This window comes from Phasianus colchicus, unplaced genomic scaffold (genome assembly GCF_987193195.1).
Source record: "Phasianus colchicus unplaced genomic scaffold, bPhaCol1.hap1.1 HAP1_SCAFFOLD_51, whole genome shotgun sequence".
In the NCBI taxonomy this organism is placed as follows: Eukaryota; Metazoa; Chordata; class Aves; order Galliformes; family Phasianidae; genus Phasianus; species Phasianus colchicus.
In genome coordinates this window covers 468,001-537,667 of record NW_028325229.1, presented here as the reverse complement: position 1 = coordinate 537,667, position 69,667 = coordinate 468,001, and the positions used below count along the sequence as shown (strand labels likewise).

The 69,667-nt window shown below is 49.9% G+C and overlaps 1 protein-coding gene, 2 long non-coding RNA genes and 2 pseudogenes across 10 annotated transcripts in view; 2 read left to right on the top strand and 3 right to left on the bottom strand.

Annotated features, from left to right (window-relative positions):
* Positions 1 to 7,587, bottom strand: part of LOC149911931 (zinc finger CCCH domain-containing protein 11A-like) — an 8,761-nt gene extending 1,174 nt beyond the window's left edge. Inside the window, exons 1-7 of one of the 4 annotated variants that reach the window (XR_016462718.1) lie at positions 6,386 to 7,587; positions 5,610 to 5,918; positions 1,713 to 3,342; positions 1,301 to 1,424; positions 814 to 876; positions 481 to 567; positions 1 to 189 (exon numbers count right to left, since the gene is read on the bottom strand). The exon at positions 1 to 189 is cut by the window's left edge and continues 126 nt beyond it. Coding sequence is in view for 3 of the 4 variants with exons in the window: in XM_090133037.1 (XP_089989163.1) it covers positions 1 to 189; positions 481 to 567; positions 814 to 876; positions 1,301 to 1,424; positions 1,713 to 1,766 (517 nt within the window). In the remaining variant the exon portion in view is untranslated. The remainder of the gene's footprint in view (positions 190 to 480; positions 568 to 813; positions 877 to 1,300; positions 1,425 to 1,712; positions 3,343 to 5,609; positions 5,919 to 6,385) is intronic. The other 3 variants (XM_090133037.1, XM_090133038.1, XM_090133039.1) reach the window with 3 other exon arrangements.
* A 7,608-nt stretch (positions 7,588 to 15,195) lies between these two features.
* On the bottom strand, positions 15,196 to 33,440 carry LOC149911929 (uncharacterized). Of its 5 annotated transcripts, none has more exons than XR_016462675.1 (6): positions 31,429 to 33,440; positions 29,064 to 29,360; positions 24,119 to 26,109; positions 23,346 to 23,469; positions 15,773 to 16,662; positions 15,196 to 15,353 (listed from the first exon to the last, which is right to left on the bottom strand). It is a non-coding gene; the product is annotated as an uncharacterized LOC149911929 (long non-coding RNA). The 5 variants fall into 5 exon arrangements; XR_016462677.1 differs by having other exon boundaries at positions 16,527 to 16,662; positions 31,429 to 33,438; XR_016462678.1 differs by lacking the exon at positions 15,773 to 16,662 and having other exon boundaries at positions 31,429 to 33,438.
* On the top strand, positions 19,985 to 23,288 carry LOC149911930 (olfactory receptor 4M1-like; annotated as a pseudogene).
* A 7,104-nt stretch (positions 33,441 to 40,544) lies between the features above and the next one.
* On the bottom strand, positions 40,545 to 45,489 carry LOC149911928 (uncharacterized). The gene is made up of 3 exons (XR_016462720.1): positions 44,942 to 45,489; positions 43,517 to 43,601; positions 40,545 to 42,136 (listed from the first exon to the last, which is right to left on the bottom strand). It is a non-coding gene; the product is annotated as an uncharacterized LOC149911928 (long non-coding RNA).
* An 8,738-nt stretch (positions 45,490 to 54,227) lies between these two features.
* LOC149911927 (ranBP2-like and GRIP domain-containing protein 3) lies at positions 54,228 to 63,953 on the top strand (annotated as a pseudogene).
* Positions 63,954 to 69,667: the final 5,714 nt, after the last annotated feature.

Here is a 69,667-nt window from a genome sequence, read left to right as displayed (position 1 = left end):
CCAAGCCCTTGCGTTTACATTCAGCCAGGGACTTGGAGACAGAGCGGGGGCACGCTGCAGGGGAAGGTCTTCTCCCTGAGCTGGGACCTGCTGTTGTAGGAAGCCCTCCAGCCTGGAGATGAGCTCTCTCAGAAAGGACTTCCTGCACCACTTTCGTGTAGATCTTTCCATTGGGCTCAGCACCTATCTCTGGCAAGAAAGAAGAAGCAAGAAGATATAACAAGAGTCCAATACTACTTTCGGTCTGCAAAATGGGTCACAATGCTAGCACATCTCATCTGCAGTGTTCACAGTCACGGATCTTAGAATCGTGGATGAACTGTGGGTTTGTATTTCAAATCAGCACAGGAAAGGTAACTATAAGTCCCGGGGATTAAGACCCCAAGCAACACGCAGTGAGAACAGTCCCAGGAAGAACAGACAGAAAGCCTAGTTAGAAAGACAGTGCACCAAACCCAGATGCCTGTTGTGCGTCTGTACCTCTCTTGGGTGCCATGTCATGGTCTGTAGCTTCCCCCTGCCTTTCTGCAAGGCTGCGCTTCAGAGGAAGGCCACTGGCATCAGCTTCTGACAGAAAGGAAACAAGAAAGACATGAAGAGCATCTCTTTGGAGGAAGACTTTAGCACAGTCAGACACAAATTTCTGGTCTTCAAGCATAGTTTCTTCCATTTGCCTTTCTGCTGATTCAACACTGTGCCATTTCTGCAGTCAACACAGATCTGCAGTGTCCTTTCCTCTCCATCACACACAGCCCTGCATGCAGCCCTATTTAGAGGCAGGTACCCACACCACAGCTCACAAGAGCTGCTTACCTGCGGAGGCTTTCCGCTTCCCCCCTTGCCCAGCACCATTCCACAGACGCGCAGGCTCCGTCCCTACAACAAAATACAATTTGCTGATTTAACAGAAACCAGTAGCCTGTAGAAGTATTGTCCTGTCAGACCAAATCCATCCCCAAAACAACAAAAAACCAAAAGTCTCATTCTTGCTCAGATGACAGCAGAAGAACCCCAGCCTCCCTGACAGCTCTACATTTGACAGAGCAGAGGTGCATCACCAAACAAAACACTATCAGGTGCAAAAGTTGAGACACATTTTGTGGCTCTAAAAGGAATTCACTCGACTCTAAGCATTTATATGCAGACTTCTGCCTCACTGCTGCCACCAACTGCCGCTGTCGGTCTCTCCAACACTTCCACAGTGGCTTATTTGACATCCCCTGCAGCACTACACCCACTCAGAAGTAATACTCAAAATTCATTCCTCCATCCTTCATAACAGAGGCCTCAAGAAACTCACTTTTGCGTGGCAGTAAGGACGCTCTGTTCCCATCGCGTCCCTCTGCGCGCTGCAAGATGCGGTTGGATCTCCGGCAGCCTGCTGGCTGCTGCTCCCAAACACGGGGAAGCGCGCTGCGCTGCTTCTGGGGAGAGAAAGGAAGAAACGTCAGTGGGAACGGGCAGCCAAGGTTTGCAGAGAGGTTCCAGATTGTGCCAGAGATAGATTATCAGAGTGCTGAGAGATTAATTATCACTAAGGGAAAATACAGCCTAAGCCATGTCCACGTCATTAGCCCAGACTGTCAGCAGGGAGCGCAAAATCCAAGTGGTTTTTGAGGTGACAAAGGACCAGTAGGGCTCCTCCTGCTCCACCCCTTCCCTTAAACATGGGAAAAAGAAAGAAACATCAAGCAAAGGAAACCCAGCCATACTTTTCCTCTCACAGAGCAGGAATTAGAACCACGGTCATCTCCTTGCTGAGCCATGATGGCTGAAGTGTCAGAGGAAGACTTGCAAGGTCTGAGGGTTCTCTCCACAGGAACCTCCTTCGCTCTTAGAAGGAGCTGGCTTCACTCGTTCTTCAACTGCCTTGATCTCCTAGATCCAAATTTTAGGAAATCAACACCAGGGTCACCCAGTGGGGTGAATGGGGTTAACTGAATGGGGGTTAATTGAAGTAAAGCAACAGAGAAGTGAACATGACTCTTATGCAGCCCAATAAAAACTCAATATGGCCTCGTTGTGGTCAGTAGAGTCCCAGAGGAACTAGTAGGAACTGGGAGGAGTGCACACCAGTATAGACCAGAAAAGTCCAGTATGGCTAAGTAAAAACCAGTAAGGACCAGTATGGCCTCAGAGTGGTCAATGGAGTCCTATAGGAATCAGTAGAAACCAATAGGAAGGCACATCTGTGTGCCCTGGGGCCGGAGCTGGCCTGTGCCTCTGGCTTTGGGCCCCAGGGCTGGTGCCGGCCTCTCGGGCTGCAGATGTGGCTTTAGGCCCTTGGCCTGGTTCCGGCCTCTCGGGCTGTGGCTGCACCTTCAGGCCCCGGGGCCGGCGTAGGCCTTTGTGGCTGTGGTTTAGACCCGAAGCTGGTGCTGGCCTCTTGTGCCTGGCTTTAGGCCCTGGAGCCGGTGTCAGCCTTTCAGGCTGTGGATTGAAGTCCTGGGGACAGTGCCGGCTTCTCCAGCTTCGGCTTTAGGCCACAGCAGTGGTGCCAGCCTCTCTGGCTGTGGTTGTGGCTTTAGGACCTGGGGCCAGTGCAGGCCTCTCCAGCTGTGGCTTTGTCTTTAGGCCCTTGGCCTGGTTCCGGCTTCTCTGGCTGTGCTTCAGGCGCAGGGGCTGGTGCCGACCTTTCAGGATTTGGCTTTAGGCTCCACATCTGGTGCCAGCCTGTTCGGCTGTAGATGTGGCTTTAAGCCCCATCTGGTCTGGTGCTGGCCTCTGTGGCTATAACTGTGGCATTATGGCCCAGGGCTGGTGCTGGGCTCTCTGGCTGGAGCTTCAGACTTCAGGGCCAGCGCAGACCTCTCTGGCTGTGGCTTTATACCCCAGGACTTGTGCCAGCCTCTCTGGCTGGGGCTGTGGCTTTATGCCCCAGAGTTGGTGCTGGCCGCTCTGGCTGTGGCTTCAGGTCCTGTGGCCACTGCCAGTCTCTCTGGCTCTGTTTTTAGGCCTCAGGGCCAGTCCTGGCTTCTCTAGCAGCATCTTTAGGCCCCAGGACGTGTGTCAGCCTCTCTAACTGGACTGTGGCTTTAAGCATTTGGACTGGAAAGCACTCCATGGCCAGGCGCTGCTCAAATACTGGGCCTCCATTTCCTCCTGGGCATCCACATGTGCTCTGAGTCTCCTGCAGCTTTCTGCAGGGTTTGCAGCTTCCTGCTGAGGAGCTCCTTGTGTTCTTCTGCAACTGCCCCCCAACATCACTACTGCCTCCCCTGGTACCGTACTGGGAGATGCTTCAGAGTCCATTAGCCTGCACTTCCTTCCTCCCATCAGCAGCTGCTCCTACACAAACCTTCATTCACACTGGGATGCCGTCCACTTCTAGCACCAGCTGACCTGCAAGACAGAGGATTAGCACAAATGCAGAAGCCCAAGGCTGTGCCACCACCATGTGCTGCAGCCTTGGGAAGTCAGCTGCAACTGCAAACTTTGTTAAAATTAAAACAGGCACCGTAAATTAAGCATGACTTCTGAACTGAAGTAATTGCCACAATCAGAAATAAATACTGAAATCGCTTACTTAACTGTAGGTGGTTACTTTTGAATTCTTTTGTTTTGGGGAAAATATGAACTTGGAATTGAAGGATACAAGAAAAATGAGGAGCACATGGCAACTCAGGCAAACTGAGCAGTGCAGGGAAGATTGTTGCATTTCTTCTTCTCCTGTCCCAGAAATGAATTTTCCTAGCTTAAAATGAAAAGAGAAGAAGAGCCTGACATAGAGTAGACACAATACAGTCTCACATCACAGGTAGAAACTGGAGAGCTCTTGTGGCACAAAGCTCAGGACTGTAGAAATTAAGGTTGCCTCTAAGCTTTAAAAGAAGATGAAAGACAAGGTTAAATGCAAAACATTAGCAATTCCTGCAGAGCACATCACACAGCTGTAGGCACCACCTGAGAGGTAACAGTCAGGTGAGAAAGGAAAACCTTACTATGTGAACACAGGGACAAGCTACTCTCTTCTTCTGGGCCTTTGTTCCCAGTGAGGATTTCCCTCAAGAGCGCTGCTCAAGCTGCTGCTGTCTCCAGCTGTTGGTCACTTCTACCTGCTGGACGCTGTGCCCACAGGTCATTCTGCTTTGGGCAAAGCCTGCTGGATTAACTCCAAACCAAGGTCACAGGCCACGTTAATCCAGCTGGTTTATCTGAAAGGGCTCAGAAGCCATGCATGGGATCCTTTCTGCTGGTGGTTCTTTCCAGGCAAGAACCTCCGCTCTCAGATCAACAGCCAAGAGCTGGAAGGCAGAAAAAGCTTTCCAATCCCCATGGATGTGGCTGTCTGCAAAGACAACAGCTGCCTACTCTTCAGCAGGGTGATGCCCACCCAGCAAAGCACTCAGCCAGCAGATGCCTTTCCTTACACTGACAGAACTGTCCCACATTTGTGCAGTCCTTGGCATTGCATTTCCAATCCAAGTTCACATATACCTCAACCATTCCTGCTGTGTTAGTTTACTTGGATCCCCAGTTGGGGCTGCAGCTCAAGAGGTCAACGCAACAGAAATAACACAACATGCAACTGGAAAACACATCTCAAAGCCGAGAAGAGCCAACTCTCTGACCTTGGGCACAACTGGGCACCAAGAGCCAGGCCTTGCAAACTTGGCTGATCTGAGCATGCGGGAGGGGGCTGGCAATCAGACCAGGAGTCTCCATTTCAATTGCAGTTCCATGTAGAGAAGAACACCAAACAGTAACAGGTGTGAATGAATTCATTCAAAAGCTGCACAATGAGTTTGTTCTTTACTAAAAAAAGCATGCATTCCAAGTCAAAAAGTAACCGCGGGAGTTGATATCAATGGAAGCTGTTCTTATTCCTACACCTCATCCTCTTACCACAACTTTCCTTGCCTCATCCCTTACCCCAGCTCCTGGAAAATGCCCACAGACTTAAAGTCAACTCTCAAATCCATAGGACTCCCTTCACATTACTCCATTAATAAAAGATTGCAGACTTGTTTCATGCACTCAAACTGATCGAGCAGCGGTATCACCATCACTCGTAACACACGGAAGCATCCAAACCCTGAGGATTTTTTTCCCCTCCACCACCAGGTTCTTCTTAGCACACAAGACTTCTCTTGCTCCTATCAAACAAGAGCCAGCAGTACAAAGCAAGCAGCCACCGAGGACTTTAAAAACAAAGCCTGATCCACATAGCACATCTGAACCTCACAAGAGGCCGACTGTAGGCAGACCTGGAGGGGTGACAAAGGACAGCAAGAGGCTCAGTGACAGCATGGTGACAACGCAGGGCTTGCGGGGCCGGATGACAGTCGAGTCCCACCCTCTGTGTGGTGCTCAGTGTACAGGGAATAGTGTCATCCAAGAGATGGTGACACACAAGTGATGGTGACACCAGATGATGATAACAACAGTGACAGCCAGGGATGGGGACACTGCGTCATGGCTGTTCCACATCGAGGTCACCTTGTGTCATGGTGTCACCTGAAGACAGTGACACTCAGTGACACCCAATGGCATCCAGTGAAGGTGACACCCAATGACAGTACCACCAACGATGATACCACCAACCCCATGTCACACCCCATGTGTCCCCCAACTGTCCCCAGCTCCCTCCCTGTAATCCTCCTCGTCACCTCTTCAATGAGGATGTCACCATGCTGCAGTTGTGCCACCAAGGCAGGGGGGACAGCTTCGGACAGTCATGGACAGCCAGGGTGACAGCGTCACCAGGCTCCAGGAGCTGTAGGATGCTGATGGGGCTCTCGAGGTAGACGGGTTGGTATGGCCCCAGGTTCCACGGTTACAGTGACAGTGAGAACTTCGGGGACAGGTGGTTGTCCCGGTGCTGACACTGCTGACGGTTGTCCTGGTGTCACCTGGTGGCCTGTGGGGAGTTGTTTCTGTGGAGCTTTGCACGGAGATTTGGCGAGAACCATCCATTTCTGAAAGGAAGTGGCGAAAAAATACAACAAAATTGACATAGTATTTATTTTAATGGAAACAGATATTTTTGGGGACGATCCCATGGGGACAAAGCAGCATAAGAACGTGTCACTATGTGAGGTTGTCCTCAAAATCCCCATTCGAGAACTCTGGAACACTCCAGGAAACCCTGGGCACCCTCTGCTCACCCCAACAAACCCTCTGGGACATCTCCAGACCCTTCTGGATGAGTCCAGGATCCACTAGACACCCCAAGACACTTCAGGAACATTTCCAGACCCTTCCAGAAGACTACAGGACCATCTGAACGCACCTGAGGATGCCCCCAAAGCGTGTTCCAAGAAGGGCAACACAGCTGGTGAGGGGTCTGGAGCACAGGCCTGATGGGTGGGGGATGAAGGAGCTGGGAGTGTTCATTGTGGAGAAGAGGAGGCTCAGGGCAGACCTTATTGCTCTCTATAACTACCTGAAGGGAGGCTGTAGTGAGCTGGGCTTCGGCCTCTTCTCTCGTGTAACTGGTGACAGAACTAGAGGGAATGCTTCAAGCTGCACCAGGGGAGATTTAGGCTGGACGTTAGGAAATACTACTTCTCTCAAAGAGTGGTCAGGCAGTGGAATGGGCTGCCCAGGGAGGTGGTAGAGTCACCAACCCTGGAGTTGTTCAAGGAACGTTCGGATTTCGTGTTGAGGGATATGGTTTAGTGAGAACTATTGGTGATAGGTGGACAGTTGGACTGGATGATCTTGTAGGTCTTCTCTAACCTTGGTTTTTCTGTGATCTTCTGTGATCTTCCCAGTCCCCAGTCCTGCCCTGTGCTGGTGTTCTGCAACAAACAGCAGTCCAACACACTGTGTCCCTGTAGAATCACAGAATCGCTCACGTTGGAAAAGACCTTCAAGAGCATCGAGTCCAACCACAACCTGAAGTACCCCAACTCTAACAACCCTCCTCTAAATCATGTCCCGGAGCACCACATCCAAACGGTTTTTAAACACGTTTGGGGATGGTGACTCAACCACCTCCCTGGGCAGCCCATTCCAGTGCTTAAGAACCTTCCTGTAGAGAAGTTTGTCCTGATATCCAACCTAAACTTACCCCATGTCTGTGTGTTCTGTGGAACCCCACAGATGTGACAGTGGAGTCTGGTTCTGCACTGGCTTCTCAAAGAAAACCAGCGCACGGTATCAGGAGCGGAGGAGGAAGCAGATGATTCTGCCACTGATGCTGTCATTGCGCGTCCCCCCCAGGACTCCCACAGCTTCCTCTCCCCAGCCCCGCTCAGCTCCTCGCGGGCTGCAGACGCTGCTGAGGCTCTCGCACTCCACGGCCGTCATCTTCTTCTCGTGCTGCCGGACCGCTCTCTGCAGGGCTGCGCTGAGTTCCTGCCGCTGCAGCCAGAACCGCAGCTCCCGTGCTGACGGATGGAGGAGCTCCGTGCCGGCACCCACAGCACGTGGTCCCCGGGCTGCCGGTGGCACGGCAGGATGCTCCCCTCCCTGTCTCCCATCGCCCCTCAGCTACGGCATCCGCCTATAATCTGCCTAAGGACCCTGCAGAGGGCTACAGACAGGCCGATCGATGGCTGATGCCAGCGGCACGAGGTTCAACATCACTCAATGCCGGGTCCCGCACTTTGTTCACAACAAGCCCAGGCACCGCTGCAGGCTTGGGGCAGAGCGGCCGGAAGGCCGCGTGGAGGAAAAGGATCCGGAGCTGCGGGCCGACGCTCGGCTGAACGCGAGCCAGCAGCGCGCCTTGTGCAGGCGGCCGAGAAGCCCGCTTTACCGGCAGCAGCGAAGGCAGCAGGAGCAGGAGGCGATCGCCCCGCGCTCAGCCCCGCCCCGCACAGCGCCGGCCTCGGGCCGGCACCGCGACCGCCTGGAGCGGAACGTCAAGGTGCCCCGGAGCCGCTCGTCTCCAGCGGGTTCCCCACGCCACCGCCGGGCCGCGCCGCCCGCCCGGACGCCCCGCTCCCCCACCTGCCGGCGGCCGCCAGCCCGCGCTCGCCGCTCTCCCGGAAGGCCCGCACGGAGCGGGACGGGGCGGCGCGGGCCCGGCCCCGCTGAGGTCCCCCACATCCCCGCCCTTCTCCTCCCGCAGCCGCAGCCGGGGCCCGGAAGCGGAGCGGGCGCACGACGGCAGGCATCGCGAGGGCAGCGGGGCCGGGGCCACGGGGACGCGCGCGGTGATGTCGCAATGACGGCGCGCCCGCGGACAGAAAGGACCCCGCGCGGAGCGCCCGCCCCGTTCGGCGCACCGACCAATGGCAGAGCGGAGGAGGCGGGGCCGAGCGCGGGCTCTCCGCCAATGGCGGCTGCGGACGCGGGGCCGCCGCCATGGAGATGCTGATGGCGACGGCGGGATGGAGGAGCCGCGGGGCTCCGCGCGGGGAAAGCGGCGGTCCGCCGCCCCGCGTCCCCGCCGCCGCCCTCCCCGTGCCTCAGGGACGCCGGGCGGTCAGGGGAAGGCGGCGCGGGGGCACGTTCGTCCCCCGTCAGAATCCGGCTGCCCTCGGAGGAGGAACCGAGCCGTCCTCCGTCGTTGCGGCGAGGCGCTGCCCGGCTGCGAGAAGCGGCGGCTGACCGCGAGAGGCGGGACCCGCCCGGTGTCCGGGAGCGGCTCCTGGCTGAGCCGAGCAGCCCCGGAAGAGAGGGAGCGATCGCGCGGATCGAGGCGCGTTCGAGCCCGGCACGGAGTCCGGCCAGCGCCTTCGCTCCTCGTTCGGCTCCATTCATCGGCAGCGCTGTGCTGAGCTGCTGCCCCGCAGCTGCAGTCTCCAAGCGCCGTTTTCCATCTGATGCCGTGGAGACGGTGCGCCCTCCCTCATTGCAGCGCGTGAAGCCATCCTCGTGACGACAGCGCATGCGTGATGGCGTCCCCATGGCGACAGCGCCTCAGCGCGTGCGCCGCGCCGTCGCTGTGGCGCCGCGCCGTCCCCGCTGAGTGACGTCATCAGCCCCGCGACTGAGGAGGAGGCGGAAGTGGGGCGGGACACCCCGGGGCTCCGAGCGCCGCCTCAGCTTCTACAGGTGGGTGTTCCGGGGGGGGCCCCGGGGTTAAGGGGGCTGGGGGCCACGTGCCGCTCTGCGTTGGCCCCGCGGGGTCTCTGTGGCGCTCGGGGCTTCCGCTCGGCGGGGGCAGCTGCCCTGTGTTTCCCCGCCTCCCCCACCCCGTGTATTTCACTGCCCTCCTCCCCTCCCCCTGCCACTGGTCGCCCACAACCTCCCCCGTCGCTCTGTGTGACCCCCGGGGTTGCGCCTCCCCTCCCCTTTTTCCCCTTTCAGTTCCTCCATTCTGATCACTGTAGTCCTCTTCCACCCCTCCTGTCTGTGCCTCCCCCGTTCTGACCCCCGGGGTCCACCTGCCTGCCCCCTCCCCCTCCCGATCCCTCATTGCCACCTGAGCTCAGGTGCCTCACCAACTGCCCCAGTACTTTACCATCACCCAGACCCGCAGTCACTGCGGAGCCCCGTTTGCAATGAGGATCTGGAGAACCTCTCCCAGCCATGGGCAAGTTGCACAGCAATGCATCCATCCCACGGTGAGGCGTCCAGAGCCGCTGCAAGCAGCTCCAGCCTTTCTCGCACGGAATAAACCAACATACGGAGCGGTGCGGGGGGACAGCCGCTGCCCTCTTTCTCCTCGTGGCTTTCTCCCCGCAGCCTGGCCAGGGCTCAAGGGGAACGAAAGGAGTCGTGCTGTCAATCCTGCTCTAGCACGGGCCTCTTTAGCAAGACTGTCTGCCCAGCCCCTCTGCGTCGGGCTTCATCGGGTAACGAACACAGCAGCAAAGCCGCCCTCGGCTCCTCGGGGAGGGCCCGCCGTCCTCGTGGAAACGCAGCGTGACAGCACGCGGGTTCCAGCAGCACCGGTGCTGTGACTTCCTCTGCCCGCCCTGGAGCCGCAGCCCGCGAGCTTTCCCGGCCTCGCACACTGAGCAGCCGAACCTGCCGTGCTGCACGCGGTCCCTCCGGGCAGAGGCCCACCAGCTCTGAGCCTCGCCCGGCCGCCGCTTCAGCCGTGGGGAACGGCGGCACGCAGGCTGAGCCGGCCGCCATCGGCGCGGGGCGACGGCGAAGGCCCGGCCTCTCATTGGTCAGCGCCGGCGCCGCCCCGCCACCGGCCTCCCTCTCATTGGTCAGCGCCGGCGCCGCCGGCTCTCTTCTCGCTCCCCTTCCCTTCAGCTCCCTTGCGGCGTCTCTCCCCTGCCCCGTTCCCATCCCCTGCCGTTACCTTGCAGCATCTCCCACCAGTTTCCTTCCCTTCCCCTCCCTTGCGGCGTTTCCCCCCAGTCCCCTTCCCTTCCCGCATCTCCCTCTGGTCTCCTTCCCTTCCCTTGCATCATCACCCCGGTTTCCTTCCCTTCTCTTCCCTTGCGGCATCTCATACCGGTCCCCTTCCCTTTCGTTCCAGCCTTTCCCCCTTGTCCCCTTCCCTTGTAATGTCTCACCCTGGTTTCCTTCTCTTCCCTTCCCATGTGGCAAATTCTCCCAGTCCCAATCCCATTCCCTTCTCTTCCCTTACACGATTTCCCCTGTCCCCCTCCCTTCCTATACGGCATTTCCCCACAGTTGCCTTCCCATGCCTTCCCTTCCCTTATGTCATCTCTCCCATTTCTATCCTTTCCCTTCCCTTCCCATGGGGTGTCTCCTCCTGGTCTCCTTTCTCTTCCATTACCTTGTGGCATCTCCCACCAGTTTCTTTCTCTTCCCTTCCCTTCCCGTTGCCCCTTGTGCAAGTCATGGAATCGTGCACCATTAAGTTTCATTATTACCATCAGAACACGCTGGATGTGAGAGTCACCTTTTTTGCCCTGTTAGTAGGCCATGACAGAATTGGATCTCCTCTGAAAGGACTCTGGGTTCCCACTGCTGCTGTGTGTGTGTCCCTGCATGGTCCCTGCTGGATCACAGAACCCACAGGGTAGGAGGAGAGAAGCTTCAGACGAGACAAGGGGCATCGAGGTCAGCTCCTGGACATCAAATCACGTGCCTCAGAGCGTATTCCTCCAGCATCTCTGGATGCTGCCTTCTGACTGAGAGAACCACCAGGGAGTGTGTCATCAGTGACAAAAAATACAAAATGAATGTCTTCTGGTATTGCTGGAATACAAAAAAAGCCAGAAGGGGCAAGACAAGAAGCGAGATGAGGTAAGGGGAGGCCAGAAGAGGATGGCAAAAGAGGTGAGGTGAGATGAGGGGATGCCAGAAGGAGAATCCAAAAGAGGTGAGACAAAAGGCTAGGGGAGACAAAGGGGGATGAGAAGGGGATGGGAGAAGGGGGTGCCAGAATGGGACACCAGAAGGGGGTCAATAAGAAGTGAGATGAGATGACACCAGATAGGGATTCCAGAAGGGGACACCAGATAGGGCAAGATGAAAGGTGAGATGTGATGAGGGGAGGACAGAAGGGGGCGCCAGAAGGGGCGAAACAAAAGGCAAGACAAGACAGGAGGTGAGGCGAGATGAGGGGACTCGAGAAGAGGAGTTGGCAGCAAGGCTAACCACCATGAGCCCAGGTCCTTTTTTCAGCCGTAGTTAATTAACTCTTGAATAACTTCCCAAATGCCCCTGGGCTTGGCAGAGTCCCCTGGCACAGGCTGAGCCTGGTTTGCAGCCAGCTCGTACTTCGGCCCCAGGGCATGGGAAGGAGCCGTGGATCAGGGGACAGGCACTGAGTGCTGGGAACCCAATGGCACCGAGCCCCAAGCACCAAATCAAGCATCTGGTACTTGCCTTCTGTCTTCCAGGACCACCTGGAGATGGTCCCTATATCAAGGATTTGTCCAAGTAGGTATGCCAGAGTCCTCTTAAGTCCTGTGAGGCACCAAGGTGAGAGACCGATCCCTTGGGGCCCTAGGAACATGACATCTGGGGACACTGAGAAGTGAGAGGCCAATGGGACATGGACAGTGGGGACATCATGGTGACACGGGGACATCGTGGTGACATGAGGACAGGGGGACACATAGAAGCAGGTGGGTGACAGGGACATCAGAATACAGGGCAACAAAGACACGCGTCCCTGGCAGTGTCCACTCAGCGCCCTTGTTGCCAAGCAGGAGATCGGGAGTGAATAAAAATCTGGCAGTGGCAGCTGGGTTTCCTTGTCATTTACTGCTGCAAAACCCAAAGACCATGACTTTTAGATCTTTGAAATCTCAGAATCGTGGGGTCTTAGACTCATAGAATGAACAAATCATGGAACCACAGAATCACAGTATCGTAGAACTATAAAGTCAAGGAGTCACTTGGGTGTGACAAGACCCCTACAGTCTCATCAGGAGACACGTCGTGTATTTTCTGCTCATAACCAACATCAGGAGTCACCACGTTACATCCAGAAATCTGCATCATGAATCTGAAACGGCAGTAGTGCTGCCTCTGTCCATGAGGACAATTTGTCCTTAGGACACGCAGTCAGGCAATCAAAAATTTGTGTTGGGGTTTGGAGTCACTGGGCTGTGTGCCTGAGTTTCAGCAGAACAAAAGGTGTCCTACTGGTTTTGTTCCCGTGATGGTCCAGCCTCCTGTCATGGCTTCAAAGAAAGTGACTCTTGTTTTATCCAGATGAAAAGAAATAATAAAACACTGATAAATGGCTCAGAACTGTAAATGGCTCAACGGTTCCTCAAGGAAAAGCGGTGTGCTAATTTTAAGTGTTATGTCTGGCAGAATGGATAGCTGGTCACGGCCTTGTGGGACGTTTCCCATAGATAAGAGAGCTGCTGTGCTCTGAAAAGATCACTTGAATGTCTGCTTTGGAAATTGCCCAGAGAGCAGTCAGCTGGAAGAGTTTCCTTTGGGCTGCTTCTGCTCTGCAGCGTTTGTCAGGGAGCTTATCAGTGCTGTGTGTTTTGCTGTATTTAAATACAGACTGACATCACACTTAGGTGAGGTGAAGACTGTTTTTAAGATAAAGGCAAAGCAGGTGGGTGATACTTGGTAGTAACTTCACATTAAAGGTTCCACTCAGGAAAACCCTCTTTGCTGGTTTGATGATATCTAAAAAGGAATCCTAAGTTCTTTGTGACTGTACAATGCTGAAACGTAAAGTGTGATGGGGTCCGAGGTTCTCAGGCTGCTCAGCCAGCAGCTGAGCATGGAATCATGGCTTCTTTTAACTTGGAAAAGACCTCTCAGGTCATCCAACCATTAACTCAGTGCTGCCAATTCCACCGCTAAACCCACAACCTGTGACATGTCACCATATCTGCATCATGTCACCCTGCTGGGCCCCGGGCTTGTGGTGCTGGGGAGTAGGTGCGGGGACAATGGCATGGCACATCCTTGGTTGGGCTTGATGTTCTTAGAGGTCTTCTCCAACTTAGTTCTTCTGGGATTCTAGGACAATAGGACTCTAGGATTCGGGCATGATATTAGGATTCCCCCCTTTGGGGCTCGGTGCCATTGGGTTCCCAGCACTTAGTGCCCTTCCCCTGATCCCTGGCTCCTTCCCATGCCCTGGAGCCAAGGTAGGGGCTGGCTGCATGCCAGGCTCAGCCTGTGCCAGGGGACTCTGCCAAGCCCAGGGGCATTTGGGAACGTGAGGGGGGTCCCAAGAGAATAAATGCAGCCCTGGCTTCTTGCAGCCTCACCCAGCTCCCAGCGTACAGTGGAAGATGAAAGCAGTTGCTGTCATCGTGCTCCTGCTCCTCGCCTCCATGTGCCTCCAGGCACAGGCTAGGGTGTGCAGACGGGTTCTTGGTAACGGGCTGGCTCGCAACCACTTTCTCCTTGGGTTCCCTTGCTTCCTGCTCTTTGGGTCCCCTCTGTCCCCTTGGTTTCCTCGCTTTGGGTTCCTTTGGTTCCTTCTCTTTGGGTCCCTGGGTTCACTTGGTTTCCTCTTTGTGAGTCCTATTGATTCCCTTTCTTTGGGTCTTCTTGGTTTCTTCTCTTTGGGTTTCCTCTTTAGGTCCCCTCTGTCCCCTCTCCTTGCATCCTCTCGGCCCCCCTTCTTGGGTCCCCTTGTTTCCTTCTTTGGATCTCCACCTTCTGGTCTCCACCCCCAGCCAATCCCCACATTCCAGGGACTCCAGATGACATGTGGAAGCAATTGGGTCTGTGGGAACCAGTAGGGATTTTCCCTTTAAGACCAAGGGGAGGCCATATGGGGTTGTTGCGAAGGCATCACCCGCTGCCATATGCTTTCCTATTAACTCCAACCCAAACTGTCCCTCATCCTCCTTCCTCAGCTCCTGGATGACTTCGAGGTGGGAGCAAGCGGAGCTTTTGATTTAGGAGTGAGTACTACGGTGCCCTCAGGAGGTGCCTCCCATTTGGGGAGCCCCAGGTCCTCAGTGGTTTTTGAGGAGGTTCTGGTGCCCACTGGGATCTCCTCATTTCTCCCACTGCAGCTTAAGTTGCTACGAGGAAAGCGGAACTCCCATTCCCTTCCCCCTCTGCTGGCGCTCCCAGATCCCGTGGTTGTGAATCTTCCTATCAAGGTGAGTGACACTGGGGGACCCCTGTATCCTGCAGGGTCCTGGGCTGTGGGGGGACCCCAAATCCCTCTGGACTGGGAGGTGTGGAGGAGATCAAAAAGGATCCAAGAAGAACAGTGCCATCCCTGTAAGGTGCAGGTGATCATCGTGGTACCATAAGGACCCCATAAGGTCACCCAAAGAACACAAAGGGTTCTGGTGCCATACAGACCAAATAAAGTGACCATAAGGTCACCGCCTGCACTTTGACTTTCAGGATGAAACACTGGTGCTGTCCCCACCATGTTCCATAAGGACTTGATCATCCCTGCATATCGCCACCAGATCTTTGAAAGAACACAGTCCGTTTTCCCATAAAGAAACACCAATAAACACCGCCAGCAAAGCTCCTGTGTCTGTGTGTCCCTCTATTCTTGCATCCATCAGTCCCTTTGTCCTTTTGTCCATGTGTACCCATTATCCCTGCAGTAACTCCATTATTCCACGATTCTGTGATATCCAGTGGGTTGAACACAGTACTGAAGTCGAGGAGATGGCACTGAGTGACGCTGGGGGGGACAGCCCACCAGAGGTAGCACCCAGTGTCCTCTGGAGCCCTCAGCACAATTTCTGACTCCTTTTGGTGCCGTTTGGATGCATTCTGTCCCTCCTGCACTCTCCCTGTGGGGCAGCTGCAGCCCCTGCCCTCTGCTTCCCTCTCCCTCCATCTCTTCTTCCCTCCATCCCTCCCTCCATTCTTCCTTCAATTCCTCCTCACTTGGCCTTGCCTTCTACCCGCCCTCCCAGCCAGTGGCAGGGCACCCAGTGCATTTGAATTGAAGCCATAAGAGGGTGCTGTAGTCCTGGTGCTTTATAATCCTAACAAAGCTTTTTCATTTTCCCCTTGATGTAGCCCACCAAAATCTTTCTCCATTGCAATTAATGATCCCTTTAAAGGCTGTGATCTGGGGAGGTCAGCCAAAATTTCCTGGTGTATCCGTTGTTTCATACCTACAGAAAAGGAGCACCTTTTACTAAGTCAAGCTTATGCGAAAAATAAAGAAGTGTTTTTGAGGTTGCTTACATTCATTTTCTTCCCGACTAATTCTAATATATTTATTTAGCTTTTTATTCCCTTCAATCCTTTCTACAATATGGCAATCAATGCAGAAGAGAGAAAAAAACACATTTGAAATAAACAGAGAAAGACAAGCTCATTGTCACTGATGTGTCATTTTGCTGTTGTGGCATGTCTTCTGGTATTCTGCCTTCTCTGTTATCTGTCTATACTATTAGCTTTTTGGATCAAAGCCATTTTCTCTACACATAGAGTTATATGAACGATATTGTAGAGCCTTTGGTTTCTCAGCACTGGCATTTGTGAAGGGATAAATGGCTACTGCCCCGTTGCAAAAAGGAACTACTAATACCAAGATGCATTTGTTGCTCTGAGCTGTCGTGGGCTGGAGTCCTGCAAAGTCAATCTGCAGTCATTCCCCTGGGCCTTCGGTACACTGGTGCTGGCCTGAGGCTTTTACTCCAGCATAATCAGCACTGGTCAGGGCACAAGCATGACAGTTCTTACATCAGCAATCTACTGTCTTCCTCATGTTACGTCACAAATCAGTGTCCTTCACTCCGCTTAGACCATTTGTTTTTGCTCATGGGTTAAGTGGATTAGACAGCTTTTAGTAAATTGAGGCACAGTCCAATAATGTTTGCCTTCTGCCACTATAGCACAATACATTTGATTTTCCCTTACTCAGAGGATTGGCCGGATGGATCTTTTCACACTGTTCCACTTAACTTCCCTAGCTGGAAGGAGATGTTCTCCCCAAATAATGGATTCTACCACAGTTACTTGGCGTGACCTGCACTCGACTCTTTCAGTCTGAGTTTGCCACAGATAATCCAGCATGTTTCGTGGATATCTGGATATCTACTAAGAACCAGGAAGAGTTTCTTGGATTCCAGTGGCCACTTCAACTGTGGATCATCCCCAACGATCCACTGTCTTATTGTGGGGGGGAGGATTTAGTGCCGGGCTGGGCTGCAGTACAGGGACAAAGACAACTGCTAGCAATCAGATCCCTTGGGGCTCTCCTTCCAGGCTCCATCTGCAGTCCCAAAGGGCTCTGGTCTCCTGCAGGTTCTCTCTGACAACTGTTAGTCCCAGGCAGGTACCTCAGGAACACCAGGGCCTCTCGAGATGGCACCGGCTGCTTGTGGTCACACGGTGGAGCTCTGCTTGAAAACCTGAAGTCATCTTCAGTGTTTTTCAAACACTCAGCACCTCCTCATGAGCTGCCCTGGTTCAATCCTGTCAGTGAAACACGCACACAATAAGTGGAATTTCTATCATGAGAAAACGTGACCTTTCAGGATGGATATTCACTGTATGGAAAGAAATACCAATCTTCCGCTGTTCTTGCACTGACAACTCTCTCTCATTCTGTGCATGTAACTGCCCTCATTTTACAGGTATTTCCACCTGCCCTGATTAGGCTGACCACGTTGGAAGCCACCTTTCCAGCTGCCTGTCTCAACCTTTGCAGTTTCTATTGTTATCCCAATTTCCTCTCCCCTTAATCTCTGATCATTTATAGCCCTTTTAATGAGTGCAGTTCTTTGAGTTTCAGGGAGCTAATGTTTGTCCCTCCTTAGCAGTTTGTCTCACTGTGTCCTTAGCCAGCTAACTGTTTAATTAATATGCCTTTCATATTAATATTTATCATTTCCTATCTATGTACGTGACATATTTCTTGTACAGTTATCTTTTGGGAAGGAGAACTTCAGTGGAGGCATACAGCTGAGGAGTACGTTCTATTTCTTGGTAACCTGTGTTACGCTTTGTTACGCTTACTGTTCTTTGTTTAAAGGTAAGAGAAACCCTTCTGCACCCGTGTTCTCTGAGGAGAGCAGGTGGCAGCTGCTACAAAGGATCTGAAACATTCAGTGCAGACTTTAGAAGAGAAGTCTGATGTAAGGAAAAGCAAGGCAAGTGCCAGGTGGCATTAAGCAGACAGGGCTGGGGAGATGGGCAGTCACGTTGTCCATGCAGTGTCAGATTAAGCAACTGCTCTTCCTGCCTATGCAGGTCTCCTTAAGGGACACCCTGGATCCACGTCAATTGGAGAACGATGCTCCAGAGCCAATGGAAGAACATTATGGAACAGACACAGCTCACTGTAACCTTCTGCACTTTAGAAAGATCCACAGTATATTTAGTGCTACTTCTGCAAACGTAAGGTACTGAGAGGAGAATCACGGAATCATTAAGGTTGGAAAGCTCATCCAGTCTAACCATCCACCTGCCACCAACACTGCCCAACAAACCCTGTCCTGAAGTACCACAGCTACCCTTTCCTTACGCACCTCCAGAGACTCCACCGCTTCCCTGGGCAGCCTGTGCCAATGCCTCGCCACCCCTTCTGGGAGAAACTTTTCTTAATATCCAATCTGAACCTCCCATGGTGCAATGTGAGGCCATTCCCCGTAGTCCTATTGCTATTTACCTGGGAGAAGAGGTCCCATCTCACTGTAACCTCCCTCCAGGTAGCTGGACGGAGCGATAAGGTCTGCCCTGAGCCTCCTCTTCTCCACACGGAACCATCCCAGCTCCCTCTCCCACTCCCCGTTAAGTCTTGCGCTCCAGACCCCTCCCAGCTTTGGTGCCCCTCTGTGGATACACTCCAGGGCCGCCATGTCTTCTTGTAGGGAGCGGCTGGGCTGGGCTGGGCTGCAGTTGATGGGACAAGGACAACCGCTAGCAATTTAGATCGCCTGGGGCCACTGGCAAATCACAGCGACGATCGCATCCCCGCTCCTGACTGCCCCATTTCAGGCTGCCATTGGGCTCCTTGGCCACTGGAGGGCACTGCCGGCTGTCACCAGCACCCCAGACCCTTTTCGTCCGTGCAGCCTTACAGCCGCTCTGCCCCAAGCCTGTAGTGACGGTGCCTGGGGTTTCTGTAGCCGAAAAGCAGCACTCAGCTCTTGACGTTCTTAAAGCTCATGCAGTTGCAGTCAGCCCAGTCATTCAGCCTATCTCAGTCCGTCTGTGGGACGCTTCCTCCTAACTTGGTGTCATCTGCAAACTTACTGAGGGTGCACCCAATTCCCTCATCCGACTCGTCAGTGAATACACTGAACAGGACAGGCTGCAGCGCCGACCCCTGAGGAACGCCTCTCAGAACTGGACTCCATCTGGATCTCTCTGGGCCTGGCCCTCCTAGCAGTTTTTTACTCAGCAAAGAGTGTACCCATCCCAGCCATGGACTGCCAGCTTCTCCAGGAGAATGCTACAGGAGGCGGTGTCAGAGGCTTTGCTCCAGTCCAGGTAGCTTCCACCCACAGCATCTCATCCACCAGGTGGGTATGTAGTCATAGGAGGACATCAGGATGATCCTTCTCGTAGATGGGCACCACATTAGCAAGTATTTGGTCACCTGGGAACTCCCTGATTGATTAGGGCTGCTAGGATGCCACGTCCACCAACTCCCTCAGTACCCTCAGGTGGATCCAGTCCAATCCCACGGATGTGTGACAGCCCGGGTGGAGCAGCAGGTCACGTGCTGTTTTATTCTGAATTGTGGAGGGTTTATTCTGCTCCCCACCCTGTCTTCCAGTTCAGGGGGCTGAGTACCCTGAGAATAACGGGCCTGACTATTAAAGACAGATGTAAAAAAGGCATTGAGAACCTGTCTGCTTTTCCTCATCCTTTCTCCTTGCACTGGGGTGGAAGGGGATCCATCCTGTGCCAGCCACATGCACTTGTGTTAGGCTGTTAGGGTGCCTTGGCATGTTTATACAGATATTTATTTGGGTCCCAGATTGACCAACTGAACCGAGTTAGATTCAGAGAATCATAGACTGGTTTAGGTTGGAGCGATATTAAAGATCATACAGTTCCAACCCCTCTGCCATGGGAAGGGTTGTCATGCAGTAGATCAGGTTGCCCAGAGCCACATCCACCCTGGCCCTGAATGCCTCATAGGATGGGGCAATCCAAAACCTTTCTGGGGGACCTCTTCCTGTGCCTGACAGCCCCCACAGTGAAGAATTTATTTGATCACCAACAAAGATATTAAAAACAGCAGTCCCAAGATGGAACCCTGAGGGATTCCTTAATATAACCACTTATTGTTAGCCTCCACCTGGACACAGAGCTGCTGACCACAACCCTCAGGCTGCAATCATACAGCCAGCTACTAATCCACTTTTCAAATCCACGTATCTCCAAATCAGAGATAAGGATGTGGAGTGAGACCATATCAAAGCCTTGCACAAGTCCAGGTAGATTACTTCAGTGTATGGGAACTGCTGAGTCACGGCCTGAACGTCTGATTAGTCACCTGAGGCGAGCAATGAGGCAGCCCTGGGAGCACAGGTGAAAGCAATTCGCCTGTGCTGCAGGAAGGGGTGGAGCCTGGCTGCACCTCTCCTAGACCCATTCAAGAGCTGACTACCAGTGGGGAAGGATCTCTCTCTCTCTCTTCGGAAGATCCACTCCACTGGTCTTTCCTGAGCGAGCCCACGACACGGGTGAGCCTTCTATTTATTCTCTTTGTCTCGCTGTGCCTAACTCTCTTGCTTATTTCATTACTATAACATCTTAATATTATTATATAATATTCCTTTATATAATTTTCATTGATTATACACTTGGCGAGCCAGGCAGGCAAGCCGAATATACTGAAACTTACACTATGTCCTTTCTTTGGAATTTCTGTAAATGGTTCAAGGGGGAGAACACTACCCCCCTAGATAAGATAATTCCAGGGCAGATCCCAGGATTTGCGGGATCCCCTTATTATGAATTGGCAACTATCATTGAAAAATGGGGTCCCCTAAGTGTTGTGGGAAACGTTTCCCCATATCGCCTAGCGGATTACTTTCAGGGACTAGGCAAAGATATATTAGTCACTAGAGAAAGACAATTAGCTGCTTCTACAGTGGCATGGCTGCTATTAAATGCTTTAAACAATGCCGAAATAAGGAATAATACTTCAGTGAATGAAAATGAACTTTTAAAAGATCGTATTGAAAAGTTAGAACAGGAACTTGGCCTATTAACAGGAAAAAAAACCAATTCTACGTCTTCCAATAGGTCAAGTTCGTAGTATTTCAACAAACAATGACCAGGCTCCTGAATCAACGGACTGTGTTGATCAGGAAAATAAACCATCTAAATCGGATCTTGAATCCCCAATTTTGACGGACGCACTAGAAGTCCGTCCTGTTATATCTCAAAAAACAAAAAAGGTACAGGACAGACCAGCAGGGGTGCCGCCTGATCAGTGGCCCCCCGCTCAAACCCACTTGCACGTAACAGCCCAACCGTACACGGCAACAGAACTGATGGACTTAGTCCAACGATTCAGGCAGAAACCTAGAGAAAGTGTGCCGGCTTGGTTATTAAGACTATGGGATTCTGGGGCAGAAAGTGTTCTGGTGAATGGCCTGGAAATAGCCAAATTGGCCACAATGACCGTCCATCCTGCTCTTAGACAGAGATTATATGCAGGTAATCAATATAATGATGAAAACCATTCAATAATAGAATGGTTAATGGCGGCCTGCCGTATGGTATGGCCCAATAAATCTGATGTTCCTTTACATACAGGGATGTGGTCCTCCATAAAACCAGGTAACGGTCACAGGATGTGCATTTTCAGTAGCCTAAGCGTAGCCCAAGTTGCTTAAATATTGCAACATATTGGCATTGTGTGTTTATTGCTGTCTGTTTTTCAGGGCTTGCAAGAGTCAAAATGGAGCATGAAAACTGTAGTTAGAGAGTTTATTCTGCTAGGATTGTCTCAATCCCACAAAGTCCAGTCAATTCCCTTCTTCTTCTTCCTCCTGTTCTACATCATAATTCTCCCAAGCAACATCCTTATCATTCTCACAATTCAGGGGGATTCCCAGCTGGGATCACCCATGCATTTTTTCCTGGCTAATCTGGCATTCTTGGATATCTGCTACTGTTCTGTGACCCCACCCAAAATGCTGGCTGACTTTTTCTCAAATCCTAAGATCAACTCCTACAAGGCCTGATTGACCCAGCCTTTGTTTCTTCACTTCAAGGGAGCAGCAGCAGCTTTCCTGCTGTTGGCCATAGCCTGTGACCGTTACGTTGCTATTTGCAAGCCTCTCCACTACACCATGCTTGTGAACAGGACTGTATGCTGTGCCCTGGTTGGAGCTTCGTGGGGCGGTGGCTTCATTCATGGCATCATTCTATTTGCTCTCACCATCAAGCTCCCCTTCTGTGGCCCCAACGTCCTGGACGACTTTGTCTGTGATGTGCGTCAGTTGGCGAACTTGGCCTGTGCTGACCTTACACGGCGGAACTTCTGATGTTCCTCAACAATGGAGTTGTCATTGTCATGTGCTTTGCACTTCTCCTCATCTCCTACATAATCCTCTTGCTGAAGCTCCAGACACGCCAAAACAAAGAACAAAATAACCTCCACCTGCATTTCCCACATCATCGTAGTTTTTGTCATGCTTGGCCCAGCTGTCTACATATATGTCCTACCCTCTGAGGCTGTCCCAATGGAAAAGGTTTCCATTGGGAAACCTTTCTTTTCCATACGGTTGTCTTCCCTTGACTAATCCCATGATCTACATGCTGTAACAAGGAGATCAAAAGCTCCGTGTGGAAGTTGGTCAGCAAATACATATTTAAAAAAAAAATTTTGAAAGAAATAAATGAAAGTTTATTTGTTCCTCGTTTTGTTCATGCAATTTTCTTAGGAACAAATCCACACTGTACGTTATGTAAAAGCATAATGTACAAGTGATAACCTTCAAGAAGTCCTTTTCTATCAAAAAAATCCCTAGAGTGATACTAAAACCTGTATGGAATAAGTTAAGGAAGAACCAACCTGTGTAAAGGAACCAACTCATGCACTATGAAGTTATCATTAAGAATCTTTTAAATTCATTAGAAAGTATCTGGTAGGTGTTGAGACTTCATAGAACTATTACTGGACTACTGGTTCAGCTTCAACCATGGTAATTCATTATTTCAGTTTATAGTCAAACTTTCACTGTTGATGCTGCTTTCTTGTTGGACTCATTCATGATCCCACCATTGAATGAGTTGATTACATTTCCACAAAGGGAGAGTGTGAAAGCTGCTGGATGATCCAGCTTGCAGGCAAGCTTTGCAATTCATATAGCATAGGCAAGACATTGCAATCTGTTAAGTAAAAATCAAAGACAATGTAGCTATAGCTTTACAGGACGTGCAGATCATAAACTTTATCCATACAGTTACAGACATTTGCAGCACAGATGTCTGTCTGAATTAGTCACTAAGGATTCCAGCAAAAGTAACAGGCATTTCTAGGGAGAAGTTCAGCTAACCCTTTCTTAATTTCTACTTTGAGAAGTAATAAACCATGCCTTAGGCGTTTTTGTCTCGCCCCTTGTACTTGCCCTGTAATCCGCTTTATAGTTTGACCCCAAGGTGGTCAGCCAAATAATTCTTCTCAATGGGAAACTGTGCTTTCAGAGAGCATGGTTTTCTTACTGCAGTGTAACTTCCTTAGGCAGTGTAGATGATGCAGAGTGAGCTAAACACGTCTCCGTCCACAAAGTCCTCCAATAATCTCTCAGAAGACATTGCATCCTACAGGTCACGGAGTTCTTGGTTCTCACATAACGCTCTAGCATGCTGTAAATATCCAAATGCAGTTGCCCTTGCAGTAGGGTATTTTTGTTCTTGTTGTTCCTTTCTTCACTAACTTTCTACATATCACTAGGTGAAAGAAAACGCCATAAATTCAAGAGTGCCTTTCTCAGGAATGCACTCAGCTCTGAGCACCACCACTTATACACGGCCTTCTGTCACACTGCTGCCATCAGCTGCTGCTGTCGGCCTCCCCAGTGCTTCCACCATGGTTACCTGACATCCCTACAGTCCTGCACCCGCTCAGAAGTAATACTTAAAATGCATTCTTCCATACTTCATGACAGAGGACTGAAGAGACTCACTTTTGCGTGGTGCTAAGGATGGTCCATCCCCAACACGTCCCTTTGCGCGCTGCAAGGCCCAGCTGGCATTCTGGCAGCCTGCTGGCTGCTGCTCTCTAACGCAGGGAACCGCACTGTGCTGCTTCTGAGGAGAGAAAGAAAGGAGGGTCCATGGAAATGGGCACCCAACATCTGCAAAGAGATGCAGCGTTCCAGATCGTGCCAGAGACAGGATATCACAGTGCTGAGTCATTAGCTACCACTAAAGGAAACAAACATTTGGGAGAGTATTCACAGCAACTGCTGCAATTTCTGGGCATATCCCAGCTTTCTTACTGTTCAGGTGGAGAAGACTGGCGCTCACAGACATCAGTTCAGTGGGTTAAACCAACACACCTACAAAATGCCAGCATTATTCAGGAAACAGTCTTCAGGTGCCACAGTTCAATCCACGCAAAGTTATTGTGCAGAGCCTTAGCTCTTGACTTCCATTTCTTCCCTAAATTTTACTACTGCAAGCAGCTAGAACAAACCTTTCAGGTGAAATTCAGGGCAGCAGGGACCTGGCAAACCATAACTAGGTGCAGCTGGCAGGAGGGCAGTTCACGCTCTTTGCTCCCACCCTGCCCCAGCAGGTTAAGGAGCCTGGCAATGCTGTCCTGTTGCAGCACATGCAGAATCCAACCGGTTATGGAGGCAACAAAGGACCAGTAAGTGCTCCCCCTGCTCCAGCTTTTCCCCTTCAGAATGAGAGAAGAAAGGAAGAAAACCCAAACAAATAAATCCAGCCATACTTTTCCATATGCAGAGCAGGAATGGGAACTGCGTCTGTCTTCTCATTGAGACAGTGGTGGGGAAGCTCAGTTCCTGGGGTCCTCTCCACAGGGACTGCCCCCTGGCTTCACTCTTTCTTCAACTGCCTCAATCCCCAAAATCTCCTTTTGGAAAGAATCCCTAAAGAAAGAATCTGCAAGTGAAAAATAGTAAGGAGAAGCATTTTCCCAGCTTTCTTCTATCATGCACTTTAGACTCTTGAGTAGGACAGTGTCTTAAAATCAACTGGTTACAAGAACCATCCCCAAAATACAACTAGATTCTGTACAGCTGCCATGATTTCTGACAGCAAGTGTTCTCCATCTCCTCAACATTTACACACCTTGAAGCAAGTGGATGGTGTTGCTGTCATGAAGAAAACTCCCTTTGTCTTCCACCCCTACTGCAGCCGCAATAGCTGCACTGGTACGATCCACGTGTTCAACAGACCTCAGCTCTGCCTTAGCCAGGCACAGTGGCTGTCCTTCTCCCTCCCAGCTCACACACCAGAGCACTGCTGTGCCACATGGTAAGAGCAGCAGTGACAGTGGGCAGCACCCATCAGCCTCCACCCTGCTCTCACCACCAGCTGGGACAAGGGCTGACACAGCGGGCCCACCCCAGCCCAGCTTTTCTTCTGAGACACCTCCCAGCAACCACCCAGCACCAAACCCAGTTCACCCACTCGGCCTGCTCAGCCTGAGCTGTGCCCAGCTCATGCACGTGCTGCAGCAGTGCTTCTGACGGGTTCTCACAGGGCGATCTCTCTCAAGGAAGGCCCAGAGCCCAGTCTCTGCGTGCAGCACCAGCTCTGCTCACCAGCTGTGGGACAAACGCTCCCACCCCAGCAACAGTTGTGACCTCTGTGAGTGCCCACAACACTTCTGGGCCTCCATCAGACGTTATCCAAATTTTAAGAAACCAACAGCAGGGTCACCCAATGGAGTTATCTGAAGTAAAATAACAAAGAAGTTAAGATGACTCTTGTGTAGCCAGCTCAGGTCCCCCTCTTGCTCAGGTGCTGCATGATCGGACAAAGGAGATGTTGCCTCTGAGGTGGAGGCTGGAAGGGTCTGGGCTTTCAAACTGTCAGCAAGCATTTGGATGAGCCACCTTCCTGCTGAGGAGCTCCTTAACATCATTCCTGCCTCCTCCGGTACCGTACTGGGAGATGCTCCAGAGTTCATTAGCCTGGACTCCCATCAACAGCTGCTCCTGCACTGACCTTCACTCACACTCTGATACCGTCCACTTCCAGCACAAGCTGACCTGCAAGGAAATGTGGGATTAATGCAAATGCAGAAGCCCACGGCTGTGTCACCACCACGTACTGCAGCCTTGGGAAGTCAGCTACAACTACAACCTTGGTCAGAATTAAAACAGGCACAGTACATTAACTGTGACCTCTAAACTGAAGTAATTGTCACGATCAGAAATACATACTGAAATCACTCACTTAACTATTGGTGGTTACCTCCAAACTCTTTTGCTTTTGGAAGAATATGGACTCAGAATTGAAGGATACAAGAAAAATGACATCTGCTTCACTGGAGGTGGTTAAGCTTGGAAGTAGGATTCCAAAATGAAAAGGTTTTCAACTCCTTATAAGGCAGAAAGCGATGGGATGATTGCTGACGCCTGCAGAAAGCCTGATCTGCTCTGCCACAGGTGGCTGAATGACACAAAAGCTGTGCTGCTCATTCAGAAGTGCTTGGGGCATGGGGTGGGCATGGGGCACCAACACACGGGATGTCAACACTCCTCGGGCACTTTCCCATCAGAAGGGAATTCCCTTCTCCCTGCCATGCCATGTCCACACCACTCCTAAGGGCTGTACTGACACAGTCAGCACAGAATCCATGCAAACGTTCTTTTCTCATCGTGGTGGTTGTTAACAGACGCAAGCAATGAGACATCAGGTCACTGTGTGGGCTGCTGGGTGACACTGCCATCATTTCCAAGCCATTGCTTCCTAGGGGCAAATAAAGTAAAATACTTTAAGAAAATTTCACACAGAGATTGCATACTATACTATTCTTTTACACAAAGCAGGACAAAACAGGAGATACGTGCAGCTGCATCAACACCCCAGTTGCTGAAGGAATGGAAAGACAGATCAAATGACAATACATTATTCTCATACAAGGACTGCTCATCAGCACCCACTGCCCAAGGAGCAATGCAGGGAAGACTTGCATTTCTTCTTCTCCTAGCCAGAAACTGTTTTTCCTACCTTAAAAAGGAAAGGAAAAAAAGCCTGACATAGTGCTGACAGGGCAGGCAGATGTGGCACACCAAGGCATACTGAATCTGCAGAACATTTGAAACTTTCACCTTTCCTCCAAGAGCAGTCTAAACCTTCCATACCCACTCCTACTTTCACCACTATTCTTACCAAAGCTGCTTTTTCAGCTGGGGCTCCTCTCTGTCCTCAGCAGTATGACTCAGCACACAGATGCACGTCAGCTCCATTTCATTTCCACGCCCACTTTGTGGGACCGTGGGTTTCCCATCAGAAGGCTTCACACACACCGTGCGTTCAGCTCAGTGAAAGGAGACACAACTGATACAGGCTTGTTGTGCAAGAGAAATCCAGGTTCTCTTCTCATTCCCACAATCCTTCCAGTAGTTCAGTCCATTTGGTACATTACCATGTCCCGGATTCTCAGCTGTGTTTTCCACACACTAATCTGTCTACCAACAATGCATACACAGGAACCAAGAAACCAATAGCTACACTCAATCATAACCCAGGGCAAGGAAATCTCAGAGCAATCCTAAGTGAAAGCACCACTTTTCTGAAACTCTGCCTCAAGCTCCTCACGCTCCCCCTCAACTCTTTTCTCAGAAGCCCACTCCTCTGCTTTTTCCTTTTCCTCTGAATGCTTGCATTTTTGTGCAGCCAGGACTTGGGAGAAAGCTGGGATGCAAACTGCAGAGAACTGTCCCAGCAATGAAGAAACAGAAAGCCTGGGCAGAAAGACAGTGCATCAAGTCCAGATGCCTGTTATGTATCTGTACCTCTCTTTGGTGCTTTCTCCAGCTCTGTCTTCTTCCCCAGCCTTTCCGCACGGCCATGCTGCAGTGGAAGGCCACTGGCGTCAGTTTCTCGCAGAGAGAAAGCAGGAAATACTTGAAGAGCAACTCTTTGGAAGAAGATTTTAGCACAGCCAGCCACTAACTTCAAGTTTTCAAGCACAGTTTCTTAAATTTGCCTTTCCACTGCTCTAACGTTATGCCTTCCTTACAGTCAACACGAGGCACTTTTCTCTCTCCTCCATCACACACACCCTTTCACACAGTCCTATTTAGATGAAAGTACCCAAAATACAGCTCACAAAACATTCTTACCCACAGAGGCTTTCCATTTCCCCCTTTCTCAATAAGAGTCAATAGAATCCCATGCTCCATCCCTAAAATAAAGTACAGCCTTTCCATGTCACAGAAAGCAGTTGCCAATAGAATCCTTATCCTGTTAGCCCACATCCACCAAAATCCCTCCAATACACCATTTCTACAGCCAAAACAAACTCATTTTTTCAACTGAAATGCATTTACAGAAAGTATTACTAGTCTCATTCCTGCTGAGTGAGTGGCAAATGAATCCACATCTGTCTGACAGCTCTACAATGCACAAAGCAAAGCTGCACAAGCAAACACAACGCTGTCAGGTGTATGAGCTGAGAAACACTTCATTCCTAAGTCAAACAACTGTGAGTACAAGTACCTCCACACTGTTTGGCCTCTCCAAGGAACAGACACAGCTCTAAGAACCATTTAGACACAGACTCGGATCGCTCTACTGCCACCGACAGCCACTGTCAGCCTCTCTATTGCTTCCAGTACAGCGCTGCCATCAGTCACTCTTTCCTCTCAAGACTCTCTTGTTTTCTCACTTACCTCCTTAGTTGCACTAAGGAAATGGTTTTGCCATTAGCTACGGCATCCACCCCCAACCAAACCAACACATCTATCAGTCAGCAGGGTTGCGCCCCATGAGGCCAGGCCTCATGCCATGACAGCAGAGGAGCAAGGTCCAAGGCTGCAGCAAGGGAGAATTTGCTCAAAGGCAACAGCCGTGGGCACAGAAATCAAGGCAAGAAGCTGCTTATCTTCAGAAGGATTCAGGTAGGCAGGGATCTCCTTTGCCTACACTGCCAACCCTTCAATGAGGGCTGGGAAGGGGTGGATCCTGGCTCCACCCCTTCTGTCATTCTGGAACATTGCATGCTCTGGGTTGGCCCTGCCTTTCTACCAGGTGAAAAATCAGGTTTCAAGCCATGTCTCAGCATTTACACTACAGCATCCCTTAGCATTAACTCCACAGGACAACCCTTAACCCTTTACCTTAACCTAAAAGGCTAATCCTTAACACTCACCCCAAAAGATACTCCTCAGCCCTAATCCAAAATGCTAACGCTTAACCCTCATTCCCATCTCAAAAGTGCTGCTGTTGTCCCTAACAAAAAGGACAAGCCATAAACCCCCAACCAGGTGGGCACACCCCCACCATCACTAACATCAAGTGTTAAGCCTTAACCTTTAAATCTAACAGAAAACAGTAACATGAAACCCTAACCCCAAAGGGTTACCCTCAGCACTTAGCTCTAGCACTAAACACTAACACTTCATCACAATCCACAAGTGTAAACCTTAGGATCATAGGATCACCACGGTTGGAAACAGCATCTAAGATCATCTAGTCCAACATTTCCCACTAAATCACATCCCTCGGTACAACACCTAAACACTCCTTGAACACCTCTGGGGATGGTGATTCCACCATTTCCCCTTCCATAAAAACCTAACCCAAAAGGGTATATCCCATCACCATCACCCACAAGGGTAACTGCAGACAAAGGCAATAGCAAATACAGCTGCTTTAAACCAGTCCTAAATTACCCAAGAAAAGTAAAGGACACAAACCTGTAAATACAGAATGAGCCAGCAGGATGAGGAAATGAGCAGAGATTTCAGAAACGCGTCTGCTGTCAGGGAGGGGAGTTCAGGCCTGCCCCAGCACCACAGATCTCCATGACACGACACAACATGGGGAGGTGGCAAAGGTGACAGGGCTAGGAGGAGAGCTGGCGGAGGAGGAAGGTTGGATGCCTGGCAGTTTGAGAGGGACTGAGGTAGCCTCACCCATCACAGACGTGGTCAGCGCAGACACTTTGGTGTCCGACATGATGTAAAGTGTCTTCGTAGGGCTGGACGTGGTCACTGCAGAGAAGGAAAGAACGTGGTCAGCAGTTGTGGGGACAGGGTGCCTACCCTGGGCTGCAGCCCCGGCAGCAGAGTTGCAGGGCTTCAAACTGCACAGAAAACCCCCTTGTCTCATTTTGTTTTCAGACTGACTCCAAAATAAACCCCAGCACTGCCACAGCCTGCGCAGAGCACAGCAAGGGAGCCCCAAACCTTTCAGCTCCCTTTCTAGACCCCTCAGAGTCTAAGAATCCTCCCTCCCTTTAGTGATCTCACTCTCTCCCCAGGGGGCTAGGACCATAGGCTTCTTCCTTGGCCATCCCACTCTCAGAGCTGTCACACAGCTCGTGCATCTTCAACTCTGACCCACCAGCACTGAAGCGCACACACCACCTGACATGGCTTCACAAGCAACCATCTGCCTTCGCATCACATGCCTCTACCTGCCTTTGCTAAGCAAGCACGCACCTACCTGCCTTTGCTTTGGAAGCATGCACACGCTTCCCTTTGCTAAGCAAGACCACAGTCCCTTTTAATCTCAGGAGGGAATAAAACAGCCCGAACAAAAAGGGAACGGCGAGGCTCTCTCTAGGACGCCTGTTGTCTCAGCAGAGTTGACAGTTACTTAAAATGCACAAAGTACCTACAAAACCATCACGCTCAAACAAGGAAAGTAAACAAGTCCAGGATGCCGTGAAGGGTTCCTAGCTCTTTGTAGGTAATACCTGCTCCGTGGGCACAGGATGCGCACAAACTGCCCCTCATCTCTTCCCCATCCCCTTGCCCCCCCCACCCCCCCGTGATTTCCACAGGCATTTAGAGACTCTGTGGAAAGGCAACATAAGGCTCATGGAGAAGACTGGATGTACATGAGGTTTTTCCCTTCCCTGGTGCTAGAGCACTGCTTGTCTAGATGATGAATGTTTTTCATACAAGCACCAACCAAGCGTGGCAACAAACAGCTGAAATGGCATTTCCCCTGCAAAACAACCAGCCTGTCTAAAGACCTCACCTCAGAGACTTGCCAAAAAGGCCAGAACTCCCTTTTGGCAGGCTTACTCACAGAACAGCAGGCTTCTCTTCACCGTGCATCACATGGACACAAACAGGCTGTTTGTGCAAGGAGGGCAATTTCACCCGAGCACCTCACCATATGTGTTCCCTCCACCCTGCTTTTCTGCAGAGATACAAGGATAAAAACCTCAGTTCCTCTGAGCAACGACTGGAAGGAACTCTGGAAAATTCTCCATTCAAAAGCAGCTCCTTTGTGGTCTTGGTTCCTGAGGGCTCCTTTGGATCACCTTTCAGGCAAAGTGTAAGAGGTTCCACTGTACAAACCTATGTATCTGGGTACCTTTTTCCACCCCAAAACTAATTCTGACAGAGTTGCGATGCAGGCATTGGACACGGAGAAGAAGAGAAAAAGAACAGAAGAGAGGATAAAATTAAGGATACCGGTAAGGAAGAAGCGCAGAAGATGAAAAGCACAATAGGATACAGGCAAGACAGCAAAAGAGATGAGCAGTAGCGGAGAGAATAAAGGGAAGAGACGCTGAGAAGGATAAGAGCAGAAGGAGAACAGACAAGAAAGAAAGAAGAGCAGAGAAGAAGAAAAAGGATGTAGGTAAGAAAAACAAGCAGACAAGGAGAAAAGCAAAAGAGGTATTAGCATATACAGAGCGTATACAGAGAAGACAAAAGCAGAAGTTGGAGAGAAGCTGAAGAGGAAAAGCGAGAAAGGAAGTCTGGCAGAAGTACAAGAGACGGTAAGAGAGGAAAGTGGCAAATGAGAAGAGCAGAAGAGAAGTGAGCACAGAAGAGCAGAAAACGAAAAGAGCAGTAAAGAAGAGCAGATCATGCTATGAAGAGAACAGTAAAAGAAGATCACATGAAGAAAGAGGAGAGAGGACAGTGAAGAAGGAACTGCAGAAGACGACAGTAGAAGAAGGTGTGAGGACTGGAAAGAAACAAAGTGAGTGTAGTAACAGGACACCATTTCCCTTGGGACTCTGCAATCTCTTTCACTTCTGACAGACGGAGGCGCTGAGAAGAACAAGAGCCGTGTCTGTGTTCACCAAGGACTCACCTCTGCACGTGCAGCGGCAGCTCTCAGAGAAGCCTTCTTTAGTCCCACTTTCCTCTCTTCAGGTCCTGGCAGGCATGGGGAGGAGCCTGACCACCAATGAAGACCGAAGCAAGACACTTATTGAGCACCTCAGCTCAGCTTTTTCCATGTCTGAGGAAGCCAGTTCTCTGTCCTCATTTATCAGAGGGGGAACGCTCTCCTTGGCCTGTCTTCTGCCTGCGTACCTGTAGAACCCCTTCTTGTTATTTTTCACATCCCACACCAAGTTCAGCTCCACCTGTGCCTTGGCTTTCCTAATCCTACCCCTGCACACAGACAGCAGCCCTGGCAGGAACGCAGCGCTGTGGCAATTTGCAGAGCTTAACATGCAGTTCCATCAGCGCATTGTGTTTTCGCACTCAGACGTTACTGGCTGCCGAGCGGAGCGGCTGATAAGGCCATAGTGAGCCACTTTTTCCTAGCAGTGTATGTGGGACCTGAGGAAAATGTCCTCGCGCGTGTTGAGGCAAAAGATAAAAGTATTCTACTGGGACTCTGGTGCTTCTCGTGAGGCACAGTCATGGAGGCAGAAGGTAGAAGTATTCATTTGTGGAAAGTTATTGAGGAGGAACGAGGCTGTTCTCCCACTAAAGCTGAAATGAAAGTTTGAGAACGATCACTCATGGATTCCTTTTGCTAAACTCATACACTGGTTCTTAAACTGATGTGCTAATCCCTACTGCTGAACAGAGCACCCCACATCAATCCCCCCTTTTCCTTTGAGGATTACAATGTTCACATCCTAATCCTCACCACCTTTGACCTTTCATACTTAGAGATACATCTCCACAGTCCAATCACACTACAAGGAAGGATGCATACATACAGCGATTACACACACCATCCCCACAAATAACTTCTTAAACCAGTGCAATTTGGGAAGCCAGGAAGTCACGTTGGTTTCAGCTCACATCGTCTTATGTTGTGCAGTATTTCACTTTGGTGCCATATCTTATCTCCATCTGCTTCAATTCTACCACTGTGACCTACATGAACACAACAATATCATTTATTGCTGCATGAACTCCTTCTTGTGCACCTAACAAGATACCTGAAGCCCTTCTACATTGCAATACCACCCAGACCAAGCTCTGGACTTTTTCCCTTTTCTTCTTCCTTTCTGCCCCTCTTCCCCTCTCTCCTTCTTCCTTTCCTTTCCTTCTTTTCCCTTGTCCCCTTTTTTTCCCCTTTTTCCATTTCCCTCCCTCCCTCCCTCCCTTTCTTCCCATTCCTCCCTCCCTCGCTCCCTCCCTATCAGCCTGGCTCTCACGCTGTTGTCCAGATGCCCGTCTTCCTTTTCCCACACCTCCATGCTCTGCCCACATCCCCCTGTTTGGCTGCATCTCCCTGCGGATGTCCCACCCCACAGCCCCACTCACAGCCGCCATCCCCGGAGCTCTGCCCTCCCCCAGTCGCTCCCCCACCTCCCCAGGAGATCCCTGAGAGCTCTCCGTTCCCCCCCCACCCTTCTTCGCCCCCCGCTGCCCCTCGAGCCCCACTCGGGCTTCAGGCCGTGCGTGCAGGCCGCGCTGCCACGGCGACAGCGCGCCCTCCCTCCTTGCGGCGCGGGAAGCCGTCCCCGCGGCGACAGCGCATGCGCGGCGGCGTCTCCATAGCGACAGCGCCCCGGCGCGGCCGTTGCTCGAGCGACGCGCCGTCCCCGCTCCCCGCGGAGTGACGTCATCACGCGGCGACGCGAGGACGCGGCCACGCGGAAGCGGAGCGGGGCCCCGCGCTGCTCCAGCGCCGCGGCGCAGCCCCGGGACTCCGAGCGCCGCCTCAGCTTCTACGAGTGGGTGTTCGGGGGCGGCGGGGGCACCGGGGGCACCGGGGCTGGGGCCGTCCTGTCTTGGCCGCGTGGGTCCTCTGCTGCTCAGGGCCTCTGCTCGGCGGCGGGAGGTGCCCTGTGCCCCCCGCCCTTCCCCCCCACCCACGGTGTTTCACTGCCTTCCCCCCACCCCCACCCCCCCCGCCGCGGGTCGCCCACAACCTCCCGAGTCCCTCAGTCTGACCGCTGGGCTTACACTCTCCCCCCCCGTTCCCCGCCTCCACTTCCCCCATTCTCATCGCTGGAGTCATTTTCCACCCGTCCCCTCAGTTCCTCCGTCACTGTCTGCCCCTGTTCCCCATTCTGACCCCCAGGCTTCCGTGTCTGTCTCTCACTGATCCCTTGTGTCCCCATACTCTCCCCCGACCCCCCCAAGTCTTCCCATTTTCTCCCCTAGATTCATCCCCCTCCCCCGTCCGTTCTATCTGACCCCCAGAATTCCCTGTCCCCTCAAGTTCCCCTGCTCCAATTCCCCCATTCACATCATAGAATCTCCTACCATTCCCCAGTCCCCTCTGTTTGCACCCCCGCAGGGTCCCCTGTCTTCCCTTCCTCCCCCTGCTTCTGACCCCATTTTCTGACCCCTACAGTCCCCTGTACCCCCATGCCCTCCTCCCTGCCCTCTGGAGTGCATTCCCCTATGTTGACCCCAATTTCCCCCAACTGGACCCCCTTTACGTCCCATAGAAGCCCCCCCACGACCTCCAGTTCTCCCCTCCCACCCCTCCCTCCACCCCCAGAACCCCTTTCCACTCATGTGGTCTGCCTCTCCTCTTTACCCCCCCCCCAACTAGCACTCTCTCCTCCCAGACCCCCTTTACACCCCACAGAAGCTCCACACAACTCTCCAGTTTCCCTCTTCCACCTCTCCCTCCATCCCCAGACCCCCTTTCCACCCCACAGAAGCCTCACTAGCTCATTTCCCCCCCTCCCACCCCCTGCTGAACCCCCCTTATCCCCTGTTGGAATCATGCAAAAGGATCTGCAGGAGAAGTCCTGGAGAGGTCTGGGGGCATCCAGGGGGTTCCAGACTCATCCAGAAGGGTCTGGAGTTATCCCAGAGTGGTACTGGGGCATCCAGAGAGTCCCCAGGTTGATCCCATGGGCCCCTGGAAAGATCTGTAAGCTCCCACTAGGAGTCCAGGAGCACTGAGAAGTCTCTGGTTGTGAGAATCTTTCTTTGTTTTTTGGCTCAAAGCTTGCTTCCTGAGGTATTTCTTGTGATAAGACTCTGATTGATTTGTTGAGGAGGCAAGAGATGGGTGCTACCGTGTGACAATTGACATCCCTCTGGGAACATTTGAAAGCCCCTTCCTCCAGAGTTGCTTACCTCTGGAAGAGAGTGCTCAGAAGTGCTTACTGGCGGAAGATCTGGCCTGTGACTAAATAGCTCCAACCTTGTATGGGAAAATTGGGGAACGATACCATCGTGTCCTGTGAAAAACAGGATGCAGATGGGCATCCCTGCTCCCTCTTATCTGCTGGCAAGGCCCGGAAGGTGGGAACAAAGGAATTTCTGCTGAGATCCCAGAGCCAGAAACTGCCACTCCAAGGAGAGCTGACTCAACCACTTTGGATTTGAGCTGTCACTCCAAAGACAGCTGACTCGACCACTTTGAAAGCATTGAAAAAGGGCCATCATCACCATGGTCACCGTTGTCATCGTCGCCATCAACAACAATGCCCGATGACCCACCACTACTGAAGATCAAAGGCTGAACTACGAACCACGCTGGATCCATGGTGGTGACTATGTCCCTCTTTCTTCCTATAAAGACTCCTTGCTTCTTCTTTCCTACCTTTTCTATCACCCTCCTTTCCTTCCCCATTACCCTAATTCATAATAGCATCCATCCTCCCCTTCCCCATCTCCCTAATTAAGATCTGTAATAAACTGGTCGGACCAACATTTGAACCGTTGTTTCTTAATCTCACGCCGGGTATACAGATATTAAAAGAACCTCCTCTCCCTCCTATAAATCGGAGTGAGACACTGGTCTGATCTGAAGATGTCCCAGTAGAGTCTGGTACGGTGCAGGGAGTCCTCATGAGGGTCTGAATGGTCCTGGAGTCATCCAGAATGGTTTGGGGATGTTCCAGAGAGGACTTGGCGGGTCCGGGGGGTCCTCATGTTGATCCATGGGGTCTGTGGATTCATCCAGAAGGGTCTGGAGATGTCCCAGAAGGATCCTGTGGGGTCCAGGGAGTCCCAGGTGTGTCCAGGACATCCTCAGAGGGATTCAGAAGGATCTGAGGATGTCCCTGAGAGGACTTGTAGGGTCTGGGGGGTCCTTAGGTGGGTTCCAAGGGACCTGTTGTCTACTGGAAGGGTCTGGAGATGACCCAGAGGGGCACAGGGTGACTGCTGTCACCGTCATTGGGTGTCATTGGGTGTCGGCATCACTTGGGTGTCACCGTTATCACCATCTTTGAATGTCACCGTCATTGGGTGCCTCCAGGTGTCATTGGGTCTCACCGTCAACAGCTGTCACCATCACTGGGTGTCACCATTGTGACTGTCTTCAGGTGTCGCTATCATTGGGTGTCACTGCTTTTGGGTGTCTCTGTTGTCACCATCGCTGGGTACCACTGAGTGTCACTGTCCTTGGGGTGTCACCATCATTGGGTGTCACTGTTGTCTCTGTCATTGGGTGTTACCATCACTCTGGTGACACTGTTAAAAAGGTGACTGCATGTGACCTCAGTGTGGAACAGCTGTGGCACAGTGTCCGCATCACTGGCTGTCACTTTTGTCACCATCACTTTTGTATCACCATCACTTGTGTGTCACCATCTCTCAGGTGACAGCATTCCCTGTGCTGTGACCACCACATGGGGGCAGGCACAGGTGGCCCCACACAGTCACCGTGCTGTCACTGAGTCTCACACTGTCCTTTGTCACCCCTCCAGGCCTGCCTACAGCCGGACCCAGTGACACCGGCGCCCTCTGGAGCTGTCACCATCGTCTGTCACGAGGACAGGGATGCACACAGGGGTGAACTCTGTGCCACCACCAGAGGGGACTAGGGGTGACATCAGTGTGGAACAGCTCTGACGGGGTGTCATTGTCATTGGGTGTCATCCTCACGCAGAGGGGACAAAAGGACCCCCCTGGGGACATTCTGTCGAAGTTGGGGACACCATGAGCAGCTTGAAGACTTTCCAGGGGAAGTGGGGACACCGCATCACGGTGTCACATCCCCAAAGTTGGGGATGCCTCCAGAGTGTGACGCCCTGAAGTTGGGGACTCCCCTATGTCATCCCCACAGTGTCACACCCAAAAGCTGCGAACAAATCTGTGTCACCCCAATGGTGTCACACCCCAAAGTTGAGGACACCCCCACAGTGTCACACCATGTAGCTGGGGACACCTCTCTGTCACTCCAATGGTGTCACACCCCAGCATTGGGGACACTGCCACAGTGTTGAACCCCAAAGTTGGGGACACTTTTATGTCACCTTGACAGTGTCACACCCCAGAGTTGGGGACAGTCCCACAGCTGGGGGCGCCCCCACATCCCCCCATGGTGTCACATTCCAAAGCTGGGGGGGCCCTTCTGTGTGTCCCCCACCACAGACCACACTGTTCCCATGGGGTGGGGGCAATATATATATGTTTTATACATATACATATGTATAACACATATACAGACCCTCATCTCCATCCCATACCCATATCCCAAATCCATCCCATATCTACAGCCCATCCCATAACCATCTCCCCTTTTCCCATCCCGTATCTCATCCTCTATCCATATCCCAGACCATATTCATTCCATGTGCACATCTAATCCCAAGTCCATACCCCCGTATCCTATCCCAAATTGATCCCATATCCATATCCCAAAATATAAAGAAACACAACCAACAGAACACCAAAGAAACAGGATTTAATGTCATGGCAAAGCAGAGATGACAACTGACAAAAAAAAAAAAAAAAAAAAAAGAAAAAGAAAAAGAAAAAGAAAAAACAAAAAGCAAACAGAAAATAACACACAAGAAACACTAAGACACCATGAAACTACAAGCTGGAGGCATTGGCTCCAGGCCAGGCAGAGCACCAGCACAGAGCACGTCACAGCACAGATGACATCAGCCGGGCCCCTGGAGCCTTTATGCTGTCACAGTGCGTTTCCATGAGGACGGAGGGCCCTGCCCAAGGCAGCTGGGTGCAGGCACCTCCTCTGTGAGCTGCGCTGCCCGCAGCCGCTCGCCGTGCCCTGTGCCTCAGAGCAGCCCCGGCAGCAGAGAAGCTCAGCCTCATCCCGCTCTGGGTTGTGGCGAAGTGTTACCGTTTGTGTGATTGGTGAGTGCTGAGTTACCCTCTTGGGTTCGGCTTTCGGCTTAGGGCTTCCCAGATGGGGTTCTGCTTCAGGGTTACGTGTCAAGCGTTCTGCATTCGGGTCAGCTTTAAAGGTCACCCTTTTGGCTGAGGGCGAAGCGTTAAGGCAAACAGTTTGGGGTTTGTGTTACCGGTTTCTCTCTGGGGTTAGGCTTGTTATCAGTTTGGGTTCGGGGTTGTGCCGTTACGGAAGGGTAAAGGGTTACCGTGTTGGAGAAGCGGTAAGAGTGATGGGTACCCATTTTTGGTTTGGTTTAATGGTTGCCCTTCGAGGTTTGGATTGGGGTTTAGGATTCAGGGATACCCTTTTGCATTAGGCACAAGATCTACCTTTTTTGGATGTGGCTAGTGGTTGCCATTTTGTGTTAGTGATAAGTGTTAAGGGTGACACATTTCTGGCATGTATAAGAGTTACCAGATCCACAGAAATTCGTAGCAATATTCATAGGAAAAAAAACGATGGAAAGAAAGAAACTGCAAGGAAGAAATCAACAAAAGTAGAGAAAACATTGGAAAGCAGTAGGAAAAACTGAGGGGAAAAAAAAGCAAACAAAGCCTATGACATCCAAGGGAACAAAATGCCCAACAGAAAATAAATAATAACTAACAAAATGAAAGAAAAACAGGCAGGAGAAAAAAAAAACTAAGAAAAATCAAAGCAAAACTACGAAAGGGAATGGAAAGAAAAGGCAAAGACATACAATGCTGTATCATGGCAAAGCAAAGGATTCAAACAAAAAAAAATAAGCAAACTAATGCAAGAGGAAGTAAACGGAAAAAGAAACAGAAAAGAAAAAGAAAGGGAATAAAAGAGAACTAAGTAAAGCAAGCAGAATGAAAGGCCATGCAAAGGAAAGGTAGGAAGGAAAACCAAGAGCAAAGGAGAGCAAAGCAATGGACAAAAGAATAAAATGAAAAGGAATATTCAGGAAAAAGAGAAAAGAAATGGAAAGAAAGAAACTGCCATGAAAATCCAACCCAAGTGAAGAGAACAGTGGAAAGCAAAGGAAAAAAAACAACAGGTAAGAAAACTAAGCAACAACAAAAGAAAGCAAACCAAAACAGAAAAGTAAAAACTAAATAAAAAGGCAAAGAAAAAAGAAAAAGGGAAGAAAACAGAAAACCTAAAAAAAAAAAAAGAACAAACAACGGTTCAAAAACAACCCAGAATACAAAAAGAGACAAAACAGGCAAAACATGTAAAAGAACAAAAGGACAAAAAATGAAAACACACACACACACACACAATGATATATTTAAAAAAAAACAACAACAACAACAAAAAAAGCACAAAAAGAAAAACACACACAAAAACAAAAAAACCCAAGAAAATAAAAAGCAAAACCAACATAAATTAAAAAAACCCCAATCTAAACACCAAACATACAAAAATTGCAACAAAAACACACAAGCATAAAACAAAAACCACAAATAAACAGAAAAAAATTAAAAAGAAAAGCAAAAATTAATCATAAAAAACAGAAAAGCAAAAAACAAAAGCACAAAAAACACACAAGCACAAAAAACCAAAAAGATGTAAAAACGAAAAAAGAAAAAAGCAAAAAATAAACAAGCATAAAATAGAAACAAAAAAGCAAAAAGGAACGAAACAAAAACCACAAATACAGAAAATAAGAAACCAGAATGAGCACAAATCACAAATCAAAAACCAAAAACAAACAAAAAAAAAAACAGAATACAAATACAACAATGCACACCACAAATACAAAAGTTACAATAAAACACACAATACAAAAATTACCATAGAACACACACACAAAATGAAGAAAAAAAAAAACAAAATGAAAAAACAAACAGGAAAAAAAAGAACTAAGCATAAAAAAAAGAAATGCAAAAAGAAATGGGCAAAAATGACACAGTAAAGAGAAAAAAAGATAAAAAGGAAAAACAATAATAAAAAAGAAAAATCCAACAACAAAAAAAGAAACAAAAATATCCAAAGCAAACCCAAAAAGGGAAAAACAAAAAAAAAGCAAAGACAAAAATATACAATGGCGAATGAAAGGATTTATACAGACAAAGACGGGGAAAAAAAAATGCCAGCAAACAACAGCTAAATGAGAACGCAAAAAAAAAAAAAAAAAAGCCAAATACATTAAAAAGGGGAGCAAAGAGAATAAAAGGGAAGAAGCAAAGTAGAAAGTAGGAAAAGCAAAGCAAAACAAGAAAACCAAAAAGCCAAGGAAAAGAAAGAACAACAAAACGGAAAGCAAACCAAAGGAAAAAATAAAATAAAAATAAAAATAAAAGTAAAAATAAAAATAAAAATAAAAATGAAATAAACTTTGGAAACCTAAGCAAAGAAGCAGTAAAGAAAATGAAATCAAGTGAACAAACGAGAGCAAACCAATGCGACCCAGCGGAAAAAGAGACAAGAAACAGAAACAAAAAGAACCCACACCAACCAACAGAAGAGCAAAGAAATCTGCTCCTCAATTGGATGGCTCAGCAAAGATGACAAGAGACTGTGGTGCAGCCAGAAGCAAACCATCCGTGCCTGGGAGGAGGAAAGGGTAGCTACTGGGCATGCTGCGACCTCCACCAGAGATGCACTTTCTCAGCTAGCGCCCGTGCAGGAGTCCGCGGCTGCTAATGAGGACAAACCATCTCTCTGGAGGAAGGGAAAGCGCTCGTGGTCATGCCGAGGAGGAGGTAAGGGTAGCTACCGGGCACGGATGTGCCGGCCATCTGATGAAAGCCTCCAGTCCATGTCGAGGCATGAGGCAAGGACACCCAGGAGGCGGGAAGCCAGCTGAGCCATTGAGGAAGCACCAAGCAGAGGAGGAAAGCAGAGGGAGCTGGCTTGAGTTAAACAAGTCAGCAAAGGAAAGATAAAAATGAAGAATCCAGAGGACTAATGTCAGGTAAGTAAAGGCAATGTAAGAGGAAGCAGGCAGGCATGGGGACAAGGAAGGGGAGAAAGAAGGAAAGGAAGAAATCTAAAAAATTTAATCAAGGTTAAAAATATATATATTAAAAAAAAAAAAAAAATCAGAGCAAAGGAAAAAAAAGAGAAGGACCAAACAAGAAAGCCAAGGAAAGCAAAGCAAAGAAAGAAAACTAAAAAACAATGAGCAAATTTGGAATGAAAAACAAAAGAGGAAACCAAGGGAATGGAAAAACAAAAAAAAGGAACAGAAAGAAAAAAGTAATCAAAGTGAAAGATAGCACAGAAAAATCTTTTGAAAAGAAGGAAGATGAAAAGGAATTCTCATAGAAAAAGAACAATAATGGGAAGAAAGAAATGCAAAGAAAAAAAAATGACAAAATGAAGAAAACAGTGGAAAGCAAAGAGAAAAACGCAGTAAGGAAAAAGAACGGGAAAAAAAAGCAAAGAAAACCAACAACATCCAAATCAACATAAAAGAAATGTTAAAATGTTTTAGTAAAAATACAAGAGAAAAAAAAGCAAAGCAAAGCAACAACATCCAAAGCAAAACAATACAAAAGAAACAAACAAAACAAATTAAATTTGTTAAAAAACAAAGAAAAATAAAACAATAAAAAAAGAGCAGAAGAAAAGCACAGAAAAAAAAAAGACATGCAAAGAAAAATCAAAACCATAGAATGCAATATCATGGCAAAGTAAAGCATTCAAACAGAGAAAGGGAAAGAAAAAAAAAAACTAACTAAAGCTAAAAAGAGTACATGAAAAAACACTGAGAAAAAAATAAAAAAGCAAAGGAAAGAGAACCAGCAAAGCTGAAAGGAAAACAAAGCAAAGAAAGAAAACTAAAAAGCAGTGCAAAGGAATGCAAAGGTACTCGTGACATTGAGACAGAACTGCAACAGCGCCAAGCACAGAAGGAAAGCACGGGAACAGGCTTGAGTTAAACGAGTCAGAAAAGGAAAAAGGACTCAACAGAACATAAAGTAAATTTAAAAAACTAAAAAAAAAGATAAAACAAAAGCAAAGGGAAGAAGCGGGAACAAGCAGAGTAGAAAGTAAAGCAAAGCAAAGAAAGAAAACTAGAAAGCAATGCAAAGCAATGTGAAGCAGAGGTGAAAAGGAAGAACAAAAGAGCAAACCAAAGCAAAGCAAGGGAAAATAAACGAAGCCTCAATTTTGGCAGCTTGATCTTCCTGACGGTTGTTTTGTTGTCCTTCACTGGCCCAACTGCTGAGCACATGAGCATCGCCATGGCACACCTTTACACCCGTATTCTTTGTTTGGGCAGCAATGTCTTTCCACAGCTCAGCAACCCAAATAGATTTAGCCCTATTTGGGCCGCCAGTTGTTTTCTTCCCACTGCTGGAACCACCCCCATAAGGCGCTTGCCACCATCCATGAGTCGTGTAAAGATGGAGCACTGGCCACCTCTCCCGTTCAGCAGCATCTGAGGCCAGCTGGACAGCCTTTACCTCTGCACATTGCCTTGATTCTCCTTTTCCTTCAGCGGCCTCTGCAGCTCGTCGTGTGGGGCTCCACACAGCAGCTTTCCGTCTGCAACGCTTCCCCACAACAGGACACAATCCATCTGTGAACAGAGCACATTTCTTTACATCCCACATCGTAATCTCAATCTCCAATCCCAATCCCGTATCACTAATCCTATATCCCACATCCCAATCCCACATCTTAATCTCAACCCCGAGCCACATCCCAATCCCGATCCCATATCCCAGTCCCACCTCCCAATCCCACGTCCGTAACCCAGTGCCATTCTTAATCTCAATCCCAATCCCACATCCAAATCCCACATCAAGTGCTGCTTGCTCCTGCAGCTCGGAAAGCAAATGGGATCCTGGGCTCCATCAGAAGAGGGGTGGCCAGCAGGGACAGGGAGGTGATTGTCCCTCTCTACTCTGCACTTGCGAGGCCCCATCTGCAGTACTGTGTGCAGGCCTGGAGCCCCCAGGACAAGAAAGACACAGAGCTGTTGGAGAGGGTCCAGAGGAGAGCCACAAAGATGATCAGGGGGCTGCAAAGACAGGCTGAGGGAGCTGGGCTTGTTCAGCCTGGAGAAAAGAAGGCTGCGAGGTGAGCTCATTGCAGCCTTTCAGTACCTAAAGGGAGCCTACAAACAGGAGGAGTCCACTCTTTGAAAGGGGAGATAACAGCAGGACAAGGGGAAATGGTTTGAAGTTGAGGCAGGGAAGATTTAGGTTGGATGTCCGGGGGAAGTTCTTTCCTATGAGAGTAGTGAGGTGCTGGAACAGCTGCCCAGAGAGCTTGTGGATGCCCCGTGCATCCCTGGAGGTGCTCAAGTTAGATTGGATGGGGCCCTGGGGTTTGACTCTGTGGGGGTGCCCCAACGCTGGGGTGTGACACCATTCGAGTGACAGAGAGGTGTCCCCAGCTTCATGGCGTGACACTGTAGGGGTGTTCTCAACTTCGGGGTGGGACACCATTGGGGTGACACAGATTTGTTCGCAGCTTTTGGGTGTGCCACTGTGGGGATGACATAGGGCTGTCCCCAACTTCACGCTCTGGGAGTGTCCCCAAGTTTGGGGATGTGACACCACGATGCGGTGTCCTCACTTCCCCTGGGAAGTCCTCGAGCTGCTTCTGAATGCCTCCGAGGATGTCCTGGGCACACGTGGAACCCCCTGGACCCTACAGGATCCTTCTGGGACATCTCCAGACCCTTCTGGATGAACCCACGGACCCCATGGATCAACATGAGAACTCCCCAGACGCGCCAAATCCTCTCTGGGACATCCCCAGACCTTCTGGATGACTCCAGGATCACTCAGACCCTCATGAGGACTCTCTGGACCGTACCAGACTCAACTGGGACCATCTTCAGATCAGCCCGGGGACTTCTCAGTGCTCCTGAACACATAGTGGGAGCTCACAGATCCTTCCAGGGGCCCATGGGATCAACCTGGGGACTCCCTGGACACCCAAAACCCACCTGGGACATCTCCAGACTCTTCTGGTTGAGTCCTGAACCGCCTGGATGCACCCAAACCTCTCGAGGACTTCTCCTGCAGATCCTTCTGCATGATTCCAAGGGAGGATAAGGAGGGTTCAGCGGGGGGTGGGAGGGGGAGAAATGAGCTAGTGAGGCTGGGGATGGAGGGAGAGGTGGAAGAGGGAAACTGGAGAGTTGTGTGGAGCTTCTGTGGGGTGGAAAGGGAGTCTGGGGGAAGAGAGTGAGGGGAATGAAAAGAGGAGAACAAGGCTGACCACGTGAGTGGAAAGGGGGTCTGGGGATGGAGGGAGGGGTGGGAGGGGAGAACTGGAGGTTGTGGGGGGGGCCTCTTTGGGACATGAAGGGGGTCCAGTTCGGGGAAATTGGGGGCCAACATAGGGGAAACGGACTCACAGAATCACAGAATCACAGAATCATAGGGGTTGGAAGGGACCTCCAGAGATCATCGAGTCCAACCCCCCTGCCAAAGCAGGATCCCTACACCAGGTCGCACAGGTAGGCATCCAGGCGGGTCTTGAATATCTCCAGAGAAGGAGACTCCACAACCTCCCTGGGCAGCCTGTTCCAGTGCTCCGTCACCCTCACCGTAAAGAAGTTCTTGCGCACATTGGTGCGGAACTTCCTATGCTCCAGCTTCTGGCCATTTCCCCTTGTCCTGTCTCCGCACACTGCTGAAAACAGTCTGGCCTCGCCACTTTGCCCCCCACACCTTAGATATTTATAGACCTGGATCAGGTCCCAGACTCCAGAGGGCAGGGAGAAGGGCATGGGGGTACAGGGGACTGTAGGGGTCAGAAATGGGGTGAGGAGCGGGGGGAGTAAGGGAAGACAGGGGACCCTGCGGGGTAAATTGAGGGGACTGGGGGATGGTAGGAGACTCTATGGATCAGAATGGGGGAATTGGAGCAGGGGAACTTGAGGGGACAGGGAATTCTGGGGGTCAGATAGAACGGACAGGGGGCAGACAAATCTAGGGGAGAAAACGAGAAGACTCATAGGGGGGTGAGATTGGGGACACAAGGGATCAGAGTGGGAGACAGACAGACACGGAACCCTGGGGGTCAGAATGGGGAACAGGGGCAGACAGTGACGGAGGAACTGAGGGGACGGGTGGAAGAGGACTCCAGCGATGAGAATGGGGGAAGTGGAGGCGGGGAACGGGGGGGGAGAGCATAAGCCCAGGGGTCAGATTGAGGGACTCGGGAGGTTGTGGGCGACCCGCGGCGGGGGGGGTGGGGGTGGGGGGAAGGCAGTGAAACACCGTGGGTGGGGGGGAAGGGCGGGGGGCACAGGGCACCTCCCGCCGCCGAGCAGAGGCCCTGAGCAGCAGAGGACCCACGCGGCCAAGACAGGACGGCCCCAGCCCCGGTGCCCCCGGTGCCCCCGCCGCCCCCGAACACCCACTCGTAGAAGCTGAGGCGGCGCTCGGAGTCCCGGGGCTGCGCCGCGGCGCTGGAGCAGCGCGGGGCCCCGCTCCGCTTCCGCGTGGCCGCGTCCTCGCGTCGCCGCGTGATGACGTCACTCCGCGGGGAGCGGGGACGGCGCGTCGCTCGAGCAACGGCCGCGCCGGGGCGCTGTCGCTATGGAGACGCCGCCGCGCATGCGCTGTCGCCGCGGGGACGGCTTCCCGCGCCGCAAGGAGGGAGGGCGCGCTGTCGCCGTGGCAGCGCGGCCTGCACGCACGGCCTGAAGCCCGAGTGGGGCTCGAGGGGCAGCGGGGGGCGAAGAAGGGTGGGGGGGGAACGGAGAGCCCTCAGGGATCTCCTGGGGAGGTGGGGGAGCGACTGGGGGAGGGCAGAGCTCCGGGGATGGCGGCTGTGAGTGGGGCTGTGGGGTGGGACATCCGCAGGGAGATGCAGCCAAACAGGGGGATGTGGGCAGAGCATGGAGGTGTGGGAAAAGGAAGACGGGCATCTGGACAACAGCGTGAGAGCCAGGCTGATAGGGAGGGAGGGGGGGAGGGAGGAATGGGAAGAAAGGGAGGGAGGGAGGGAGGGAGGGAGGGAGGGAGGGAGGGAGGGGGGGAGGGACGGAAATGGAAAAACGGGAAAAAAAAGGGAAGAAGGGAAAAAAAGGGGAGAAGGGAAGGGAAGGGAATGTTGTTTCTTCATTTGATATTAAAAAGTAGCAATTGGTTTGAAGAAGTAGAACATAATGCATTTGTATTCTGTAACTTATCCTTAGCAATAGTTGATCTAAGAAGTAAAATACTGTATATGTTAGCGGCATGTTGTAGAAACATAATTACTGAAGTACCTAACAAATTCTTTCTCGCAAAACTGCAGTAGATTTTCAATGTTCTAAACAATGTGGGTATAGTATTCTGAACTAGAAAACCTACTGTAACGTTGTTCATTAGACCGGCAGAAGCGAAATACATCTAACAAACCTACAAGGAGTCAGGGCCTTTACACAAAGCAGAACTGTCCCACTCTGTGGGAATGTTAGGATGCCACAGGCAGGGGGGAGGGGAGGGGAGAGAAGAAGGGAAGAGGGGAAAGCATCCAAAGCTTGGCCTGGGTGGTATTGCAATGTAGAAGGGCTTCAGGTATGTTGTTAGGTGCACAAGAAGGAGTTCATGCAGCAATAAATGATATTGTTGTGTTCATGTAGGTCAGAGTGGTAGAATTGAAGCAGATGGCGATAAGATATGGCACCAGAGTGAAATACTGCACAACATAAGACGATGTGAGCTGAAACCAACGTGACTTCCTGGCTTCCCAAATTGCACTGGTTAAAGAAGTTGTTTGTGGGGATGGTGTGTGTAATCGCTGTATGTATGCATCCTTCCTTGTAGTGTGATTAGGGTTCTCACAAAACTGCAGTACATTTTCAATGTTCTGAACAATGTGGGTGTGGAGAGCGTGATTGAGACCTGGCTGGCTGAGAAAGGTCACACAGACAGTATTTGTCTAGTGAGACGAGAGTCCTTGAGCAATGTAACAGGATGTAAACAAGGCTAACGAGGAGAGAGACCTTGAGCAAACTAACAGGATGTGTAGGAAGGCAGGAGAATGTAGAAATAAGAAAGATGAATGGCATGGTCTAATCACAAAAAGTACAAAGAAGGGCTGGGGCAACAAGTAGCTGAAGAGCCTATCAGGAGCTCGGGCTTTGCAATGTGTATGAGCTTCATTAGCGCCAACATAAATGCACGCAACCTTCTGATTAAAGTTGAGACTTTCTGATCAATTCTGTGGTCGTGTGTTTGTCTCCCACCGAGCTCCGACAATGCTTGTGCATTGGGATGGCATGTAGCTCAGGTAGTACCCCTTCCTCCGGGGTGGACCAAGGATTCCCAAGGGATGCAATGTATGGTTGCCCTGTACCAGGAGAAAACAGCCTGGGAAAATGAAGCCTGAAAATCACTCTCCCTGTTGTTTCCCCGGATATCAGAGATAGATGCCAAAATCCCTCCTGCATTCTCCATGGCCATAGGTAACCGTACAGCTTGTCTCTCAAGGCAGGGTGTGAGGGCTACCAGGCCTATCGGGAATTTCTCACTGTGCAGTGGAACCTTGGATGTTACGAAGGATTTGGCGGGGAACTATTCAAGGCTGGGAATCCCCAGAGCGGATCTCTGGTGGCATTGCGGTGGGAAGATCTTATGGTCCACTCTCCCATCTCATTGGGGAGGTACCTGTGCACTTGTTCAACTGGCTATACCGTTCACTCTGGCATTTGAGAAGGATCTATCACACATTCGCAAAAGGAACAGAAGAGGTTTAGGAATCCCATTTGATGATGATACAATATATAAAGACTCAATTGGGGTGCCCAGAGGTGTCCCTGATGAATTTAAGGCTAGAAATCAATTGCTGCAGGATTTGAATCTCTATTCTGGTGGGTGACAATTAACAAAAATGTAGATTGTATAAACTACATCTATTACAATCAGCAGAGATTTATAAACTATACAAAGGAGGCAATAAAGGGAATTGCAGAACAATTGGATGCTACAAGCAGGATGGCCTGGGAGAATAGGATCGCCCTAGACATGATATTAGCTGAAAAAGGGTGTGTGTGTGTGATGTTGGGCACCCAATGCTGTACCTTTATCGCAAATAACACAGCCCCAGCTAGCACAATAACTAGAGCATTACGGGGGCTTACTACTCTTGCCAGTGAATTAGCAGAAAACTCAGGAATAGGTAATTCCCTCACTGGGTGTTTGGAGTCCTGGTTTGGCAAATGGAAAGGGATGATTGTGTCCTTATTTACTTCTTTGACTGTGGCAGCAGGAGTCCTGACGACCGTCGGTTGCTGTATTATCCCCTGCGTGGGGGGATTGGTGCAGCGATTAACAGAAACTGCGCTGCCTCAGCAAACAGCAGTGGAACCACCACCGCACTCGGATAAAATGATGATATTAGACAAAATGGAGAATGAAGAAAATGAAGAAGTTTTTAGAATCGTACCTTTAAAAAAAGAAAAAAAGAAAAAAAAAAGGGAATTGCAGAAATCAACACTTTGAAAGAAAAAGAGGGGGGAATTGTGGGAATGGAATGTTGTTTCTGCATTTGACATTAATAAGAGCAGCTGGTTTGAAGAAGTAGAACATCATGCATTTGTATTCTGTAACTTATCCTTAGAAATAGTGATCTAAGAAGTAAAATACTAGGTATGTTAGCGGCATGTTTTAAAACATTATTACTGAATTATGTGATTAATTCTTTCTTGCAAAACTGAATAGTTGTTAAATGGTCCAAACAATGCGAGTATAGCGTGTTAGGGATTAGAAAACATACTGTAGAGTTGTTCTGTTAGATAAGAAACTGCCAGCAAGAGAAAAACAGATGTAGCAAACATCAGAGAAGCCAGGGCCTCTACACAAGGCCGGACTGTCTCACTCCGTGAGGAGTTGGGACGTGACAGGCAGGCGCCAAGATAGCACAGAAACATAAGCTCTTAGTTGTTTAATTACCCCTAGCATTTGTGCCCTTTACACTGGTCACTGTTCTGGTCATCCCTCTGTCCTCGCACAGAGATAAGCTGGGAAGGAGGACAGAGGGGAGTGTCTTGGAGCCCGCCTGCGGCACCCTGAGGTTCCCACAGAGTGGGACAGCTCTGCTTCGTGCAAAGGCCCTGGCTCCTTGAAAGCGTGTTCAATGTGTTTCACTTCTGCTGGCCTAACGAACCACCTCACAGCGGGTTTCCCGGTTCAGAACACTACACCCACATCGCTTAGGACATCTAGAGCCTACCGCAGCTTTGTGAGAAAGGATTTCTCACGTTAACTCGGTAACTGCGTTTCTAAAACACGTTACTAAGGTGCGCACGGAACTTCTACTTTTCACATCAGCTGTTTCTAAGGATGCGCCACAGCGCGCTTCTTCAGATCAACCGCCCTTTCCAATACCCGACGCAGAAACGACGCTTCCGCTCTCCGCGGCGCGTCGCTACGGGTGAGGAGAGCGGCTCGGTACGCCTCACCGCGCCGAGCTCCGTAAGACGCGCGAGGGCAGGCCGGCCGAGGACGGGACCGGCGGCGCGCGCAGCCCCTCGCGGCGCCCGGCAGCCCGCGCCGAGCGGCCCGACGTCCCGCGGCTCAAAGCGCCGCCGCGCGAAGTGCGAACCGGCCGCTCGGTGCCGCGCATGCGCCGCCCCGCCCCGCGCTGTGACGTCGCACGTCGCCGCGGTCGGCAGGGAGGGCGTTCCGCCGCGTGCGGCGGGGAGCTCCCTTAGTGGCGCGCGAGCGCCGGCCTTCCGCCGCTCCCTCTCGCTCGCTCCCTCTCGCTCGCTCCCTCTCGCTCGCTCCCTCTCGCTCGCTCCCTCTCGCTCGCTCCCTCTCCCGGCCATGGCACGGCGCACGAGGCCCGAGGTGGAGCGGTACGTCGCCTCCGTGCAGGCCGCCGCCTCCTCTCCCAGAGCGGTGAGTGCTGCGGCCCGGCCGGCGCCGCCGGCGGCGCTCCCTCGGCCTTCCCCGGGCCGCGGTGGGGGCCGCTCCCCGCCCGCCCCGTCCCTCCGCCCCTCCCGCGGGTGCCGGGCCCGAGGGCGGGCTCCTCCGGCGGGGAGTCGAAGCCGAGGGAGGCTGCCGGCGGGCGGGCGCGGAGTCGCCTCCTCGGAAACGCGGTTCGCCGCAGCTGCGCGCCTCGGAAAGCCGCTGAGCCCTCGGCGGCTTCGGAAGGAGCCCGGCGGCGGGGCGGAGTTCGGCTCCCTCCCGTTCCGTGGGCACGGTCCCCGGGCTTCCGGCCTTCCCTCTCTCGAGGAGCCGGAATAGGGAACGCGTGCCGTTCGGCTTTGGGCTCGTTTGGCCGCTGTGCGGCTGCTGTTGCCGTGGGTGCGACGGCGTTGTGAAACGCCGGCAGGAAGAGAGGGAGAGGCGGGGGGAAATAGCTCTGCTGCCTGCGTTGGTGGCTGGGCAGCCGGGTGATCCCCTGCTCTCTGGAACGACTGGCTGTGGAGCGCGGTCGGTGATGGAAGTAGCTGCTGGTCTTCCTGTTGCGTTGATTTTGGAGAGGAGGGTTGTGCGAGGCTGCCGGCGTTTCTTTTGAAGTTCCTTTCCAGCCCCGTTTACGAGGAGGCGGGGCAGGCGAGAGAGGAAGGTGACAGAAGCATGGACAGGAGGAGCTTGATTTGTGGCATTTGTTTTCTTCTGCAACGTAGATAGGTTGCAAGAGAAACAGCTTGTATGTAGCTGACCCCATTCTCCTCTCTTTAGTCGGAAGTGTGCTTGTGAAAAGTAACAAGTGTGAGGACTTGCTTTGCTACTAACCTCAGTTTCGCTTTGGTAGCCTTTGCCAGTTACTGGGAAGAAATGTTATTTTCTTACTCCTGTGTCTTTCAAAAACAAGGCCCAGAGTACAAGGAGTGAACTGGAGCTGATAACTGTGAAGACACTTTTGGAAGTATTATGCACCCCTGGAAAGAAGGGTCTCCCTACTCAATTACTTCAAAAATACTGTATATTTAAAATGTACCTTTTGGTTTTTTTTCTTCAGAGATCGTTAAAAGGATTCTTTTTTGCTAAGCTGTACTTTGAGATAAAAGAATATGAACTTGCTAAGAGGTAATAAACATTACGTATGTTGTTCTGTTCTTTAAAGTGTGATGGGAAAGCTAAATGAAGTAGAGTGGAGAAATGAAGACCGTTGTCATGCTGTTTTAAGGTAGCAGCAAATGGGAAATGTGGTGCCATTTAAATCTTCCTAAAACGGCAACTTAAAGCATGGGTAGTTGCGTGGTGCTGTAAAAACCCATCCGGTAGAAATGTCTTTTATGCCATCGTGTTTGACCCTACCTGTAGGGAGGTGTGCTGCCTCCCTGGGGCAAGGGTCAGGGACATTGCTAGGAAACTTCCTGGTCTGATTGGCCCTTCTGATTATTACCCGTTATTGATAGTTCAGGCTGGCAGCGATGAAGTCGCTGAGAGAAGCCTGAGGTCTATCAAGGAAGACTTCAGGGGACTGGGGTGGGTAGTTGAAGGAACAGGTGGTTTTTTCTTCCCTACCTTCAGTGGCAGGGAAGGATACCGACAGCATCCAAAAAACCCGCCTCATAAATAAATGGCTAAGAAGTTGGTGCAAGCACAGGAACTTCGGTTTTTTTGACCACAGGGCAATTTACTCTGCGCCTGGCATGATGGCTGCAGATGGAAGTAGCCTGTCTCCAAGGGGTAAGAGGATCCTAGCCCAGGAACTGGCAGGGCTCATTGAAAGGTGTTTAAACTAGGTATGAAGGGGGAAGGGGACAGAATGAGGGCCACTGGGGTTGAGCGGGTAGTTTGTGGCTCAAAACGGAGTTCGATGGGTGAAAAGGGTGGAGTTCAAAGGGATGGAGAGAGGCAGGGGGGTGCTGCTTCCCTAAAGTGTCTATACACTAATGCACGCAGCATGGGAAGTAAACAGGAAGAGTTGGAGATCTGTGTGCGGTCGCAAGGCCATGATCTCATTGCCATCACGGAGATGTGGTGGGACAGCTCGCATGACTGGAATGTTGTCATGGAGGGCTATGTGCTTTTTAGGAAAGATCGGCTGGCGAGGCGGGGGTGGTGGAGTTGCTCTTTATGTGAGAGAGCAGCTAGAATGTATTGAACTCCACCTGGGGGAGGGTGAAGTAGCAGTAGAGAGCTTGTGGGTGAGAATCAAGGGGCAGGCTGGTATGGGTGACACCGTTGTGGGTGTGTACTACAGGCCCCCTGATCAGGAGGAGGAGGTTGACGAGGCCTTCCACAAGCAACTGAAAGTAGCGTCGCAATCCCAGGTGCTAGTGCTTATGGGGGACTTCAATTATCCGGATATTTGCTGGAAAAGCAACATGGCCAGGCACGCGCGGTCCAGACGGTTCCTGCAATGTGTCGAAGACAACTTTCTGATGCAGATGGTGGAGGAACCGACGAGGGGAGGGGTGTTACTGGACCTTATTCTCACAAATAAGGACGGGTTTGTTAAGGAAGTAAAAGTTGGGGGTAGCTTGGGTTGTAGTGACCACGAGATGGTGGAGTTCAAGATCTTGAGTGGAAGGAGCAAAGCAAAAAGTAGGATTGCTACCCTGGACTTTAGGAGAGCCAACTTTGATCTCTTCCGGGACCTGCTTGGAACTATCCCGTGGGCTAGGGTGTTAGAAGGTAAGGGGGCCTGTGAGAGCTGGTTGGCATTTAAACAGCTCTTCTTCCAAGCCCAGGATCGGTGCGTCCCTGTGAGCAAGAAATCAGGAAAGGGTGGCAGGAGACCTGTGTGGATGAGCAAGGAGCTCATGCGCAAACTCAAAGGGAAAAAGAAGGTCCATGAAATGTGGAAAAAGGGTCTGACCACTCGGGAAGAATATAGAAATGTTGTCAGGGCCTGCAGGGATGCGACGAGGAAGGCTAAAGCCCACCTGGAATTGAATCTAGCAAAGGTGGTAAAGGATAATAAAAAAGGCTTTTTTAAGTATGTTAACAGTAAAAGGAAGTCTAGGGAGAATGTAGGTCCCCTACTAAGTGAGGGGGGTGTTCTGGTAACGGGGGATGCTGAGAAGGCGGAGATACTGAACGCCTTCTTTGCTTCTGTCTTCAGTGAAAAAGCTCCCCCTCGGGAATCCCAGGCCCTGGTGGTTAGTGAGAAGGTCTGGGGAATGGAAGACTTCCCTTTAGTCAGGGAAGAGGCGGTCCGAGAGCGCCTAGGCAACACCAATGTTCATAAATCCATGGGACCCGATGGTGTACATCCACGGGTGCTGAGGGAGCTGGCAGAGGTGATTGCTGAACCACTCTCTATCATCTTTGAGAGGTCTTGGAGAATGGGGGAGGTGCCTGAAGACTGGAGGATAGCCAATGTCACTCCGGTCTTCAAAAAGGGCAAGAAGGAAGATCCAGGTAATTACAGGCCAGTCAGCCTCACCTCTGTCCCTGGAAAGGTGATGGAACAGATTGTGCTGGATGCCATCTCCAGACAACTGGAAGAAAAGGAGGTTATTAGGAGTAGTCAGCACGGGTTCACCAGGGGGAGGTCGTGCTTGACCAACCTGGTAGCCTTCTATGATGTTGTCACTGGCTGGGTGGATGGGGGGAGAGCAGTGGATGTAGTCTACCTTGATTTCAGCAAGGCATTTGACACTGTCTCCCACGACATCCTTATAACGAAGCTGAGGAAGTGTGGATAGATGAGTGGACAGTGAGGTGGGTTGAGAACTGGCTGACTGGCAGAGCACAGAGGGTTGTCGTTGGCGGTGCAGAGTCTGGTTGGAGACCTGTAACCAGCGGTGTTCCCCAGGGGTCGGTGCTGGGTCCGGTCCTGTTCAACATCTTCATCAATGACCTTGATGAGGGGATAGTGGCCACCCTCAGCAAGTTTGCTGATGATACGAAGTTGGGAGGATTGGCTGACATGCCCGAAGGCTGTGCTGCCATTCAGCGAGACCTGGACAGGCTGGAGAGCTGGGCAGTAAGAAACCAGATGAGGTTTAACAAAAGCAAGTGTAGAGTCTTGCACCTAGGGAGGAATAATTGCATGCACCGGTACAGGTTGGGGGATGAGCTGCTGGAGAGGAGCTCTGCAGAGAGGGACCTGGGTGTCCTGGTGGACGACAGGTTGGCCATGAGCCAGCAGTGTGCCCTTGTGGCCAAAAAGGCCAATGGCATTCTGGGGTGCATTAAAAAGAGCATGGCCAGCAGGTCGAGGGAGGTGATCCTCCCCCTCTACTCTGCCCTGGTAAGGCCTCATCTGGAGTACTGTGTCCAGTTCTGGGCTCCTCAGTACAAAAAAGACAGGGATCTCTTGGAAAGAGTCCAGCGGAGAGCCACAAAGATGGTGAAGGGCCTGGAGCATCTCCCCTATGAAGAAAGGCTGAGTGATCTGGGTCTGTTTAGCCTTGAGAAGAGAAGACTGAGAGGGGACCTGATCCAGGTCTATAAATATCTGAGGTGTGGGGGGCAAAGTGGCGAGGCCAGACTGTTTTCAGCAGTGTGTGGAGACAGGACAAGGGGAAATGGCCAGAAGCTGGAGCATAGGAAGTTCCGCACCAATGTGCGCAAGAACTTCTTTAGGTGAGGTGACGGAGCACTGGAACAGGCTGCCCAGGGAGGTTGTGGAGTCTCCTCTGGAGATATTCAAGACCCGCCTGGACGCCTACCTGTGCGACCTGGTGTAGGGATCCTGCTTTGGCAGGGGGGTTGGACTCGATGATCTCTGGAGGTCCCTTCCAACCCCTATGATTCTGTGATTCTGTGTTACGTTCTTCTTACAGTTCCTGTGAGCTACTGCTTTATTTAATGAAGGCCAGTGCTTGCAGGCAAATATGCAACATCTGTACGTGTAGCAATAATGTTGTGCCTCACTTGAAGATCTAGATCAAGCCCCTTGAACTAAATACAGCTAACTGTCCTGTATGACAGATTAAAGTCCCACGTTAGCTGCAAGGTGTGGGGGGACTTGTAATACTGAGGAATACTGATCCTTCTGGTTTTTCTTTCTTTCTTTATTTACTCTGTAGATATACATCTATTTATCTCACTGTCTGAGAGAGAGATCCCAAAGCGCACAGGTTTCTGGGACAGATCTACGATAACACGGAAAAAGCTTTTGGGTGTTACAAGGTAAGCACCTCACTCACCTCCCTGATGTCCTGCTTTATTCCTTTGTAAATGGACTTGATCTTTGTGCTTCCTGCTCTGATAGTCTTCTTCCCGCTGCCCTTTGGACTAAGAATATCTGAGCCCTGTAGAAATCTGCAGTAGGGATTATGGTGACAGCAGTAATCCACCTGCTACTGAAAGACTGGACTGAGAGTGTTTTTCAGTTGCATTGTTTGTTTTTCTTGTTAGCGGTGGGCTTTTTGTTTGTTTGTTTCCTCAGAGGTAGAGGGAACGGGGCAAATACAGTTCCGATTAGGTAAGCATATAAATGTGAACTTCACAGTCTGTGTTTCATTATTCGGGCACCGGGGAGGGAGAGGATACACACAAAAGTCTTGTTGCCAGCACAGTGACTGAGTGCCATCAGTCTTTGTGACTTAATTCTGTTTTCCGGAAGCCTCCGTATTAGGTTAGGCTAGAGATACCCCTGGTCTGTCTGTCTGAGTAGAGCAGCAGCGGGTGGTAGAGGAGCTGGTTTTGACATTGTTTCTCTTACGGTGTTCTGAATTCCAGCAGTTGTCTGGGTGTTACAAACCAATGGTGGCCTTCTTGAAAGGGAGGCTTTTCTTAAAGTAGTGAGAAAGTATTTATTGATAGTTCTAATTTGACTTGCTGGGTCTGTTTAATGGGGGACATGTTTGACATGTTTTCTTTCTTGTTCTACGTGGACTGCAAGATCAAGTTACTAGTAACCTTTTTTCTTATGTGTATGCATGGGGAAAACCAGCGTTCTGTGGAGCTGAATCCAATGCAGAAAGATCTTGTACTGAAGATTGCAGAGTTACTATGCAGTAACGACATCGCTGATGGAAGAGCAGAGTACTGGGTTGAGAAAGCTGCCAGGCTCTTCCCTGGGAATCCTGCTACTTACAGATTGAAGGTAAATTCCAGCTTCTGATCTCTGTTCTGTGCCTAGAAGAAACTTTTGTTGTGTCAAGTGATGGGAAAACCATATTACCCAAGAGGTCAAGATTAGATAGGTTAAGTATTGTCTCTATTACATGACTACACTGCTTTCTAGTTTTTTTTAATTTGAGTTGAAAACTGTCAAGTGTAGGAGATGCTGTTATTCCCTAATACTGTGTAAATGCTTTCAGTCATACAATCTCACTTTTGTACAGGCGTTAGTTTTCTGGAGCGCAACTGCAATGAAATTGAAGTCTTGAGAGGCTTGTGCTTTGGGATTTTTTGTGTGGTTATGTTATTTTATTTTTTTAGACAAGCTGTTCTGTATTGACGTGTGGCATCTTTGAACCAGGTGGTTTGACAGTCTTAACTTAGCATCTAACTTAGCATCTACAAGATGCAAACTCTAAAGCTTTGGGTTTTTGTGTTTTTTTTTTTCCCCTCACTTCTAAAATGTTTGTCAAACTCTCTGTAGCACCTACCAGCTTTCCAGAGCAGTTTGAGTAATGTAGCCTGTAATGGCAATGAGAAAACAGTCAGGTAACGTAGTTGCTGAAGAGGCTCTCGTAGAGAATGAAATTTTAACGTGTTGCCTTCGTATTTGATAGGAGCAGTTACTGGAACGTAAAGGCGAAGATGGCTGGAATCAGCTCTTTGATATGACTCAAACCGAGCTCTATGCGAGACCAGACGATCCCTACCTTAACATCAGACTGGTTGCTCTCTACCATTCAAATAATAGATTAAGAGATGCTGTGCTTCATTGTCAGGAGGCGGAGAAGAAAATACCTGTAGACTCCAGCTTGGAGTGGTGTTTGTGCGTCGTAAAGACATTTGAGGTATTTAATCATGTTTTGATCCTGTCATAATCTCCCATGTCCTTGAAACCGGTGTTATTCTCTTAGTATCGTTACAATGGCAGCTAATTCTCAAGTGGCTTAACTCCTTTAAATGTAATGTCTGCGGAAACAATGATTTATTTAGGATTTTCTTAAGCCTTAAAGAGTTGTTTAGTTTCTAGCTGAGGTACTAAGTTAGATATAGCAGCTCCATCAGGGAGGGAATTGCTGAGGCATATAGTTCCTGGAACATTGCTGCTGAAGAATTCGTTAACATCTCACCTGGGAAACTGGATTATGTAGCAAGATGTTCTGGAGAAACTCTTGCCTTCATAGAAGGATGGCGGTTCCTCATTCTGTGATGAACTTGATTCTTTAGGAATACCTTCAATCAGTACGGGACTTGGAGGCTGATAAAAATAATTGGAGAGCTGTCAAGAAGGATCATCTGCTGGCCTATTCTAGCTTGGTTAAAATGATGCTTGCTTCTAGAGATGTTTGAGAAAGCAGAGGGGCCCTTGAAAGGTACTCTTTTAACTGTTCTGCTTATTTAAAAAAAAGAAAAAAAAAAAAGAAAAAAATTGAATATTTTTTCTGGGTCACCGAACTTCTAGCAGGCATCGTTTTCAGTGAGTAGCTGTTTTATGGATGGAAGAGGAGTTCCTCTGTACTAACTGCAAAGGGCAAATGTTGCTAGGCTTGATCCGCAAGCTGTGTCTGAGCTAAAGGCCTCAGAGAAGACTCAGCGATAGGGGTCTAGTATAAATCCTGGGAGACCAGGACTTGGTTGAAAATGAATCTTTTCTATGTTCCAGTTTTGATCGTGTGCTTCACTCTGTGAAGCCGTGTGCGAATGGACCTGATGAGCTGTCTCGTACCTTCCTTGAAATGAAAGGACACTTCTACATGCACGCTGGCACTTTCCTGCTGAAAACGGCCCAGAACAACGAGGCACAATGGAGAGATGCATGTGAACTCGCAGCATTGTGTTATCTGAAAAGTTTCCATGTAAGTCACTGTTCAGTTTGTGCCTGTAATTGTTGCAGTTCTTGGATGCTCTCACTGTACGTGCACTGAACGCCTGCATTCCAAAAACTAACTACTGTTTTTGAGGCTGTCTCCTGGCCAAATCTTACCCTTCCATACTTGTTTAAAAGATTTCAAGTAGTGTGAAGAAAATCTCATCTGTTTCACTTGTCAGAAGTAAAGTGACTAAGGGCTAATGAGTGTGTTTCCTATAGGCTATTCCCTTCTCTGTAATGCAGCTAAAATAACTAGTATTAAGGTTAGTAGTATGGGGGGGAGGGGAATGACCTGAGTAGCTCTCATATACTAATTGCATAAGCAGCAGAGCTTGATCAAGCTTAATTCTTTGCTTTATGGAATAAAATCAGCTTTCCCTTTTGCACAAGTGCTTGCGTTCAAAACATCGCTTTCTCTTGTGCGCTCTTACAGCTATTTGCAATTGTTCAGTTACTCACCTTGTGTCCTTTTCAGGAAAGAAACAAGCTTGTTTCCTAACTTTTAAGACTAAATGAGGGTGAGTTGTTTTTTGTTGAGAAGAAGCTGTAGCAATTCTTTTCTTTCTTTGCCAGATTCCTAAACCAAAGTCAAAACTAATAAGAGGAGATCGTGCTGGGCAAGATGCGCTGGAAATGTTGGCCTGTGACCGAAAAAGCCAGTCTGGTAATAAAAACTAAGAATTATAAATGTTCCATTTTATGAGCAGTTAATGTCAGAGTTAATGGCTTGTTAAAGAGCACACTTGGTGTCTTGGAACATGCTATCAAACGTTCTGTATTTTGGCTACGTATGAAATACAAAAGAGCGGTTTGATCCTGACACGTAACGGGCTTTTTCTTTTTATTTCCAGGACATTAAGATAGAATTTAACTATCAGTGTCTCCGAGTCTGCTGGTTTCTGCCTACTAATATACTATTTGTAAGCATTGCTAGTCCCAAGTATAAAAGAAAATATTGCTCCTTTCCTGTCGCTTTTGTTCCCTTCTTTGTTCCAACAGGTTTGGTGCATTTTTTTTTTTTTTTTTTGGTGAAGCCGAGGTAGTTGTTTTCAGTCTGTGGGCTCTAGGTGAAAACGAAGAAAACATCAGGCATCAGGCTGAATTGTTCCTGAATAGAGGAGACTGACAGCTACTTATTTTGAAGACAATTGCAGTGTCATTGTAATAAAAATACACAGTAATTCTGGAGAACTGGATTTGAAAATGCCTTGGGACTGCTGTCAGCCCATATGCTAAAAGGGTGACTTAATTATAGGGAGAGTGTAAGTTAGAAATTTGTAAATATCTTAAGGGGAAGTCTGGATTCCCAGCCTAAAGCAGCAGGAACAACCCACTGCATCAAATATTGTTGTCCTTGTTTAAGTTGAGTGTTCTTATGTGACATTACGTTTTTCTAGGTCATATGTTGCTGAACTTAAGCCACGGCAAGGAAGACTTCTTGAAAGAGATTGTGGAAGCTTGCAAACAGAAGTGGTTTATTTACATTGTTTGAAGGCCTGTTTGGGAGTGGAGCTTCTAAAGAGAGGTCTTTTCTCGGCACAGATGATATGGGAGATGTCAGTCCCCAAGCACCAGAGCAGGGAGAACTGAGTAAATGCGATACTGGTAAGAGATGCTACTTAAACTCAACGTAAGCATGACTCTGTATTAGAGGTTCTTCTACAAGTGCTTCATTTGCCACAAAAGACAAGTGTCTGTAATAGCTGCTCGTGGTTGCCCTACTCAGAGGGTGCTTTGCAAGAAGTTTCACTTTCAGCTGTAGCTGAGGGGCAGTATCATCATGCCAGGTTCTGAAGAATTTCTCACATACTTCTTGCTTCCACACTGTTGTCTTCAAGTCTGTTCTGACTCATTTCCAATTGAAGCTGGAAAGTGCTTGTATGCTGATGAGTGCTGATAGGAAGGCCCACATTATTTATGTGTAATCTATGAACACAGGTGACAGGCATAAAAATGAAATAATTCCAGGATGAATTGTGAACTAATGATATCTTCCCATTTTTTAGGCTTAACTTGATGATGAAGTCTGGCTTTGAATTTGAGTGTAACAGGAATAGAATGATACCTTTCCTAACGAGGACGCAGATCCTAGCTTCTTGCAACCCTTGTTTTTGCATAGGTGCTGTTCGGATGCACAGTGGTAGTCTCCAGCACCTTGCATGGCTTGGCTTGCAGTGGAATTCCATGTCAGTGTTATTCCCACTGCGCAGATCATTACAACAACTTTTCCACTTGCCCCAAGAGACATCGAGACTGGAAACAGATGCTCCTGAGTCCATTTGCCTGTTGGACCTTGAAGTAAGCAAGCTTCCTAAGTTCTTAAATGCATTTAAATGCCTGTTTTTTGCTACCTAATACCTTCTGTTTGTTTGTTTTCACCAAAACAGGTTTTTTTTACTCGGGATGGTGTTCACTAGCAACTTAGAACTGCAAGAGAAGTTTAATACTCAGCGTGGCACACATCAACCTCTGTTCTTACCGTTGCTGCTGTGCAAACAGTTCCGTACTGAGAAGCAAAGATCCTGGTGGGATGCTGTTTGTGCTCTTATGCAGAAAAAAACAACGTAAGGCTGCTTCAGTTTGGAAATATTGGAACCAACCTTCTAGATGGCTTCTGAATTGATTCCCATAGGTTGCGTAAAACTAGTTCCTTTTGTTTGACATCCTTTAAATGTTAAATGTTTTTTGCTGTAGGCGTGTGAGATGCTGAAGAACTTTATAAAAATGGGCTTTACATTTCTGACAGTGCATTTGTAAAGAAGAGCTAGCTTAGGACTGAAGCTGCTTGTTATGTTCATCAAACAAATGACGTGTGAACAGATGAAAAAGAGGGAATACTAATTGAGGAATATTTCTTTTGATATTCAGACCAGACTCGGCAACCAAACTGAAGCTTCTTGTACAGCACGGAGTAAGTACTGTGTGAGCCCTGGAGAAACACGGCCTTCAGCCTGCCTTAATTATACATTGGGCAAGAAGTCTGCAAAAAACAGTACGTTAAGATTATCTGTAAATAAGTATCATCTGTTTTTCTCTAATTTTGCAAACTTAATAGACTAAATAAAATCAGATGAGAATGTAGTATTGAGAACTGCTGCTACTAATTTTGATGGGATGTCATGCAAGGCAGTTGCTCTAGTCAAATACTCTTACCTCACTACTCTCAACTGCATCAGAGAAGAATAAGTATGAATAACACTCTATTTAAATATTCTGCGATAGTTTGAATTTCTCTTTCTTCAACAGGGCGTTAGCCTTAACTCCCACGACCAGAAAGAATATATTGGAAGAAGCGTCTACTACTGGAAGACAACTTTGCTTAGCTTGAGAACTATCAAAAAGCACAGAAGTATTCCCGAACCTGCGTATCCTCTCTTCAGACATTTCCATAGTGTGGACATCCAGGTACTGATGGATTATTCAAAGATGAGAGTAAGAGGGGTTGTATGTCACAGGCTTACATATGAATTGTTAGCTGGTTGGTTTGTTTTTTGTTTCAGTTGGCTTTGTGTGTTGATGGGTTGTGGTTGGTTTTGTTTTTTTTGTTTTTTTTGTCACTGTACTGCTACTACTGAGATTTGGTAGTATCTTTCTGTTGAACTTCTGAGTTTTAAAACACTCTGATTGGAAGATTCTGAACTGCCTTAGTACCTCCTCCTATTTGACTACTGCATGGGAATTGCTGAGTCAAGGCCTGAACCTCTGATTAATCACCTGAGGTGAGCATTGAGGCAGCCCTGGGAGCATAGGTGAAAGCAATTCACCTGTGCTGCAGGAAGGGGTGGAGCCTGGCTCCACCTCTCCTAGACCCATTTAAGAGCTGACTACCAGTGGGGAAGGATCTCTTTCTCTCTTCGGAAGATCCACTCCACTGGAGTTTCCTGAGCGAGCCCACGATATGGGTAAGCATCCTATTTATTCTCTTTGTCTTGCTGTGCCTAACTCTCTTGCTTATTTCATTGTTGTAACATCTTAATATTATTTGATTATATAATATTCCTTTATATAATTTTCATTGATTATACAACTACTTACTAGATGCTTACAGTCACTGACTGTTCCAAGTGTCCACACTGTGTCATGTGTGATATGTCTTTTGCTTTGGTTGTAGGTCTTCCAGGTTGCAGCCTATGAAGAAGAGGCACGTGTAGTTTTTGCAATGCTGGATGCAGCTGAAGGCAAAATTGATGCTTTACTAGCGTTTGAAGCTATTAAGAAAGTGGTTTCGTACTGGAATCTTGCCATTGTAAGTTTGTAAATTGCATTACCTCAAAATGCTTTTCTATTATTTACATTCTGACTGATTACTCCTAATCCATATTCTGTTACTTAGCTTTACCAAAGAAAGGCAGAAGAGGTTGAGAGTGATGATACGTTACCAGAAGAACGCAAAGCCTATCTTGTTAAAAGAAAGCATTACCTGATGAAGATCACTGACGAAAGCTCCTCTGACCCGTCAGTAGCTGACAAAGTAAGTAAAAGAATTAATGCTTGTGTGAGTTGTCGTCTTACGTTAATGTTAACAGATATAGGGCTTTCCTGGGGGAACAAAAACAACAAAAAACACCCAGAATTTCTGTGCAGAAAGCCTTGCAAACTGTTCAGCCGTAGATCAGAGCACAGCTTCTTGCTCTGAGGAAGAATTGCGATCATGTCTTGCATTTCAAATACATTTCTAGCTGCCGGTATCTGTTAAAGCTGTAACGGAAATGCTGAATGCAGTGATCCAGGAGCTTGGAGAGAATGGTGAAGAGGGAAGTCTTGCCTCCGGAAATATCTCACCAGCTGCACACGTGGAAGTAAAATATTCAGTTCCATCACCTAAGAAGTTCTCTTTCTCGCCAACAAATACCTACCAGGTACATTAGCCGGTTACTCTTCTAGGGAAGTGTTACGTTTGTATAAAAAAAATCCAGGTTCAATTAGTTTTTTTCTTTTCTTTCCAGTTTTCTCCTAAGACTCTCTCTCAGTGGGCAGAAGATCACAAGTCCTTACTTCAAAAGCTGTGTCAGCACGTGCAAGCTTTAACGGTAAGCAACTTTAGTCACTATATTCGATGCAGAATGGTTGATCTTTTTGTTCTGGTAAGTACTTTGTGACCCAAGCATTGAACTTCCCTTACCAGGCTACCTCTTAACTCAGTGAAGATAACTGCTATAAACACCTGCTTAAAGTGAGTTCAAGAGTAAAACTTTGTTGCCTACAAACTCTGATTTGGTACTCAGATATGGGAAGTAATCCTGAGGATTGTGCGTGCAGAAAGTTGTGCTTTATTCAGCTTAGCTACTGTCATCTTTGTCAAAGAGGAGGAATGATTACCTCGCACGTGTAAAAGAACTGAGACCTGAGGCGAGAAAAAATGTCAATCCTACTGGGGACTCGCTGTAATAACCCAGCCTTTTCTTGGACTTCCCCCAGACGGCGAGCTCGGGCTTTACAGGCTAGAGGTGGAGCTAACACAGAGACCTCTGGATTTTCAAAAAGGAACAAGAAGGCTGAGAATCGGGTGCTTTGTTTGACGTTTTTACTGGCTGTCCTACTTAAGGATTCTGCCTGTCTATAGGCACGTTTGGTTGGTTTGGCTGGAACTTAGGAGCCTGGTGCTTATGCCTTCGGTTCTTTGTGATACAGAGCTGCGCCCTTTGCTGCCCAGACCAAATGCACGTGTTGTTGGAAGAGATTACTCTATGCATTTTACTTTTTTTTCTTTAATGCTTTTAAAGAGTGAGAGTGGTATACGCCTTCAAGCAGGTAACATGTGAAACTTGTTTGTTTGTTTGTTTTCCTTTTTTCCTTCGAGCACTGGTTCGGGGAAATATGGATGCTTTCTTCTCTGCCGCTATGTTTCCCGCAGTGGAATTTGGGGAATGGCTTCTGTTGTTGGTTTTTCAATACTGAAGAAACATAGCATTCTTTTTATTCTGCCTATGTAGAACTCCCTTTGTTTCCTCTGTAGTTTTGAGTTGTGCTCTGGAACAGAATGTTCAGCTGAATCTAGAACAGCTGCCAAAGAGGAGTCTGTGGGCAAGTGGCTCTGGATTTCCCAGGCAGAGGTCGTAAAGCTCCTTGCCTGCTCACAAAGCGTTCTCATTGTTTTTATACAGTGTTCTATTTTACTGCTGTATTGAGACTTTTATGAAAAATCCTTTGTTTCCCAAAGGTGATGCTGAGAAACACGCCTCATGATGACTTATGCATACCTCGCATTTCATATCAATTCTCCCTTTGGGTCAAAAGTAGACCAAATCCTTGAAACCGTGCCTGGGAATCCCACTGATATTGAAACAGTTCAGCAGTGGTGCCCATGGTCAGAACGCCCTGCGGCGGCAGATCCTGGCACTGACTGTGAATGGAAGAACTGACAACAAATCGCTCGATATCAAAATTGACCCGGTGGATATTTACAAGCGCCGGGAGACCCAGACGGGATCTCAGAGTTGCATGGCCAGGTACAGAAGTTGTTTTACTGGTGGTTTTTTTGTTTGTTTTCTTTTGCAACGTTAAGGATTGTTAATCATTCCTCGCCATCCTTGGCTTCACTGCGCCCTCCTGTCCAATTGACACCAGCTTTTTCATCACCTCAGTTGCCTTCAAAAAAAAAAAAAAAAGCATGACAAAATCAATTTGATGATGACGTTATTTATTTATTTACCGATATTCTTAAGCACTTAGCAGAGTTTTGCTGGGCATAGAGAAGTTTTCCTTGTTTTTCTTCGTCTTGTTCCAACTGACGTAATTCTCTCCTCCCTCAACCCCGACCTAACTGCGTTTTTCCTCTGCCCTCACGAGAGAGAAGGAGCGGAGCGCCAGAAGCTGCGGCGCGGCTCCGCGTCAGTCCAGTCGGAGCTGTTGTTTCCGCGGTCTCTGGTGCCCCCTCGTGGCCAATCGGTGGAATTGCGGCCGCGTATGTTCGGTGCCGCAGGCAGCAGTACGCATGCGCGCAGGCACGCGGAAGTGGCGTACGTACGTTCTCATCGCTCTGCGCAGCGAATCTGCCGAGCTTTGTTAGGGTTAGTCCTCCAGGCAACAGCACGCATGCGCCAGAGAACTCATAAATAGCTTTCAAATCTACCAAGCCCTGAGATGCAGTCGAGCAGTCAATTCCTGCTGGCTCAGCAACGGTTTTCTCTCTTGCTGTCGGAAGTGCTCCTTGTCTATTTCCTCCGACGGTCTGACGCTCGAGCCTGCCTCGGGAACAGGCACATGCGTAGTGCGGTGCGGAGGGTGGCGCTTGCGCAGTGCAGCGTCTAGGCTTGGGCACGCGTAGTGCTCTGCCGAGAGGGGCGCATGCGTAGCGCCGAGCCGCTACCGGCACATGCGCACTGCAGTGCCCGGGCTCGCGCGTGCGCGTTGCTCTCCCGAGGCTCGCTGGTCGCGGGTTGCTGCCGCGTCGGTGCTGCTGCACGCCAGTACCGCGACCGCGACTCTCCGAGCTGCTCGCGTTCCACTGCCGCTGGGAGGGCTTTTAAACGGCTGGGGGACGGTGCAGGGCTGGGGGTGGAAAGGGACTTTGCTGGTTCACCGGGGCGGAGAGGAAGTTGGATGCCACGAGGCGCTGAGGGGCAGCTGTGAGCCCAACCGGTCCGCTTCCGCGTGGGCTTGGGCATAAAAGGGCGGAAATAGACGAGGGGCATCCTGGATTAGAAGGGGGAGAATATCGCTGGGCCGGCGGCCCGGGAATCGACTGCTTGCCCGTCCCCGTCGTGGTCTGTCGAAACAATTGCTGTCTTTAAGTGGACGGGCGCACGGTCGCTATTAGCTGGAGGACTGATCACCATAGAGAGCGGCGCATTAGCTGCGCAGAGCGGTTAAAACGCCACTTCCGCATTTGTACGCGCATGCGTTGTGCTGCTTGCGGGACGCGGCGACAGACAGCGGCAGTTCCGCGCATGGGCCACGAGGTGGCAGCAAAGACCGCGGAAAGAACTTTTCTGACGGGATCGGCCCGCGTTTTTCTCCCCTGGCGACCCGTTCTCTCTGTCTTGTGATGGCGGGAGAAGAGCGCGAAGTTGGAAGCGGGGGCGCTGTGGGGGGAAAGACGAAGAAAAAAAGAGAGAGACTACCCCAAACCCAGGCAAGCTCTGCTAAGTGCTTATAAGTAGCTGTGAAAAAATAAGTTCTTTTTTTTTTTTTTTTTCTTTTTGCCAGCATCTGTTGCATTGTTTCTAAATGTTCACAGACCAAAATGCAACTGCCCGGCAAATTTAATGATAACGAAATTAAAGCCCATTGGCAGAAAGCGCGGGGCCATATTAATGTTCACTCAGCCTCTGTCTTGTTCCTACTTTTAATGTATTTTTTCCCAAGGGCCTTTCTTCAACTCCAGGTTTCATTTTTGGCTTTTTATTCTTTTTTATGCCCTAAAATGGGTAGTGTTAGGCCCCAGCAGGTCTACGCAGGCAGTCACAGCACAGAGTTGCTGTTTTGAGATTAGTGTGGACCATTACAGCGTTTCCACAAAGACTAACGAAAACTGCAGTTCTCCACCTAAGTTTGCAGATGGAAAAAATTAATTCACCTGCATAGAACGAATCGATGCGTCACAGCTGCCATCGGCAAGATGGCCCGAGAGCTGTGCGGGTCTATCAGGCTCAGCTGCAGCTTTTCATCTTTTCAGCTGCCCTTCTCTGGTCCTCCTGCAGCTGGACAGATAGCCCACAAGGGCACGGGGTATACGCAGGCCCTCCCCAGCCAGCTGCGGCAGGCGCTCCTTTTTTGAGGATTACTTGTTCACATACCCAGTTTCCAGCTCATTCCCTTTGGAAAGCTTTTCTTGCGCTCCATGTTACTAGCGCACAATAGAAGTTAAGCCAGTTAAGCCTCTCTCAAGCCCAAGGAGTCCAATGTGCAAGTGTTTTTTGTTTGGGTCTGTCTGTTTTTTTTCCGGGTGTAGGGGGCAGGGGGTGGGCATTTGAGATAGCTGAGCTGTGTGAAAAAAGTCAGTGTCAGAAAGGCCTCTCTCTGATGCCAATGAATATGTCGTTTCCTAAAGCCTGGTCAGTCTTCTCTGCTGGTTGCAGAGAGTTGAGCTATTACGTATGGCCAAGACGAAAGTGTAATCAGTGAAATAGGTGGAGTTGCTCCTTCTGGTAATTTAATGCCTCACCGTGGTATAGGGCGGATGAATGCTGGCTTTGTACCAAAGCACTTGGTAACCCTGAGATTCAAACCTTAATGCTTTCCAGCAAATTTATATTTTCAGGTAGTGCCGCAGAGATGCGGTGACTATTGTTCACGTATTTTCACGTGTCACTGATTACATGGGTTTTCGAAACAGGCACAGCAGAAAACTATTCTCATTGACCGGAATGATTTCTAGTAGGATTCTGTTGTTTTTGCCTCTGGGCCTTGTGTTAAAATAGTAATTTCTGGGGGCTGGCAGGTGCTATCAATATCAGAGATGGGCAAATAAGGCATAAATCTGTGTCCTATAGTAAGTTGGATATGAGCGAGCCGGGTACTTTATTATGGGAAATTGTAAAGCTGTTTTTCTAGGAATGGTGCAGCTGTGTCTCAGTTGTGTGCGCAGTTGGTGTCTAGACTAAAGGAGACTTGTTAAGCGCTCTGCTGACACGTAGGGATGGATGGAAAATTACAAGAGGGAGCTTGAGCATGTATGTATAGAATGTAAGGACCTGCAGTTAAGGATTTGGATTGGCACCTGAGTCCGTGCCTTCAGATGATGCAAGCGCTATGCCTTATCACCCAGTGGAAACGGTCAAAGAGCTGCTTTGGGACAGAATGTTTATATTGCTCAGGAAGTGTGGCCTTCCAAGGTACTTCAGGTATCCCGAAGAACAGAAGCAAGCAGTAATGATTCCTTTCTCTCTCGATTCCAATACTTGTAGGTAGTGCGCTTGAGAAAGACTTTGGAGGCTTTCCTCAGCCTCTTGCTTTCCTCATACCTTTACAAAAGCGGACTGCCAGAAAACAAGAAGACTTCACACGTGCGTTTTGAGTTTGGTTATTTTATGGTGTTTTTTAATTTTTTTTAGATTTTTTTCAGTCCAAATGTAGTAAATTCCCAGTCATACAAGTGATAAATTTTCAAGGTCTTTGTGCCGATGGACCATGCTTCAGTTGAACATCAAGTGGAGCAGGAGGTATTCTTCATCTATGTGGATGAAAATATGGAATCTTGATGGGATGCTGCCGTATTATGGAGAGGAATCTCCGCATCCCCCAGGCTCAGCCAATACACGGACACAGATTTCTGGATGGTGACCATCACTTTCTGCCACCGCTCCTGCTGCCTAGTTGCTCGTCATCGTCGGTATCCAGCAGGAGATCACGAAGCTGTGGAGGCACAGTCGTATCCAGGTCATCATCTGAAACTTCTTCCACCAGATTGGAAGGGACCAGTCCTCTTGTGCCATCCGTCAGCTCTCCCAGAAACCAGCCATCTTCATCTACGTCTCCGAAGATGTAAAGGTATTGTCCAGCAGTCAGTGGAAGCTCGTTTTCTGGGTCCTCATTAGGGCCCTCAAAAGGATTGTAGCTGTGACGAGCTATGAATCTTCGAATTAGTGCTGGTGATCGTCTGCGAGAATGCAGGCTGCAGCTTGCCATCAGCCACCCTCCCGACTTCTCCAGCCATTCCTGTTCTGGATTTCCGTGCGGCTCCAGCTTTTTCCCACTCTCCTTTTCCAAATGCTGCCCCTGCAGCTGGTTGGCTTCCTCTGCCTTTTCTGGGGCCCCTCTGGATGTGGAAGAGGCCTCCTTGAGCTGCCGGACTGTTTCCCGCAGCTGCTTGGTAAGGAGGCTGAGCGTATGCGTCTTGTCCTTGAGCCGCTCCACCTCCTCCCTCATCTGCTGAGAGCTTCTGCTCCTCAGCAGGCAGTTCTCCTCTCCAAGGAGGCTGCATTGTCTCTGCAAGTCCTTCAGTGCCCTCAGCAGATGGGCACTCTGCTCCCGCAGCTCCCTGTGCTCAGGTGGGCAGGCCTGTTGTTGCTCTGCAGCCTGAACACCCGCTTCTGCTACAGCCCGACGGCAGGCTGGCCTTTGCCGTGTGCGCGGCCCAGCGGCTGCAGCCCTGGCCCCGTTGCAGGAGGCGGGCGGCTGCCCCTGTCCGTGCTCCAGGATGTAATGCAGGAAGCGTCTCCTCTGCTCCTGCAGTTCGCGCTGGAGGCGCAGGACGTGGGCGGCCTGCTCTGCACAGGGCTTCCTGCAGAGCTGCCGCTGGACTTCCTGCTGCAGTCTGTGGGCCTCTCTGCTGCTCTCGCCACTCAGCAGCTCCTTTGCTAGCTGCCGCAGCAGATCCCGTACCTGGCGGTTGGCGTTGTTGCACCGCTGCTGCAGCCGCTCCTGCGTCTGGCGGAGCTGGGCCTCCTTCATCTGCAGCAGTTGGCGGATGTCCGCCTCCCGCTGCCTCTGGCTCTGCTCCCGCAGGCGCTGCAGCTTTGACGCCCGCTGTCGCTCCCAGTTGGAGCGCAGTCGGTCGGCCAGGAGCTGCCGCTCCCGCTCTGCCGCCTCCTGCAGCTCACGTCTCTCGACGGCCCGGCGGCGCTGCATCTCCTGGGAGCGGAGCCGCTCGCCCTCCAGCTGGGCCCGCAGCGCCTCCAGCTCCCGCCTGTGCTCCTCCCGCTGTGCGGGGCAGGCAGGGGGCTGGGCCGGGCCCCGGCGCAGAGAGGGCTGGCAGCACTTTGCCTGTCTCTGCGGCATGGTCGCAGGGACCTGAAGAGACCCTCAGCCTCCAAAAGCTGTGGCCGAAGGCCGCTGAAAGCTACTCTCCTTCCTGGGGCCTGCAAGGACAGCTGCCCCTGGCCCCGTAGCGCCCACTGCCTCTCGTCCCTGTCGCAAGGGTGTGCAGACAGTGAATGCCGTGGGGGGGTGCGCCCACAGTCTTCTATGCTGTGTGCCTGCCTGGCACGTAATGGAGGGTGGGGCAGCGGCCTGCAGTGCTATTGGGCAGTGCAGCCTTCCGGCCTAACTCACAATGAAGGGAGGGTGGGGCTATAGGGCGGGGCGGCCTTCTGGCCCCAGCTCAAAATGGAGGCTGAGGCACGGTGGCTTCAAGCTGCGTTGGGTGGCAGAGACGTCGCGGTGTTGGACAGAACTGCCTTCCGCAGCACTGGGCTGTGTGCATGACCTTTTGTGGTGCTGGAATATGTGGACTTCTCTGGCACTGGAGAAGAAAAGCAGGATGCCATCCAACTCATTGTGATTTCCATTTCGATTCCCGTAAAGGAACTATCTCACCATACCTACCAGCCAGTTAAAGGAAGCTAGTTGCAGGCGTACTCTGCTTAAGGAGCTGCTGGGGCAGATGGCCAGGCTGTCACGAGAAAGCAGCAGCCTGAGGTGCTCCTGG